General features: G+C 41.6%; 1 protein-coding gene across 2 annotated transcripts; it reads left to right on the top strand.

Moving 5' to 3' along the window:
• Positions 1–11,975: 11,975 nt before the first annotated feature.
• si:dkey-192g7.3 (uncharacterized) lies at positions 11,976–51,209 on the top strand. 2 transcript variants are annotated; one of them, XM_060929768.1, is made up of 6 exons: positions 11,976–12,096; positions 41,013–41,053; positions 44,393–44,713; positions 44,857–44,904; positions 45,589–45,704; positions 46,012–51,209. In XM_060929768.1, exons 1-6 carry the CDS (start codon positions 11,996–11,998, stop codon positions 46,036–46,038), a joined length of 654 nt encoding a protein of 217 aa, XP_060785751.1. In that variant the 5' UTR covers positions 11,976–11,995; the 3' UTR covers positions 46,039–51,209. The 2 variants fall into 2 exon arrangements, with proteins under 2 accessions (XP_060785751.1, XP_060785752.1); XM_060929769.1 differs by lacking the exon at positions 11,976–12,096 and adding an exon at positions 37,269–37,376.
• The last annotated feature ends 9,739 nt before the right edge of the window (positions 51,210–60,948 follow it).

Below are 60,948 nucleotides of genomic sequence, written 5' to 3'. Positions count from 1 at the left end.
TCTAAGAGCACCTCACAGTATTACAACACTGACTCATTCATCAATACATGCAAATCGAGAAAAAGCAATTCTCTCTCTATGTTTCATTTAAATGTAAGGAGCCTTCCGCGCCACTTCGAGGAGCTCAGTGAATACCTATACTCTACAAAACATAGGTTCTCAGTAATTGCTTTCATAGAGAATTGGCTAACTGAAAATACAATCCACAATTATAACATACCCGGGTATAAAAGCATTCATCACTGTAGACTGAACAAGGTAGGTGGTGGTGGTGGTGGGTTCTCTATACATAAGAAATGATTTATCTTATATAGAAAAAAAACAACTTGGAATTTGTAATCGATGAATCGGGCATGCAGTGTATTTTTGTTGAACTGCTCTCAAATGGTAATGAGGGGAAAAAAGTCATCATTGGCTGCGTATACCATCCTCCTAATACAGACATCCAACAGTTTAATAACCAATTGACAGACTGCCTGAATAACATCAACAAAGAAAAGAGTACTTGCTACATTCTTGGAGACTATAACATAGACTTACTTAAAACCTTGCATTCCCCTACTACTGATCACATTAATAACATTTTCTCTAACTCCTTTTTCCCTCTTGTATACAAGCCTACTAGGATTACCCCACACTCTGCTACCCTAATTGATAACATATACACAAACACACTTAACATCAACTACACAGCTGGGATTATGGTAACAGATATATTGGATCACTTTCCGATATTCCTTATATCTGATTTAGTGGAACCAACTAGGAAGACAGGAAAAATATCTTACCGTCTCATTAACATTACAAACATTCAGAAATTTACAGAATCCCTATCAGGTATTGTTTGGGACAACATACTTAGCAAGGTGGACACAGAGAAAGCTTACAATCAGTTTCTTGAAACGTACGGATCTTTATATGAAAAATGTTTCCTAAAAAAAACGCAAAGATTTTCAACCATTCTCGGAAAAAACCTTGGTTAAGTAGCGGAATATTAAAATCAATACGCAGAAAAAACAAACTTTATGCTAAGTACGTCAAGAACCCTACACCCCTTAACCACAGTGTCTACAAAAAGTACCGAAATCAGCTAAATCATCTCCTTAGAACTGCAAAGAAAGAATACTATCACAGAAAGTTTACTGAAGCCGCTTCTAATATAAAGCAAACATGGGGAATGATAAATGACGTCTTAAATCGTGACAAAATAAAAACACCCTGTCCAAACAAAATTCAAATTGGAAATAAAACTATCGAAAATAAAGAAGAATTATATGATGAATTCAAATTTTTTTTTGTCAATATTGGGCCTTCACTAGAAAGCAAAATACAAAAAGGACCACAGGACCCTCTGAACTACATTACCTTACAAGTAGAATCGAATTTATCGACCTTTATACCACCAACTAATGCTGAAATCACAGACATCGTCAAAAACCTAAAAGATTCAGCTGCTGGGCATGATGAAATAAGCGCTAAAGTTCTAAAACTTTCCCCGCCCCATATCATTGCCCCTCTTACACACATTCTTACTCTTTCCTTGCAAAATGGAGTTGTTCCTCACTCACTAAAAGTTGCAAAGGTAACTCCCATCTTTAAAAGTAGTGATCCACTTAATATCAACAATTATCAACCCATATCTGTCTTCCCCTGTATATCTAAAGTTCTCAAAAAACTAATATATAACCATCTTCTGAAACATTTAGATCATAATAACATCCTATACAAACACCAGTATGGCTTCAGAAAGGGCTATTCCACCTCTATGGCACTGATTCAGTTAATGGACAAAATTTCTTCAGCTATAAACAACAAAGAGTACACCATAGGGATTTTTCTCGATTTATCTAAAGCATTCGACACAGTAAATCATTCTATTCTACTAAGCAAACTAAAACGATATGGCATAAATGACTGCAATTAAACTGGTTCTCTTCTTATCTATCTGACAGACAACAATATGTAACAATTAACAACACTAAATCTACACCTAAAACAGTACAATGCGGAGTACCACAGGGATCAATTTTAGGACCTTTACTATTTCTAATTTACATCAATGACCATGCACAAGCTTCCACAATCATCTTCTTTATCTTATTTGCAGATGACTCCAATCTTTTTCCTTTCACACTCAAACTTTTATACTCTAATAAAACTAGCTAATCAAGAATTAGAAAAAGTTGTTATCTGGTTCAAGGCTAACAAATTATCTGTCAATGCCAAAAAAAACATACTTCCTTATTTTCTGTAATAAAAATAAAACCTACAATAGAAATAACGCAAAACTCTTACTAAAAAGTATGCCCCTTTCTCAAGAGTGTCAAGCTAAATTCTTAGGCGTAATAATAGATGACAAACTGACCTGGAAACCACATATAGCCATGTTATGTCATAAAATATCTAAAACTATTGGACGTATGGGAAAAATCAAACATCTTCTTACTCAACAAACCATTATCACCATATATAATAGCTTAATATACCCATATTTGACCTACGGAAATATTGTATGGGGATGTGCCTACAAAACTACACTACAGCCCCTAATACTACTCCAAAAAAGATTTGTTCGTATGGCCACCGGATCCAGTTTTTATGCCCATTCTTTACCTCTATTTACAAAGCTTAAGATTTTAAATATTATTGATATCAATAGACTTCAGCTAAATATCTTCACTTTCCAATTTCTTAGAAATTCTCTTCCAGACATGTTTGATAGTTTTTTTAAATCTTAATTCCCAATTTCATGCTTACCAAACTCGACAAAGCGACCAACTACATATCTCCCTCGTGTGAACATCCCTAGGTCAAAAGAGTGTTCAATACAAATGTGTAATTGAATGGAATAACCTCCACCTTAAAAGTTTTACATCCATGATTAGTTTTAAATGTAATCTCAAAAACCACCTATTCTCATTCCCCAGCCACACTTGACCTTTATATTTAAGTAAAGTTCACTTTTGGATCAAATTGTAAAATATTACACTACACCATGCACCAGGCTTCTGTTATTAGTACAATATTTATTCACCATTTGAAATCAATCAATTACACTTTTTTACTTTATGTATAGATCCTAGGTTACATTTTATCCGTTTCTTATTTTCACTCATTAACTTATATTTTGTTATTTGCAATTGACATTTTGTTTATATTTGTTATTTGTTATGATACCAGTTACAGTTTAATGTATAATTTTGTTATCAATTATATTATTATCATTATTTGTTATTATTTACAATTGTTAATATAGTTATTCTCTAATTTGTTAAATTTGTATTAATTACTTGTTAATTTAAATGGGGGAAGACTTAGAACAAGCCATTGTGCTTTTTTTTTCCCCAGCACATTTTCTATTTTTGTTCCATTTATGTTTATCTTGTAAATTTCTATCATGTGCAAATAAATAAAAATAAAATAAATACATAGGCTATACCTAGGCCCTTGTGCATGAACTGAGGTTCATGAAGGCATGGTTTGCCAAGGTTGGCATGGAAGAGCTTAAGTGACCTGCAGAGCTCTGACCACAACCTCACTGAACACCTCTGGGATGGATTTCAACGCTAACTGCACACCAGGCCTCCTAACCCAACATCTGAACCTGATCTCACTAATGCACAGCTGTGCTCAAAAATCTCTTATGCTTCTGTCACACATTGGTGTTTCAGCCTTGCGTATGTATGGTGTATCAGGATATGTGGCAGTAAGAAAGGAACGTCACATAATCGCCAGCTTATATGTAGCTAATACTCTAGGATGCGTAACATGATCTCCTTGTACGCCAGGGTGCGGCATATTTTTAAGTCCTCACTTAAAAATCCACAGCACATACATAGTAGCTTTGATATGTCACACATACGTCATGTGTACGCCATAAAAATGAAAGCTACACAGTGGGAACATTGCTCAAACACCTATTACGCTGTGCGAACGCTTTAGTTGACATGTGTCTGATGAAGATGGCTCCGGGGCTGGCTGGGTGGATGTGGCTGATGTCTTCCCTCTTCCCTTGCCCTTCTTGGGTCCTGACTTCTTCACTGGCATGATGCTTTCTTGAATGTGATGAATGACAATGAACGTAGCGTGGGGCCCCCTTTTATACCCACCTGTGAACGCCCCAGATACGTCGCAGGTACGCAGCAGCAATGTCACACATAAGAACAAAACACCATGCCAACAAAACAGTTACACTGCAGCAACGCATCATACGCCACGCATACACCCATAACTTTATGTCCCTTGAACCCCATACAAACCCCAGATATGCCACAGTAATGCCACACATATGCCATGTATGCCACAGGACTTTAATTTTGGACAAAATATGCCTCATTCCTTGGTGTTTGACCCACACACCACTTACATGGCAAGATACGAGACAGTATGACAGTAGCCTTCGAAAGCCTTCCCAGAAGAGTGGAGGCTATTATAGCAGCAAGACACGTATGTGTGTGATGATCAGGTGTCCACAAACCTTTAGCCACATACTGTAGTGTATATTAGTCATGACAATCTTATAACCGCTTGGAAAAAAAAATAGACAAAAGCATATGCCATTTTTCTTACCTCAAGCTTTTTGAGGTCAGTTTCCTCTTGGATGCTGACCACATTCTCATGATGTAACATGAATTAAGTCAGGTTATTTCTATTAAGCAGTTCCACTGTAAGGGCTTAGTAACATAAAAGTTGATTTTCACTTATCAGGCCAGAAAATAAATGCTAATAAGTTAAACTGTCCCAGATTACCTGATATCCCAAAATACCTGAATTCACCATATTTTTTTAGTATGGGATTGTTTTGCTGGAAAGTGTAATTTTGTAAACTTATTAAACAAATCCCTTAAATCTATCCATACAAACTGTGAATTTAGGTAACCTGTGTACATGCTTCTGTAAAAGCCATACTTATACATAGGCTATAATATATGTGGTGCTGTCTGGAGGTTTTATATTCCTACATGCAAAACTGAATCAGTTAAATCAGATATTTGATTAATTGAAAAAGATGACTTGAAACAAACTTGGATGGGTTTCCCAAAAGCCTCTTAACGCTAAGGGCATCTTACCTAGGAGAGAGAGTGTTCATTGTGATGCTCACTCTACCATTTAACGATGATCTTTGTGCTACGATGCGTTTGGGAAACCCACCCTCGGATCAGTACTGGAATTTTCCCTCACTAGTACCACGCATGCAGACAGTATTTTATTGCTGCACTTGCCCTGTAGATGTCACTGGTGCAACCTGAAAGCACAAGAGTGCAGTTCTCCAAAAAATTTAATTTTGAGCAAAATGCCTCATTCCTCCTCACTTCATATGAGGACGTTATGTTAAGAGATTGCACCTGGTGAGCTGTGTTTCACACTACTGTAAGCAGCCATGTAGCCATACATCCTGTTATTGTTCTGAACAGTCAAGTGAAGCCCTCGAGACAGCTAGCGACAAAATTGATCTACTTGTGAACCCTTCACATCAAACACTTCAGTCAGTCATCTCAGCCATAATAAGTGACAGACCACCAAAGATCTTAAGGATTATGTACCTGTAACGGTTCTAACGAAGGGCGGAGCACAGAGGACGGCAGGACAGAGATCAGGTTCAATGACTTTGAACTCAGATGGTCAATGACTTTGTCAGTTGGTGTGAAGACTCATACCTTGAACTCAACGTGACTTAAACCAAGGACATGGTTATTGATTTTAGAAAATCGGCACCTATCCCTAAGCCCACTGAGATTGGGGGGGGGGGGGGGGGTGGAGGATATTGAACAGGTGGAAAGCTATAAATACCTTGGGACTGTCCTAGACAGTGACTTGTGCTTTCAGCCAAATTCAGAGGCCATATATAAAAAGGTCCAGCAGCGTCTCTATTTTTTAAGAAAAATGAACACTTTTAATATATTTACTAAAATGATGTCTTTGTTTTACAAATCTTTTATTGAATCGGTCTTGTCTTTTTCTATTATTGTGTGGTTTGGTAACCTAAACTTGCAGAACGCAACAAGCTGGGTCGACTTGTTACTATTGCGGGGAAGGTCATAGGGGAGAAGCAGACTCCCCTTTGTGAACTGTTTAATCGCCATGTTTTCAGGAAGGCACTTTCAATCATAGACTGTGTTGATCATCCTCTCTATGGGGAGTTTGAACTTCTGCCCTCAGGCAGAAGATTTAGAGTTCCCACCCATAGGACCAATAGGTACAAATGCACATTTGTTTGCACAGCCATAAACATGTTGAATTTGCACAAATAATGCTTCCTTCTGCACTTTCTGCATTTTTTGCACATTGGACTTCTGGACTGGACTACTCTCCATGTTTTGATTTTGTTTTTGACCTTATTTTTTAACCTCTTATCCTTTTATCTGTTTTTATTTATATTTTGTGTATTGGTCTCAGTCTATATGGTTGGGGGCCTTATGTCTACGTGCCTACCTGTGTCCCTATTTTTATGTTGTTTTTATTATTTGGTTGTCTGTTTGTGTTTTTAAATACCTGCTACAAACTAATTTCCCCTTTGGGGACAAATAAATCAACTTGAACTTGAACTTGAGGTTTGTAAACTGGGGGTTTTATTGCCACACTTTTCAGTGAACAACTAGTAACTAACACAGACACCCACACACAACCGGCGTCTGGTTCCGGGATGAGCCCCTCTGCTCTCGCTCTCCCTCCTTAAGTAGGAAGCGGTCACTGGGAAGACACACAAACACAGGTTAATTGACAGGTGTGGAGGTGTAGTGATTCTGCCACTTACCTTCCCTGACTCCGCCCTCCTGTCACAGACCGGCGCTTGACCACGCCCCCGCTGCCACATACACCCACAGCCCGACTCAGGCCGGGCGGCTGTCTGGCCTGCAGTCGACTCCCCCCCCCCCGACGGGAGAGGAAGTCTGCCACGACCATCTGCGCCCCCGGCCTGTGGACCACCTTGAAATTAAAGGGTTGGAATGCCAGATACCAACAGGTGATTCGCGCGTTGGCATCCTTCATGTGGTGGAGCCACTGGAGGGGCGCGTGGTCCGAACAGAGGGTGAAAGGGCGCCCCAGCAGGTAGTAACGGGAGCCGAGGACTGCCCACTTGATTGCCAAGCACTCTTTTTCGATTGTGCTGTAGTGTCCCTCATGCACCGACAGCTTCCTACTGATGTATAAGACTGGGCGGTCCTCCACCTCCACCTCCTGGGACAAAAAAGCCCCCAGCCCTCTGTCCGACGCTTCCGTCTGCAACATAAAGGGGAGAGAAAAGTCAGGGGAGTGTAAAAGTGGCCCCCCACACAGTGCGGCCTTTACCTCAGAGAAAGCCCGCTGGCATTGCTCCATCCACTGGACCGGATCTGGTGCCCCCTTTTTAGTGAGATCAGTCAGTGGGCTGGTGATGTCCGAATAATTAGGTATAAACCTATGATAATAGCCAGCCAGCCCCAGGAACTGTCTCACCCCCTTTTTGGTCTTGGGCCTCGGGCAGGCCACAATTGCTGCAGTCTTGTTAATTTGGGGACGCACCTGCCCGTTGCCCAAGTGGAAGCCCAGATACTATACTTCCACCCGCCCAATCGCACACTTCTTTGGGTTGGCTGTGAGACCCGCTTGCCTCAGCGACCTAAGGACAGCCCTCAGATGTTCGAGGTGCCTCGGCCAGTCATTACTATAGATGATAATGTCATCGAGGTAGGCGGCCACATAGGTGGCGTGGGGCCGGAGGACCCTGTCCATCAGCCGCTGAAACGTAGCGGGTGCCCCAAAAAGCCCAAAAGGAAGTGTGACGAATTGGTGTAAACCGAACGGTGTGGAAAAGGCTGTTTTTTCTCAGGATAGTGGAGTCAAGGGGATCTGCCAATATCCCTTCGTTAAATCCAGCGTTGAATAAAAGTGAGCAGTGCCTAGTCGATCGAGCAACTCATCAATACGAGGCATTGGGTACGCGTCGAATTTAGACACTGCGTTGACTTTTCTATAGTCCACACAGAACTGGACCGACCCGTTGGCCTTGGGCACCAAGACCACCGGGCTGCTCCCATCACTGTGGGACTCCTCGACGATGCCCATTTCGAGCATGGCCTCGAGTTCTTCCCGAACCACTTTTTTCTTGTGTTCGGGCAGCCTGTAAGGGCAGCTATGCACTACCACCCCCGGGGGCGTCTCAATGTAGTGCTCTATGAGGTTGGTGCGGCCGGGCAGGGGCGAGAACACGTCCGAAAACTCGGTCTGCAACTGGGCAACCCCCGCGAGTTGGGTTGGGGAGAGGTGGTCTCCACAGGGGACCGGAGAGGTATGCGATGCCAATGCGCCCTTTTGAACCTCTGGCCCCAGCTCCACCTTCTCCGGAACCACCAACGCTACGGGGACCTCCTCATTCCAGAGTTTGAGTAGACTGAGGTGGTAAATCTGTAGTGCCCCACCTCTGTCCGTTCGCCTCACCTCATAGTCGATGTCCCCGACTCGCCGTGTGACCTCAAAGGGTCCTTGCCACTTGGCGATCAATTTGGAGCTCGATGTGGGCAACAGTACGAGTACTTTATCTCCCGGTGCGAACTCCCTAAGGCGTGTACCCTTGTTGTACAGGCGGGTTTGTCGTTCTTGGGCCTGCTGCAAATTCTCCTGGGTTAGGTGGGTGAGTGTGTGGAGTTTTGCGTGCAGGTCCATAATGTATTGAATTTCGTTTTTACTTTGTGAAGGTCCCTCCTCCCAATTTTCTTGAAGCACATCTAAGATGCCACGCGGCTTACGCCTATATAATAATTCGAATGGGGAGAACCCCGTGGAGGCTTGGGGGACCTCTCGCACTGAAAACAACAAGGGCTCGAGCCACTTATCCCAATTACGTGCATCCTCACTTACGAATTTTTAATTATATTCTTGAGGGTCCGATTGAACCGTTCAACTAAACCATCCGTTTGTGGGTGATACACACTGGTGCGGATCGGCTTAATCCCTAATAACCTATACAGTTCGTTCAGTGTCCGTGACATAAACGTAGTGCCTTGATCAGTCAGAATCTCTTTGGGGATTCCAACTCAGGAGATGATGTGGAAGAGTGCTTCCATGATACTACGTGCAGAGATATTGCGGAGAGGCACTGCTTCCGGGTATCGCGTTGCATAGTCCACCAGAACTAATATAAAGCAGTACCCTTGTGTTGACCGATCTAATGGCCCGACGAGATCCATCCCAATTCTTTCGAATGGGGTCTCGATTAATGGTAGAGTGCGCAAAGGCGCTTTTGGGATAGCCGCTGGATTTACTAACTGGCATTCACGGCATGCCGTACACCACCTACAGACATTGCCGCGAATCCCTGGCCAATAGAACTGGGCCATTATTCGGGCTAGTGTCTTATCCTGCCCCAAGTGTCCAGCCATGGGATTAAAGTGAGCCGCCGGGAATACCAATTCCCGGCGGCTCTTTGGGATCAAAAGTTGGGTTATTTGTTCCTTAGTTTGAGTGTCCTGCATCACTCGGTATAATCTATCCTTCATAATAGAAAAATAGGGGAAGGACGGGGTGGCGTTTGGCTGGAGCGTTTGACCATCGATTACTCTCACTTGGTCAAACGCATGCCGCAGAGACTCGTCTCGCGATTGCTCTAACGGAAAATCCGTGAGGGATTCCCTGAGAGAGGGAGGAGGAGCCTGCTGCTCCTCATTCTGACGTGGTGATGATGTAGATGGCTCTGTGACAGCTGCTCCCGCCAATGCCACTCCGGGACCTCCCCCCGCTGAACTATGGCAGGACACGCTCTTCACTAAGTGCGTCATTAAATCCTGAAATCCCGGCCAATCAGTCCCCAAAATTATAGAGTGGGTAAGGCGAGGATTAACCGCCGCCTGAACTCTAAATTTCTCCCCTCGAAACAGAATGTGGACCAACACTAAAGGGTAGTTGTGAACATCCCTGTGCACACACAACACCTTCACCAATTGTGCTCTCCCCAATGCCTCGTTTTGCACCAGGCTTTGGTGGATTGAGGTCTGATTACAGCCAGAGTCCACCAAAGCCTGATACGTATCCCCTTGGATACTCACCGGTATGCGATACGCTCCGGACCGATCAAGGGCGGTTCCTGGCGTGTCGGGGATCCGGACCACCACGCCCACCTCCATTACCGTGCACTGTTATTGGAGGTGGCCCGGCTCCCCGCAGCGCCAGCAAACCGGCCTGGGCTTCCTCTCTGCACCGGTGTTCTGGGGCTCACTCACCTGAGGGGGGGAGAGACAGACACAGAAGGGAGAAACAGGAGGGCACCGCAGGCCGGCACGGGTGGCGCCAGCCCCCGCCTCCGTGGTGGGGGAATGGGGCAAGGACGAGACACAGGAGGAGAGGGAGAGAGAGAGAAGAGGAGAGAAGAGGCTGTCTGCTGTCCTGCCGCCGGGACAGCCGCCAAATGGTCCTCCGCCAGCTCGATTGCCTGATCCAGCGACACCGGGCAGTGGCACTGGACCCACTCCGCGGTTCCTGCTGGCAAGTGTGCGATGAATTGTTCCAGTACCACCTGGTCGATGATCCCCTCGGCGTCACGGTTGTTGGCCCTCAACCACCGCCAGCAGGCGTCCCGGAGTTGCTGGCCAAATGCGAACGGCCGGCCGACTTCCTCCAAGCACAAAGCACGGAAGCGCTGACGCTGCTGCTCAGGGGTGCGCCCCACACGCTGGAGGACGGCCCAGCGAAAGTCCGCGTAGGCCAGCCGGCGGTCGGCGGGGAGCTGTAGCGTGGCCAGCTGCGCCTCTCCCATTAGCAGGGGGAGGAGGCACGCCACGCGCTGTTCCATCGGCCACCCCGAGGTCTCTGCGACTTGCTCGAAGAGCGTGATGAATGCCTCGGGGTCGTCCTGTGGGCCCATCTTTGTTAGGGTGAGAGGGGACGGGCCTGCGGTAGGAGCGTTGGTGGACCCTGCCAACGCGAGGAGGTGCCGGAACACCTGACGATCTTCTTGCTGGGCCAGCACCAGGGCCTCAAACCGCTGTTCCTGCTCCTTTCGGAGGGTGACTAGTGCCTGGTGCTGGCTTTGCTGGGCCGTGGCAAGGGCGTGGACCAGATTGGCGAACAGGGAGGACTCCATGGGGCTGTTCGGCTTCTGCGCTCCAGCTCCCAGGTTTCGGCACCACTGTAACGGTTCTAACGAAGGGCGGAGCACAGAGGACAGAGATCAGATTCGTAAACTGGGGGTTTTATTGCCACACTTTTCAGTGAACAACTAGTAACTAACATAGACACCCACACACAACCGGCGTCTGGTTTGGGGATGAGCCCCTCTGCTCTCGCTCTCCCTCCTTAAGTAGGGCGTGGTCACTGGGAAGACACACAAACACAGGTTAATTGACATCAGGTGTAGTGATTCTGCCACTTACCTTCCCTGACTCCGCCCTCCTGTCACAGACCGGCACTTGACCACGCCCCCGCTGCCACAGTACCATAAAATAATATTGAAATGACATCACACAGATAGGCTCCAGCTTGCCTGCGACCCTGTAGAACAGGATAAGTGGCTACAGATAATCAATGAATGGATGGACGGACATCACACAATCTTCCTTTTTTGGTGTAGAATATTCCTTTGGATTGATACACTACACACTAACTCCATCCATGCACACACACACACACACACACACACACACAAGAGGCTGGATTATTTATTCTACCCTAAAACTAGGTTGAGATTATTAACTTATGTTGTTGGGTATTGGGTAGTTATTGGGTAAATCAGCTAGTGAGTTAGTGCTGGTTCAATTTCACTGATAGTAGAAATATATATAAAATATAACAAATATTTAGAAATATATGTACAACGTTGTACTTATATATATGAAATGGTAGAGGCTTCATGGGACTAAGACAGACTTTTCAATGGTAATGACATTTCAAATACTGTTAAACTAAGATACAGTGATTCATCATTAGTAACATGTTTATACTAGTTAGCATTGTGGATGATCAAGAGCTTTTTCTAACAAATCTAGACATGAGGTAGACTTACACCCCGTACACCTCGGAGGAGATGGCAGCCCATCAAAAGGCTGCAACAAAGACTTATGTTGTGTATTTAGATATAAGAATCACAGACACCTTAAAACAAGACAACAAAACATCTATTCACAGGTAAAAGCTTTGAAAATATGTTTTCATCTTTTGACAGACATTATACATCAGTTAGGGAAGGTTTATAGCTGCTGGCCAGCTGAGTTGAGACTGTTTAGGTCAATCTGAAAGTTTTCCAAGATTTGTAGTGCCTTTGAATGGTCTTGCTTAGCCCTTTTCATATATTAGACAGTAAGGATTTTAGTGATTGTATGATTTATTTATATAGTGCATGTTGGGAATTGTACTGACCAAAAACTAATGAATGTAAACATGACAACAATACAAAATCATGAATTCTGCTATAATTATGTGTCTTATTGATGCAACACTGCACTACAGAATACTGCACAACATAAGTAACAAAAGTTTTACTAAGGAATTATTCATTAAAAAGTACTTTTTGCATCTTATATTTTCATTACATGATTTAATTTTTTCTTTTTTTTCGAAATTGTTGTCCATGTCATATGGTCCTCTTTAATGATGAAAATAAAAATTAACGCTTCTGTAATTTGGAGCGAAGGCTATACAACGATTTTTAAAGAAGCATAGTAATTGTTTCATAAACCATTGTAGATATTTAGAATACAAACCAGACAGTAGAGAAATGGCCTACTGGCATGTTTGTATTCCTCTCGTTACTTGACTATAAACACTCAAGTACTTTGTTTTGTACAATAGCTTAGAGACCATACTGAAGTGTAAACTCATGTATTTGGTAATCTACTGATGAGTAATAGTTTTGGACATGCTTATGGTCATTTGTTTTCTACTACAATTATAGCCTGGACTCATTTACATCATCACTGCTGCTCAACAAGAGCATGGTGGTCTATGAACATTTTTCAGACAATCTGAAAAATGTCTGATTTTTCAGGATTTGATCCAGGCAACTCTAGCCTGGATTTTGGGCTAGAGTTGCTTTTCATTTTTTGCATCTCTCATCCTCGGCTTTCCATCTATTGGCTTCAAAGGTCTTGATTCCATTACGAACCATATTCTTCCACAGAAGTCTGTCATTTGGAGCTATGGCCCAATCATCAATCTCACACTCTTTGAAAGTTCTCTTAAGGGCATCCTTGTACCTTTTCTTAGGGGCACCAGTACTTCTTGTTCCTGTGGAGAGCTGACTGAAGAGAAGCTGTTCAGGGAGGCATTTATTGTCCATTCTAAGTGTCCATACCATCTCAACCTATTTTGGTGCAGCATAGCCTCTATGCTAGTTTCTACTACAATTATAACCTAGACTATGTAGTATAATAATGTCATATTAGTACAACCAACTGAGGTTTCAAATGAAAATGATACACAATTAATCCAAATATTGTCTAATAATATTCTTTATTGTAATGGTAGCATGGAAACAATAGTAAAGTTCTAGTACCCTGAAAAAACAGTATACTTCAGTTCAGGTTTTAGACACTTATAATGAATGCATTTGTGGTGTGGGGAAATCCCTTTAAAACTGCTAAAAAAATTTTGGCATTAAAATAATTAAGCACACTACCTATGGAATACCCTGGGGAAATACAAACCCCATTTCAGAAAAAGTTGGGATATTTTCCAAAATGCAATAAAAGCAAAACTCTGTGATTTGTTAATTCACATGAATCTTGATTTCACTGATAAATGTACAAAGAAAAGATTTCCAATCATTTTCCTGACCAACTTAATTGTATTCTGTAAATATAAACAAAGTTAGAACTTAATACTTGCAACACACTCAAAAAAAGCTGGGACAGAGGCAAAATAAGACTGAAAAGCTTATAGGATATTCAAGTAATACCATTTTGGAAGATTCCACAATAAACAGGTCGGTTGGTAACTGGTGAGGGTATCGTGATTGGGTATAAAAGGAACATGAACCAAAGGCTCAGTGTCTGCAAGTAAAGATGGACTGTAGATCACTTGCTTGTGCCAAAATTCTTGACTGAATTGTTTGTCAATGCACAGATTTTTGTTTTTATTGCATTTTGGAAAATACCCCAACTTTTCTGGAAATGGGGTATGTACAACCCCAGACTGACTTTAGTCTGTCAGAGACATTTGTTAACTAAAACTGAGGAATTATGGATATATCACACAGGCAAGAGCAAGGTTGAATTGCTGTATTCATAGTGATTTGTGTAGAATGAATCAGTCCTTTCAAAATAGCATGATTTATACTTCTGCGTAGAATCTACACACAATGTTCCAAATAAAGTATCATCCTGGAATAATTTCATATATGATAGGCTTGATATGCTAATAAATGAGCCTTTTTGTAAATTTATAAGCTTATATGTATTCATATGTCACCTTTAAAGGAATACTAAACTCCAAATCTCCATCTACCATATGTGCAGCATATAAGCAATTATCACAAACAAGAAAACACAGGCACATTTTGTACCAAGAAAGCACAGTTGTTAGGGAAGCCAAGAATCATTTATGTGACATTTTGTGAAAGATTTCACAAATTTGTCAGTCAACCACATTTGTAAATTAAATCTAAAGAACATTTTCAGAGGATATATAGTGGGAATAGAAGAAAAAAAACTGTAAGAAACATCTTAGGGAAAGTGTAAGTAAATGAAAACTACATAAGAAAAAAAGTTTGAAAAAACTTTCTTCCATGCCTGTCGTAAGACCATTATTGAATATAACAGTTTAGTTTTGAGTTTGTGCCATAGTCCATCCATCCATTATCCCTTATCCTGTGCAGGGTTGCGGGCAAGCTGGAGCTTATCTCAGCTGACTATGGGCGAGAGGTGGGGTACATCCTGGACAAGTTGCCAGATCATCACCGGACTGACACATAGAGACAAACAACCATTCACACCTATGGTCAATTTAGAGCCACCAATTAGCCTAACCTGCATGTCTTTGGACTGTGGGGGAAACCAGAGCACCCAGAGGAAACCCATGCAGACACAGGGAGAACATGCAAACTCCACACAGAAAGGCCCCCATCGGCCACTTGACTTGAACCCAGACCCTTCTTGCTGTGAGGCGACAGTGCTAACCACTTCACCACCGTGACACCCCTCGTGCCGTAGTCATGTGTTTTAAATATTCGTCAGTTCAACAGCTGCCCTTAGAGTTCCATTAGAAGTGAGTTTAGAATAAATAGGTTTTTCTGTTTCTTCTTAACACAAGGAAATGACTGTCCTCAGTAACTGCACATATGCTACAGATGTGATGGTTAGAAATTGTCTTGAAAAATCCTGGAGTTGTCCTTTTAATATACAGTTGCACGAAAATGCTAGTGAGTCTGTTGGAGTTCTGACAGTTTCCCATGACTTATAAACTGTGGTCTGATGGTGAATTATGTCACAGTTATAGACAAACACAATTTGCTTAAAGGAATGATTCATAATTGCACCTGTCCTTGTCGATACTAAATCTACTTCCGAGTTACAGTGAGTCAACATTTGTGCTAACGACTTCTCCCGAAACTAATTTGAATCAGGTGACTAAAAATACAGTGCCAGCCCTGCGATAACCTGGTGACTTGTCCAGGGTGTACCCTGCCTCTTGCCCATAGTCAGCTTGCCTGTGACCCTGTAGAACAGGATAAGCAGCTAGAGATAATGGATGGATGGACTAAAAATACCTTACCCTTGAAAAAACAGAACACCATAAGTGCTGAATCTGATATTCCTAATATAATGATCATCTTTGAAAAAATTCAGTAGTTCTTGTAAGAAGAACTCTGCATTATTCAATCCATCATGCAGAAAATCATTGTTTTCTCAAGTTTGCAGAAGGCCACTTTGTTCTACCATGCCTTTAGGACAACTGAGAAAAATACACTGCACACCAGCACCAAAAGCTCATCACAATTATGTAGCACAGTTGACCAAACATTATTGCCACTGATTTGCTGCCTCAGGGTCTGGGTAGCTTGCAATCAGTGAAAAAATAATAAACTTAAAATTGTATGAATTAATTAATTGTAATTAATAGTATTATTCCAATAGCTCAAACCAGACCTTAAAATATGCTGTGGTATGACCTGAAAAGAACTGTTCATGTGCAAAATCTAAGAAATATTGCTGAAGTGAAACCACTCTGTCGGAAAGAATTGTCTAAATTTCCTCTTCCCATTGTCTGATCAACAGCAATGAAAGTTGAAGGGGGTTATTAAGTAGGTTCTACCATTTATTAATTACTTAGCTTCACATTTCCTGTCAAAAAGAACCGAGAGTAATTCATCAATGTGTTCAATAAAGAAGTAAAAGCACTTTGTGTGCGTGCGTGTGTGTGTGAGAGAGAGAGATTAAAGGGTACCTGCAGAGAAAGTTACATATAGGCTAGAAATGGTATACATTTTGCACAAATGCATTTTGACTATCCTGTATTGTCACACTGTGTTGCAAACGGCAGTGCTTTAAAATTCTTTTCTATTCCCGCTCACTTAAGTTTCACTTCACGGCGCAGCCATATTGCCATTTTGTGGGCGATGTCAAAGGTCAGCATGACATAGAATCAATGATACATTTCCTGGACCTTGATTGGCTTGCTACTTCTCACACCGTGATGTAGCCAGATGTACAAAACATTGTTGAAAAATGACGGAGTGCAAAGCCTATGTTTGCACAAATAATAAATGTGATAAGGGAAAACAATTTTTTTCTGTGTTCCATTGCCAACAACTGGGCAACGTAAACAGCTTGCTAAACAATGGCTATAAACAACTTGGGAACAGGTCATGCTTTAGACTATTTTGAGCCTGAGTGCTTTGAAAGGAATCTATAGGCCAAGCTCTTGGGCTATACAGGTTGCATTAGACTCAAACCCAATGACGTGCCAATGATATTCCAACACCGTCCATGGAAAAGGGATTCAGGCCATGAAAGCTGATTAACTAGAAGAAATGCGAGAAAGGTATAACGTTTAGTTTATTAAGTCACATGTAATATAAATTAGAGGGACTGTTAAATCTAGTTTTAGGCAGAGGTCAAAAAAGCTGCCTTACTAAACAAACAAACAAAAAACCCACCACGTTGCTGTCAAACTTTCAATGTCAAGTTAAAATTTATAAATATATTATATATTGTGGCGGCACAGTGGTGTAGTGGTTAGCGCTGTCGCCTCACAGCAAGAAGGTCTGGGTTCGAGCCCCGTGGCCGGTGAGGGCCTTTCTGTGCGGAGTTTGCATGTTCTCCCTGTGTCCGCGTGGGTTTCCTTCGGGTGCTCCGGTTTCCCCTACAGTCCAAAGACATGCAGGTTAGGTTAACTGGTGACTCTAAATTGACCATAGGTGTGAATGTGAGTGTGAATGGTTGTCTGTGTCTATGTGTCAGCCCTGTGATGACCTGGCGACTTGTCCAGGGTGTACCCTGCCTTTCGCCCGTAGTCAGCTGGGATAGGCTCCAGCTTGCCTGCGACCCTGTAGAACAGGATAAAGCGGCTAGAGATAATGAGATGAGATGAGATGAGACTTTGTCCCAACTTTTTTGGAATCGGGGTTGTATATGGTTTCTCCGCTATCCATACTGACTTGAAGATAACCCTTTTTCATCTGACTAAATCCAGGTTAACAAGTATGTTTACATCGGCTACACTTAAATTCCAGTGCCTGGCTATCAATGACTTGCCGTAACATGTGCACCTTATTAGTTGCCCATGTGCAAAAAGCTTCATGTGCTTTTGGACTTTTAAAACTACTTATGATAGCTAATCAGGTGGCTGCACTTGTGTGCATTATTATAATTAGGGCTTATACTATCAATATCGATCATGTTTAAATGCTGTACTGATACCCTTTAATGAAGAAAGTAGTTAAAGGTAATTATAAAAAGTTCACAATTGCAACTACTGACAAAGTCCTTTTCATAGACAAATGTGGAACTGGTGCTTTTTAAAATATTTGAATCTATAAACCAGTCTACACTCACCATCTACGTTAATATGAACACTACTCATTCAGGCAATAATCGAAGCCATGTTGCAGCAGCACAATGCATAAAATCATGCAGATAAAGGTCAAGAGCTTCAGTTAATGTTCACATCAAAAGGGGAAAAGGTTAATCTTTGTAACTTTGGCCCATTTGATGTGAACTTTGTATGTGGTTGTTTTATAAGCTCTTTTGTATGTTACATTTTGTCACTTCACATGTCTCTTCAGTGAAATTATTTACGTATTCCAAAGATGTTTGTCTTAAAGAATCAGATGAAACCACCGTCTAAAGCGGTTATCTAAAAGCTATGTAAAGGTAAGGCAAGGCAAGGCAAGTTTATTTATATAGCACATTTCATACACAGTGGCAGTTCAATGTGCTTTACAGAAGTAAAAGCAGAACAGTAAACAATAGAAAATAAAAGTACATAAAATAATTGGGGAAGAAAATAATAAGAATTAAACAATAGTAGAAATAAAATAATAAAATGAAATAAAGTTAATCAGCCTCGAGATTAATTATTATTAGGGGTTTAACTCATAAAGCGTGCTCTTCCCGTGGCTCTTCCACGAGGATCACCAAAAATCGTCCCGCAGACAAAATCTACGAGGATCACAAATATCACATAAAGCGCACTCTTCCCGTGGCTCTTCCACGAGGATCACCAAAAATCGTCCCGCAGACACAATCTACGAGGATCACCAAATAAAATCGTCCCGCAGACAAAATCTACGAGGATCACCAAAAATAATTAAAGTAAAAGTAAAATCATTAAAATCCAAGATTAAAAAGAAATTAAAATAAAGAAAGTAAAATCATTAAAATCAAAATTAAAAGAAGTTATGTTAAAGGAAATTAATTACTTAGGTAAAAATTAATCAAGTGAAAGCATCTGAAAACAGCTTTGTCTTGAGCCTGGATTTAAAACTAACAACAGTAGGAGCATTTTTGATATCATCTGGAAGTTGGTTCCAAAGCTTAGCAGCATAGCAACTAAAGGCTGCTTCACCACACTTCGTTTTGACAGCTGGTATTACTAGCAAGTTTTTCTCTTGTGATCTTAGAGACCTAGTTGGTGCATATAATTGAAACATATCCAGTAGGTAGCTGGGTCCCATCCCATTTAATGTTTTAAATAGAAGAAGTAGTGCTTTAAAGTCAATTCTATAGCTCACTGGGAGCCAGTGCAGAGACCTTAGGATTGGAGTGATATGGACTACCCTTTTTGTTCTTGTAAGAACCCTTGCTGCTGCATTTTGGATTAGTTGAAGCTCTTTGATGGTCTTTTTTGGAAGACCTGTGAAAAGGCTATTGCAGTAATCAACCCTACTGGAGATGAAAGCATGAATAAGTTTTTCTAGATCATGTTTTGACATGAGACCCCTGAGTTTAGAAATGTTTTTTAGGTGATAGAATGCAGACTTTTTTACCACTTTCATATGACTGTTGAAGTTAAGTTCGCTGTCAATAAGGACACCAAGGTTTTTGACAGTATCCTTTGCTTTAAGCCCCTTAGTTTCAAGAACAGTGGCAATCCTAAGCCTTTCCTCCTTTTTGCCAAATATAATTACTTCAGTTTTATCTGCGTTCAGCTGAAGAAAATTGTGAGACATCCATTTGTTAATTTGGTCAATGCATCTATGAAGAGACTCAAGAGGGGCATAGTAAAGCTGAGTGTCATCTGCATAGCTATGGAAGTTTATTGAGTTATTCTTAATAATTTGTCCAAGTGGGAGCATATAAAGGTTGAATAGTAATGGTTCCAGGATTGAGCCCTGGGGAACCCCACAGTTCAAGGACACGGGTGATGAACTGTAGCCTCCAATGGCCACATAAAAAAATCTTTGTTGTAGGTAAGATTTTAACCAGTTGATTACTATACCAGTAAATCCAACCCAATGTTCCAGTCGATGTAACAGTATGGAATGATCTACTGTGTCAAATGCAGCACTTAAGTCTAAAAGCACCAAGACTGATGTTTTACCAGCATCAGAATTAAGACGTAGGTCATTCATGACTTTAGTAAGAGCTGTTTCAGTGCTATGATTGGCACGAAAACCTGACTGAAACTTATCAAAACATCCGTTTAATGTCAGGAAGGCAGTTAATTGATTAAAAACAATTTTTTCAATTATTTTACCAACGAATGGCAAATTGGATATGGGCCTGTAGTTGTTGAGTACTGAGACATCCAGGTTATTCTTTTTCAGTAGGGCTTTTACAACCGCTTTTTTCAGAGATGAGGGAAACATGCCAGTTCATAAGGAGGTGTTGATAATCTGAAGTTATGTAAAGCTTGTGTAAAGTAAAAGGAAAGTTATGTAAAGTTGTGTAAAGTTATGTAAAGCTTGTGTAAATGTAAAAGGAAAGTCATGGGTCCTTAACCTTCATTCAACAGTGCAGTGAAGTGGCACTGCAAATTATTTAATGGTACTGTAATCAAAGGTTAACTACACTTACAAACAATCCAGTCAGAAGTGGCTTAAAAGTAGACATTTTGGCAGTGAAATAACCCCTTCGGACACAAGGAAAGATGCTATGGAACTTCATGTGTACCATTGTACACATTATGTCCGAAGGGGCTATACAGGCTAAATAAATCAGGAAGAAACTAGGAACTGAAACTAACTTTGTTACTTCGACTGCAGCAAAAACTCACATTGGTATAAATAGTGATTTTTGTTCTGTCCGTCAGTTTGAATAGATATACAGTGTGTACAGTATAGTCAGTGTTCTTTAGGCTGAACATGCCTTTAATACTTTGTTCGTGGTTGGTAGTTTTGCTAAGCAGGCAATTAATAAAATCTCTCTCTTATAGCGTATATAGGGTCCAAAAGTCTGTGAGACCGCTTGAAAATCTAACTTTTTTAATTTAAAATGGGAAAGAAGCACAATGTTTCAGTCTTCTGAAATATAAAAAAAAAGAAAGAAAGTGAATGCTCAATATCTCATCGTCTCTAGCCGCTTTATCCTGTTCTACAGGGTTGCAGGCAAGCTGGAGCCTATCCCAGCTGACTACGGGCGAAAGGCGGGGTACACCCTGGACAAGTCGCCAGGTCATCACAGGGCTGACACACAGACAACCATTCACACCTATGGTCAATTTAGAGTCACCAGTTAACCTAACCTGCATGTCTTCGGACTGTGGGGGAAACCGGAGCACCCGGAGGAAACCCACGCGGACACAGGGAGAACATGCAAACTCCGCACAGAAAGGCCCTCGCCGGCCACGGGGCTCGAACCTGGACCTTCTTGCTGTGAGGCGACAGCGCTAACCACTACACCACCGTGCCACCCTGCTCAATATCTTGAATATTTAATATTCAAGAATCTGCACAATTTGTACTTTGTACAAATTTGGAAAAATTAGCAAAAGTAGTCCATGTAATAAAGGAGACAAAAACTTGACAAAACAAATGAGAACTAGAGACCAGAGGTTTAAGCTGTGACACGTGAAACGTGGGGTGGATGAGTTGCATGGTGAGTGGTAGTGCCAGTCTGACGGAACATGGGTTGGCTACCTTTTTGATGAGGAAGGGTCCTAGGTACCTGGGAGCCAGCTTGCAGGAGACGGTTCTGAGTGGCAGATGGTGTGTGGAGAGCATGACTCGTTGCCCCACCCAGTAAGTGGGTGCCTTAGAGTGGCGTTTGTCGGCCTGCCTCTTGGATGCTAGGGGGAAGCGAATGAGTCTTCTCCGGGCCAATGCCCACATCCTCTTGCAGCAGTGTATGAAGATCTGGGCTGAGGGTACGGCGACCTCCTCCTCTTGGTTGGGGAAGAGTGGTGGTTGGTAACCTAGGGACCACTGAAAGGGTGAGAGACCTGTGGCAGATGAAGGAAGAGTGTTATGAGCATACTCGATCCAGGGTAGGTACTTACTCCAAGAACTGGCATCCCTGGATGCCATGCACCTGAGTGCAACCTCCAAAGCCTGGTTCGCCCATTCTGTTTGGCCATTGGTCTGTGGGTGGAAGCCTGAGGTGAGACTACAGGTGGCCCTGATGAGTTTGCAGAAAGCCCTCCAGAACTGTGCAGAGAACTGAGGACCCTGGTCAGAAACGATGTCAGTAGGTAGTCCATGTAGGCGGAAAACGTGGTGGACGAGCAATTCTGCAGTTTCTTTGGCTGAGGGGAGCTTGGGCAGAGGAATGAAATGGATGGTCTTGGAGAAATGGTCAATGACCATGAGGATGCATGTGTTGCCACCTGAGTTGGGGAGTCCTGTGACGAAGTCCAGGGTGATGTGAGACCAAGGTTGATGTGGAGTCGAGAGGGGTCTTAGCAAGCCAGCAGGGGGTCGATTGGTTGTCTTGTTCCGGGAGCATGTGTCGCAGGCTGCCACAAACTCCTGGATGTCCTCCTTGATGGATGGCCACCAAAAGCACTGCTGGATGAGTGCCAGGGTTCGGGTGGCTCCCAGATGACAGGCCAGCTTGGAGCCATGACCCCACTGCAGCACCTGGGTTTGCACCGGACAGGGAACAAACAGATGGTTAGGAGGAATGTTGTTGGGGTTACCTTCACTAGGGTCCTGCTCCAGGGCCTTCTGCACGAGCATCTCAACCTCTAGAATGGCAGCTCCCACCAGGGAGCATGGAAGAAGGATAGTCTCAGGTGGCTTGGACTCCTCTTGGTGGGAAGAGAACATCTTGGACAGGGCATCGGGTTTGCTGTTCTTAGTGCCTGGGCCGTAGGAGATCGTGAAGTTGAACCGGAAGAAGAGACCAACAGGCTTGACGGGAATTAAGGCATTTGGCGGACTTGAGGTACTCCAGATTCTTATGGTTGGTCCAGACTAGAAAGGGGAGTTCCGACCCCTCAAGCCAGTGCCTCCACTCCTCCAAGGCTAGTTTAACAGCCAGTAGTTCTTGGTCACCAATGTCGTAATTCCGTTCGGCTGGGGATAGCCAGCGGGAGAAGGAGCATGGGTGGACCTTGTCATCACTGGCCCTCTGGGATAGTATAGCTCTGACCCCTGACTTGGAAGCATCGACCTTGACAAGAAACTGCTTGGTAGGATCGGGTATGGTGAGAATGGGTGCTGTGGTAAACTTGTGCTTGAGCATGGAAAAGGCTTTCTTTGCTTCCTCCCTCCACTTGAATTGAGTCTTGGTCAAGGTCAGGGCTGAGAGAGGTCCGGCCACCATGCTGAAGTTGCGAATGAAGCGCCTGTAGAAGTTGACGAATCCTAGGAAGCGCTGAAGCTCTCGTCTCGAAGATGGGGTGGGCCAATCGGCAACTGCCTTGAGCTTGAGGGGGTCCATCTGGATCCTTGCCGGGGAGATTTTGAATCCCAGAAATGAGAGCACTCTGGTGAAATTCGCCTTTTTCTGCCTTGACGAACAACTTGTTCTCTAGCAGGTGCTGGAGGACCTGCCGGACGTGACCCTGACGTTCCTCCAGGGAGCAGGAGAAGATCAGGATGTCATCCAGGTACACGAAAATGAAGATGTTTAGGAAGTCCCTTAAGATGTCATTAACGAGTGCCTGGAAGACTGCGGGTGCATTGGTCAGGCCGAAAGGGACCATGAGGTACTCGTAGTGACCAGTGGTGGTGTTAAAGGCCATCTTCCATTCATCCCCCTCCCTGATCCTGACTAGATGGTATGCATTGCGTAGATCTAGCTTGGTGAATACCTTGGCTCCCTGGAGTAGTTCAAAGGCCGTGGTCATGGGTGGTAGTGGGTAGCAGTTCTTGACTGTGATGGTGTTGAGACCCTGATAGTCAATGCAGGGGCGGAGCAACTTGTCCTTTTCCATGAAGAAGAATCCCACCCCTGCTGGGGAAGAGGAAGGATGGATGATCCCAGTTGCCAAAGATTCGGAGATGTACATGGCTTGCCTTTCAACGGAAGAGAGAGAGAGTAGAGTCATCCTTTGGGTGGAGCTGTCCTGGGTAGGAGGTTGATTCCACAGTCATAGGGTCTGTGAGGATGGAGGAACACTGCTCAGGTCTTGCTGAAAACAAGTTTGAGATCTAGATATTCCAAAGGCATGTGAGAGAGGTCAGGGAACTCACTGGCTGAAGGCTGTGGTGGTTTGGTGGGAGGCAGAGCAGAGTTTAGACAGGAAGCTAGGCAGGACTGGCTCCAGCCTAGGATGGTGTCAGCCCAGTTAAGGTGGGGGTTGTGCTGCCTTAACCATGGTAATCCTAGAACAATGGATATGTGGGGGTTGTTCATGATGTGAAGCTGGATGGTTTCTGAGTGGTTACCGGAAATCCTTAGGGTGAGTGGGGTGGTAAGATGGGTGATGTTGGTCAAGCCAGTGCCATTGAGTGTCAGGACAGTGAGAGGGATGTCAAGAGCAAGTAGCGGGATTCCCAGACACTTGGCAGTGACGGAGCAGATCAGGTTCCTGTCCGCCCCTGAGTCGACGAGGGCCTGGAGGTGGCAATGCTGGTTGTCACAGATAATGATGAAAGGAAGTAAGGGACGATTAGCGGGGGACTGGTTCCAAGTGTTGCCCACCAGGGCCCTTTGATTCACTGGTGGGCTCGTCCTTTTAGCAGGCAGGCTCAACAGATATGGTATGTCCCAGCTGACCACAGTAGAAGCAGGCCCTCATGCTCCGCCAGCGACGTCGTTCCTCTGCTGACACCCGAACCTGGTCTACCTGCATGGGTTCGACGGATGTGGCAGGAGGTGGAGAGGAGGTGAATCTGGGGCAGTTCTTCTCTCCTCCATTGCTGGATCCAAGCATCGATGCAGTTGGAGAGGTCCATGAGGCTGGAGAGGTCTGACGGCAGTTCCCGTGATACCAATTCGTCCTTGATGGTGTCGGACAAGCCATGCAGGAATGCTTTGATCTGGGCATTCTCGTTCCAACCGCACGAAGCCGCCAACATCTGGAACTCGAAGGCGTAATTTGAGGTAGACCGAGACCCCTGCTGCAGCTCCATGAGCTCTCTGGGCGCCTCCCGGCTAGACAGAAAGCAGTCGAAAGTTCACCTCATCTCCTCAGAGAAATCCTTGAAACTGGAACAAAAGGGTGCATTGGCATCCCAGACCGCTGTTCCCCACTCTCTGGCCTTGCCAGTGAGGAGCATTATTGTATATGCTACCCAGGAGTGTTCTGTGGGGAAGGCCAGAGGTTGCAGTTCTACAATCAATGAACATTGTTTGTCTCAATCTGCAAGTACCTGGTTCTCCATTGTAGGGCTGAGGCGCTGGAAGTCTTGGTTCGTGGAGAAAGGCGGTGGCAGGAGCTGAAGTAGGAGATGGCTGAGCAGGGGTAGGCACGGCTTGACAGCGCTGCATCTGCATGGTGAGAAGGTTGAGTGCATTGGACAAGGTGGTGAGGTTCTGGGTAATTTATTGTAGGTCTTGTTGGTGGGTCCTGAGGAGAGTCCCTTGCTGCTGTATAGCCATTCTCAGATGGGTCAATTCTGCTGGATCCATGTTGGCCAGAACGTACTGTTAGGGGTGGTGGAGGTGTGGTGAAATAGGATCCAAAAGCAGAACATGACTCAGACAGTAATCCAATAAATGAGGTGGTTTTAGTCCAGGGAAAAAGTAGCAAAAATAATCCATGTAAAAAAGGAGACAAAAACTTGACAAAACAAACAAGGCAGACAAGGACAAGAAAAACACTAGTGCAAAAAAACATGAACAAGAAAAAATGCTAGTGCAAAAAGCCATACATGAGAAAAAGCTAGTGCAAAAAACCATGAACAAGGGAAAAACACTGGAGGGGAAAAAAAACCATGACAGGCTTTTGCATTAAGGCACAGAAACGGCCAGGGAAAACAAACAAGATGTTCTGGCAAAAACAGACTCTGAGAACGGCCTATTTATACACAGCCCTGAAAACCAGGAAGTGAGTTCAGGGGAGAAAAACCCATGAAAAAGCATTAAGGTACAGAAGGAATTCCTGTCCCGGATCTGGATCGGTGCTGGCGTGAGAGATCCATAATTTCCGGAGTGAATGTCTGGGGAGGAGCATAACGGTGTGTGTTTGTGCGCGCACATGTATGTTTTATGCACTACTAAAGATCAAATGTCCTCACAAGGATAGTAAAATCTGAGAATTTCAACCTTGTGGGGACATTTGAATGGTCCCCACAAGGAAATTGTTGTTGTTGTTTTTAAAATAAATAAATAAATAAATAAATAAATAAAACAAACGAGGCTCTAAATTGACCGTAGGTGTGAATGTGAGTGTGAATGGTTGTTTGTCTCTGTGTCAGCCCTGTGATGACCTGGCGACTTGTCCAGGGTGTACCCCGCCTCTCGCCCATAGTCAGCTGGGATAGGCTCCAGCTCGCCTGCGACCCTGTAGAACAGGATAAACGGCTACAGATAATGGATGGATGGATAAATAAATGAGGGCAGCACGGTGGTGTAGTGGTTAGCACTGTCACCTCACAGCAAGAAAGTCCTGGGTTCGAGCCCAGCGGCCAGCGTGGGCCTTTCTGTGTGGAGTTTGCATGTTCTCCCCCGTGTTTGCGTAGGTTTCCTCCGGGTGCTCTGGTTTCCCCCACAGTCCAAAGACATGCAAGTCAAGTTTATTTGTATAGCGCTTTTAATAGTAAACATTGTCGCAAAGCAGCTTTACAGAATTTGAATGACTTAAAACATGAGATAATTTTATCCCTAATCTATCCCCAATGAGCAAGCCTGTTAATTGGTGGCTCTAAAATTGACTGTCGGTGTGAATGTGAGTATGAATGGTTGTTTGTCTCCGTGTCAGCCCTACGATAACCTGGCGACTTGTCCAGGGTGTATCCCCCCTCTCACCTATAGTCAGCTGAGATAGGCTCCAGCTTGCCTGTGACCCTGTAGAACAGGATAAGTAGCTACAGATAATGGATGGATGGATGGATAAATAAATAAAGGAGCCAAAAAGCTTCCTTTTCATTACTAAGGTTAGGTTTAGGTGCAGGTCCATTATTAATTAACTGCATTAATAATTTTGTCAGTGGAAGGTTCTTGCAACGATAGTGAGACAAATGTGTGTGTGTGTGTGTGTGTGTGTGTGTGTGTGTGTGTGTGTGTGTGTGTGAGAGAGAGAGAAAGTCAGGGTACCTTTGGGGAAACAGTGTTAGCTGTCTATTACAATACATTTTAATTAACTGATTCATTTGTTAAACAGTATTCTTTTCCTTTTATCCACACAAAGCCCAGTGACCCTACTGCTTCATTTTTGCAGCTTTAAATCAACCTAATTCATCAGCTTTACATTATTAAGTAAAACTCAGAGTTTGGTTTAAAGCCACTTCCTCCAATTCGCTTATCATTACAGGATCAACTTCTCTGAAAGGAGATGCAACAAACCATTACAACTTGTAAGCAAAGTTCTGAACCGGTAATTTTCTGTCAGGTCAGATAAAATTTTCAGATTTCTGTTAACTCTGTGTTGGAAAGAAAACAGAAATTATAGGAGTGTAGTCACACGGCCCTCTAAGGTGATCATCCACCCTCTAATTGTGACTTGCTCTGTTGCACCTGAAACTTCAAGTCATAGTAAGATGGGAATACATGTTATCTTGTGTAAACATCAAACTCAAAATGAATGGCCAATATGATATATAATGTAGATAAGTAAATTAAATGCATACCAGGCGGTATCAGGCAAGGACTTGCAGGAAGACTGAGAGTGGTCTCAATGTCAACTGCAGTGGCAGAAACCTGTAGAGACAAAATATGCTTACCATAATTAGATTTTTAAGAAGAAAAAAATGTGAACTTTTGTTTTTAAAACCTTGCACCTGCTTACCCATGATGCAATTTAAGAGATGTGTGAACATTGAGGTACTTTATCAGCTTACAAGCAGCTACCATTACGTCACAAAATAATTTATTCTACTGTTTTCACATAGGATTCCTCAAAACTAGTACACACATCTGTACACTTAAGACTGGTGGAGTCACCCTTTAAAACACAGGGTTAGAAAGACAAAATTAAAACATCTTACATCTGTAAGAAGGATCAGCCCGGTTAAGTCCTCTCCAAAGTGTGCCATGAGCAGCTGAACAACACGAAGTGTCATCTCATTATCGACACCATTGGAGAGGATATCCTTGACATCTTTGTTAGTAGGTTTCTCCCTGAAGTATTCTATGATGGCTCTTCCACATTCCTCCATACCGAGTTCCAAGCTACGAAGCACATTGATGTCTGTGAGCAATTCAAAATGTGCGTATATATACCTTGGCAGGAAAAGAAAAGGCCATTTGCTTTTCACATCTTCAATGTCAGGTGGTGGAAGTATATTTATATGACGACGTTGTAGAGAGAAAGTGAGCTCCATTAGATGTTTCACTTTGGCTCTTTCTGCTCCACCTGCACCATCCTGTCTGTAAATCCCATCCAGTTTCTGGCGTTGCTGCTCTAAAGTCTCATCAGTTTCTTCTGGGGGTAGCTCTGGCTGAAATCTTGTGCACCCATACATGTCAGTTGGACCTCTCTTGCCTGTAGAGGATCGGTGACGTGAGAAGCTTCTGTCACGATTTATATTCTCAATGCGGTTTTTCACTTGGATCAAGAGGGATGTATAACCTCCGCTCAAAAGTGACCCACTTGGTGTAAGATCAGCAAAGGTCTTTGGGTACTGCCGGATGATATTTCGAACCACTATTAAGCACTGTGCACGAGTGGGGTTTGCTTCATATTTTGTCATTGCATCTGCAAGAACTCTAACCATCTGGCGTCGCTCCGGTGTTGTTGGTCTCGTGCCATTTGCAATGGCAGTACGAATTGCTGCTGGCATTTGTTCCCAAGGGACCTGAAATGTCTCTGGCCATGTTTTCATTATAGAGGTGGAAGGTCTGTTGCTTGAACATGGTGGAATGGTGGTAGAATTAGGCGATGAGCTAGAAATAGGCAGAGTGCATGGTGATGGTGACCCAGTCAGCGAGCAATCACTACTCAGTGATGATGAAGTTGGAATGATTTCAAAATCCAAAGCAACTGTCTCGCTTTCTAAAACACAAACAAACAAACAAAAAAAGAATCACAGCATACATTAGCCAAAAGTCTATATAACTGTATATAGTATATACTGTATATATGACTATATAACTTATATCAGGTGCACTTGAAAAGTTTAAAGATGCATTATGTAGTTTCAGAAAAAAAAGAACTTAATAAACTGAATAACTGAATAAACAAAAGAATACAATAAGATAATGATAAATTTACCATATATTACCTAACTTGAATGCATCCAAGAGTTTTCGGCGCTAGATAACAGGTAACAGATCAGCAATGTCTTCCTGTTGTACATATTTTAAGTCTTCTTTTGACTCCAAGCCAGAGCTCTGAAGTTTCGATATTATTTGCAACTGGGTTTCCTCTGACAGATTTGGCAAAGTCTTGCAGATGATCTCTTTGATTTCTTCACTCATGTTCGCCATCATTCAGAACTAGAAGGAAAGAATGGTGAGGAATTATCAGTGGTGTGCCATGGACAGTGTACTCAGGCAAGGGATAGTAATCTAGCAGATTATCCTGATTAATAAAACAGTAATTTCTCTGCATCAGTGTGAGGCTGTAAACACCCATATCAGGAATACACAGTGCTTTATACTTTTCAGCAATAAAATATACTGCTGAATCCTGAATGAGAATCAATTTGATTTTTTCCAGTAACAAGCCCCTCATCGTCATCAATCACAATGTGCATGTTCTTTCTATATTTTGTCCCCTTCACAGTCACTTCATTGGTTATCAGAGTGTTTGTGGGCTCAAAATTGTGATGCACAACAGCCTCTCTGATTGCATCATTGTAGTCATCTGAGAAAAACTGTGTGCCCTTCTCCACTGAAACATCTGGAGGGAAGAAGATACCAGCACTCAGAAAGGCCTGCAGAAGCTGATGTCTCTCTGCAAGAGTAGAACATGGATTCTTAAAGTTGCGCAATTTCCTTAAACACTGCTTAAAATATGTGTGTTTGCTCTCGAATCTTAAAGTCCATAGGCGAATCAGTGGCACCAAACTGGATAATGAGCTCAGGATAATGACCAACATAATGATGTTTGGGCTTCAGTGGGTTGTCAGGAAAGATCTGCACTCGGCAATGCAAATATTCATCAATCAGAACTCTTAGGTAGGCTATCTGGCCATTTGAAATTGCAGGTGCACAACTGAGGTCCACAACTTCTCTAAGTTACAAAACCAACTGCCATACGTTGTTGTCACCTGGATTCTTTACTTTGTCTCCGATTAAAACAGGCAACATTCTCAGCAAACACCAGTTCTGCACTGCATGTCCCCCAAGTTTTCCACCCTCCGGGTTAACCTCACATGGTTTGTTATTAGCATCCCTACCTAGATACTTGAACTGATTTATTCATCTATTCAACTCAAGATAGCTAAACATTTTATCCACCATAACAAGATGGAAAATGTACAATGCCAGATCAGAGGATACAATACCTTCAAAAAGATCGTGGCCAATGCATGGAGGCAACCCTGGCTGACATACATGGAAGTATTTGAGCATGTTAAACAAAGAGTCAAATTTAACACCTCCGCTACATGTAGACTGTCCTTCACTGCTCTGAACATGACCACTGTATGACTCTACTGTGCGTTTTGTGCCCTGGATAAGAGGATCTGCATGGAGTGCTTCTCTGCTGATATCACAATATCTGCAGAAGTGAGAACTCCTGCTGAAGTTCTCCACAAAGCCTCCTATGTTATGTGACCCCAAGTTGTCACCTGCAATGGCACACACAGTTCCCTTGTAGACCTTTCCATCAGACAGGGTAACACCATTGACTTCAAGATCTTTAAGGTCATTGACGAGGGTGCCCATAACCAAGTCTTGACCAAAATACTTAAAATCATGTTCTTTACAGAGAAGAACAAGTTGCATTTGATCAGTGCTGGATCTGTTGTGTGGCATTAAATCTGCAAGAGTTAGATACATTGCAAGTATCTTGTGCTTTTTCTTTCCAGATCCTAGTGGGTTTACCACTTCAAATGTATCCTGATACAGGATCAAGCCCAGTGATGAGCTCTCTGTCTGGAAGAACACATTCTCAGCCATATTTTTGCCATCCCACACATCCTTAGAACCAATACTGGAGTGCACTTGCGTATATTGTTCCTGCACTGATTCACAATGTAAGGGAGAATCAATTGTCTGTTTAATAGGAATATACTGGGCAAAACACTCTTTACCTGCCTCATTCTGACCTAGACAGATCTGAACTGGTTCAACGTAGTTGAAGCTGTTCTTGAAGACTGTTTTTCTTTTCTGATCAGTTTTCAGTGGCTGAGTGTTGCAGGTCCTAAAGAGATCCTCAGTTTTCATGACTTGAATCACATTGTTTGTGTCAGCTTCAGAAATCCCAAGTGTAATCAATTTCTCTTTTAGTTTGAAAAGCAAATGAGACTGGCTTATATCATGTATTTCCTGAAAATCTTCAATAATTGTCTGGATCACAGAGGATGGAAGCAAAAACTTTGCTTGCAATTTCAAGTAAAAAAGGGCAACATTTTTAAAGAACTGTGATTCATTAGCAATTTCTGGGTAAATCACTAGTTCATCACCTGTATCACTGGGATTATCAATCTGCATATCAGAGTTATCTTGTTCCCTGTCATGGGAAACACCAGGATTCACAACAGACTCAGACAAATTTTCCTCAGCACCATTTTTATGTTTCCGACTCATGTGTGAGGTGAATGTTGACAAAACTGTAAAGCTCTTGCAACAGTGTCTATAAGGACAAGCAACTGTTTTCCCCTCTCTAATGCGTGTTTTCAAATGAGAGTAAAATATTGTCAAAGTTTCACACCTTGCACTGCAGAAATCAACATGACATGATAGTTCAACACCATGCAAAGTTGGCCTAACTACACGTCTGCTGGCCCTGTGTCTGTAAGTGTGACACTTAAACGTTGAAAAGTTTCGAAACGTCTGACTGCAATCTGGCAAAACACACTTAAAAGTTAAATTATGTGTATTTTTATGAATTTTCATGTGCCTCACATATGACACTATTGTGGCACAGTTATGACAACAGATCTGACAAGGGAACATTTTGTTACTGCCTGATGGTTACTTCCTCGACATCAACATGCATTAGCCTTGATTATGTGGCTGCTTTTGGCACCATAACAGACTCTAAAACAGTTAGGAGACTTGGCTTTGTGAGCTATGCAGTGACAGATTTACGTAAATAAAATGCAGTCACAAAGTCCAAAGCCTTCCTTGCTATAACTGTAAAACAAAATAAAGCTAACAATGTTCCAATATGGATCCTAATCACCAGGCAAGACGTAGACCAATGCTGCATCTACTGATGGACATCCAAACCTATTGTTTTGGCTATTGAAATCTAAGTCTCACTGATAATACATGTTCCCTAGCAAGACAATAGCAAGACAATATAAGCATCATTGAAAACATAAGATTTAATTACCGTTTAATTGTGTCGAAGAACACTTGATGATGTGTAGCACATGTCATCTAACTTGTGTGTCCTCTTCTGGAAAATCCTCTGTCCAAATGATGGTTCCAGAAGTCCATCCAGGAGTTTATAGCAAATTATTTCTGTATTTTGTAAAAGAAAATTGACCAAAACCAGTAGCCTCAAGATGTTGTCAAACTCCTGACCATGCTCCAAATTCCCCAACACTCTTAATTCCACAAAAGTTTCCAAAAAATACTGCAGTGTCCTGTAATTCAAAACAGCATCATACCGTTTTAAGGCCTCTGTCCAAATGTATAAGTTAAAATTCCCACAATGCATTTCTTAATTACGGTACTTAACTGTTTAACATGAAAACAGTATTTTACTTTTGAAAATTGTCTGTAAATTTACAGCAATTGCTTACAGTGTAGGTTTGTAAATGAAAAAATACATTGAATACATTTGAGAAAATAACGCGGTCTTTGCATCATTCTTTCATCTCATGTTGCGAGCTGTTGAGATGTTGGACAATGATTACGACAAATCAGCTTTATCCAGCAGTGTATGGATAGCAGCTCAACATCTTACCCTATAGTCAACCAATACAGCTTGACCATGCTTTCTAGTGCGATCGTAATGCACTTGCACAGAACTAGGGTTTTGCTCAAACCACAGGAAGTCCATACAAGGATATAAAAACCCTAATGAGGCTGAGGTGACAATCTAGTTTTTAAAAAAAAAGTTAGAAAGATTACAGTGGGCGCTTTTCTAATATTCTTATGCAGTTATTGAAAAAAAAACGTATAGTCCAAAAAATGGGAGGTCACGGGCACCCCGGGACCCCCCAGCTACGGCCCTGGTAGACTTCCTGTCAACTCAAACCTGTCCAGCTATTCTCCTCTGTCCTCTCAATAAGGCTTTTCCACTTGCAGAATTGTTGCTCATTAGATTTGTTTGTTTTTCACACCAATCTGTGTAAACTCTACAGTCTGTTTTGCATGAAAATCCTAGCAGATCGTCAGTTTCTGAAATACTCAGACAGTCCACTTGGCACCAACGATCATGCCATGGCCAAAGTTACAAAGATAGCATTTTCCCCATTTGATGTGAACATTAACTGAAGCTCTTGACCATTATCTGCATGATTTTATGCATTGTGCTGCATAAAATCAAGTTTTGTCTAGTTTTAGAAATTGACACCAAAGCATGATGACGCTGCAGATGTATCAATGTGTCTTTGCCACATTACAGCACCAGTATGTACTGTAATCATATTTGGCAGATTTGGCACACTGAAATATTTCAGTCCACAGCCCACTAGCCATCAACATCATTACCAAGAAGCTGAGGTGCTCCCTTACACCTGTCCTGAAGGTTTCGGTGCTGACCATAACCGTTGCTGTATTTCTTAAGCTAGTATGCTTGCATATTAGCTTGTGAAAAGCAGTGTGATTAGGAGAAGCGTTTGTTGTTGTTGTTGTTGTTGTTGTTTAAAAAAAACATGTAGCCTCTCCTGATTTGAGATAAAGTTATTTTCAGAGGAGGGAGTGTGGGCTTGATTTAATTTAAATGTTTATTATGCCTCATGTAATATAAGCAGTGAGTTATGGAAAATGCCCTACTTTAGTATGCAGTTTGTCATATGTATTGTCAAATCAAACACTTTGTATTGAATAATACAAAGGCATCACACCAACATTTCAGTTGGTGTGAGGGCATCACGCCAACATTTGTAACAGGACTTGCTGCTCTGTTTGCAATCTACTACATATTCAACCTTCAGTATCAACATGAAGCAGCCTGCACTCTGGAATTCATTCAGAGGTAAAAATCCTGTCTTTCCTTGACATCATTGTGGATATATACAATTAAATTAATGTGTTTGTATTATTTTGCATACAATGGTTAGTACTGTACATTTCAACACACACACACACACACACACACACACACACACACACACACACACACACACACACACACACACACACACAGACTGGGTAGTTTGCTGGACTTAAAGCTTTATTTCAATTCCATTTAATGTCACTTTTATATGTTATTCAAGTCCAGTCTATTTATGCAATGAAGAAAGATATAAAAAACAATTTATTTAACAATGCATTTAATTGAATGTACTGTACACAAAACAGTATGTTGTTGCAATGCCACTCTGATATTATACTATTTTGACTTCAGGCGCTTCATCGGTATTAATCCAGAAAGAGGGACAAAGGCCAAAAGAGGCAAGGTTGTCTCCAAGAAAACAGGTGTGATTGTCCAGAAGAAGTCTGCTACAGTCAATACACACATTGCCATGCTACTGAAGAATCTTGCTGACTTTGAATGGAACTTCATTTAGATTGGTGAGCTCTATAATCTTGCACTTTCTTTTGACAGTCTGGCATTGCCACATGCACAAGAGAACTGGTATTACCTTCATATGCACTAGTTTAGAGTGTATTGTGCATTCCTAATTTTATAGTTTATGTATTATTGTGATTATGATTGTTGTTGTTGCTATGACATTGGTAACACTGGAATAATTCTGCAGTGAGGAACAGCAGCTACCAAAGTGATGTTCTCCTGGTTCCACAAGAAGTAAAAACACAAGCCTACCTCATAGAAACTCCAAGTCAACCTTCCTGTTGCAGAGATGCCAACCTTTTCCTGTTTTTGTTGATGCATATTATTGAAGTGTTCTGCTATACTATAATAGTTTCAAAATGCCAATGCACATTTGCAACGGTTCTTAAGTTTGCTGTCCAAATTTTGCAAATTTTGCATATGTTCAATATGTTTAAAAAAAAAAGACAGAATTTAATCTTTTTGTCATACAGTAGTCTAAAGACACTATTCTACTGTTCTGTTTGCCAGAAATCAGTGTCTTCCTTCTTTATTTGTCATTTTTGAAAGTAGCAGTACTTTTGTTTACTGGAAAAATATATTGCTCTTTAAAATACATGTATTTGATTGTGATTCTTTCCAAGTCTGTATTGATTATTTGGCACGATATACACAATAATGCATATCTTAGCCCAGAAAACATTGCCCAGTACTGATTGCAATGAAGACCGACATTTTAGGTAACTGCTAAATGTAGTTATTGTATTATCTACTGTACTTGTCTGTAGAAACAACTTAAACATAATTTCAAATAGTCACAGAAATACGCTGCATTTATTCTTTTATTGTATTAGACTGAAGTCATTTAACAGTGTCATACAGAAATATACAGAAATAGAGTAACATTAGAGTAATAGCCTGTAAACCAGAAATACAGTATACTGTATTTCTGGTTTACAGGCTATTACTCTAATGTCATTGTGAAATTATGATATATTACTGGTACCTCTGCTGACAGCTCTTTACCGTAATCTATATAAATACGGAAACATACTGTTTTTCTGGTTTATGGCCTTCTACCATGAAATCATTTTACATATAAATACCGTTAAAATAACGGTAAACTGCTGGCGTCTCTGCTGCCAGCTCTTTACTGTTATTTTACAGAAAAATTGTTTACAGTGTATGGTTATGTACTCAGGCTGCCAGTCAGTGTGTGACCCCCCCTCCCCCTTTGAAAAATCCTAGCTACGCCCCTGTCTACAGTAACTCAAATAAGCACTCTGCAACCATACTGTGCAAAAAAGCATCTCAGAAACAAAGCAACAACAACAACAACAACACAAACACTGGGTCAGATGGACCACAATAGCAGATGACAACCCCAGGTTTCACTTTTGTTTATAGCATCAATGAAGCTGACTTTATGTTAGGACTGTTAATATTATAGTCATGTTGTCTGTTGTTGCCCAAATGAGGATGGGTTCCCTTTTGAGTCTGGCTCCTCTCAAGGTTTCTTCCTCATGTCGTCTGAGGGAGTTTTTCCTTGCCACCGTCGCCTTGCTCATTGGGGATAGATTAGGGATAAAATAAGCTCATATTTTAAGTCGTTCAAATTCTGTAAAGGGGCGGCACGGTGGTGTAGTGGTTAGTGCTGTTGCCTCACAGCAAGAAGGTCCGGGTTTGAATCCCATGGCCGGCGAGGGCCTTTCTGTGCGGAGTTTGCATGTTCTCCCCATTTCCTCTGGGTGCTCTGGTTTCCCCCACAGTCCAAAGACATGCAGGTTAGGTTAACTGATGACTCTTAATTGACTGTAGGTGTGAATGGTTGTCTGCGTCTATGTGTCAGCCCTGTGATGACCTGGTGACTTGTCCAGGGTGTACCCTGCCTTTTGCCCGTAGTCAGCTGGGATAGGCTCCAGCTTGCCTGCGACCCTGTAGAACAGGATAAAGCGGCTAGAGATAATGAGATGACTTGACTTTTGTCAGCCAAGAACAAGGGTTTGAGGCTACAGTGGGCACAGGTTCAACAAAACTGGACAATTGAAGTTTGGAAATACACCAACTGATTATCTCTAGCCGCTTTCTCCTGTTCTACAGGGTCGCAGGAGCCTATCTCAGCTGACTATGGGCGAAAGGCAGGGTACACCCTGGACAAGTCGCCAGGTCATCACAGGGCTGACACATAGACAACCATTCACACTCCTACGGTCAATTTAGAGTCACCAGTTAACCTAACCTGCATGTCTTTGGACTGTGGGGGAAACCCGAGCACCCGGAGGAAACCCACGCAGACATGGGGAGAACATGCAAACTCCGCACAGAAAGGCCCTCGCCGGCCACGAACCCGGACCTTCTTGCTGTGAGGCGACAGCGCTAACCACTACACCACCCACCAACTGATCTTTTATTTCGAATCTCATGCTTTTGACATTTTAAAATAAATAAAGTCATGAACTGAAGCTCTTGCTCTGTATTTGCATGACTCTATACAGTGCGCTGTTACCACGTGGATAACTGCGTGAATGCGTAAGTAGGAGTAGCAGTCGGCGCGTGCAGTGGCCTAACCAATAGGAAAGGGCGCATGGCCGAGAGACGCACGAGGTGGAGGTAGAGAAGAGAGGCGCGCGCTCATGACTCAGTGTCAGGGCGGGCTGTAGATCAGAGAGCAGGAAACTGCGGAAAAGAACAGCAATGTCAAGGTTTGGCTCTTGTTTATTTCCTTTGGGCTTTTTATTTTATTTTATTGTATGTGGTTGTTTTATAAGCTCTTTTGTATGTTACATTTCGTCACTTCGCATGTCGCTTCAGTGAAGTTATTTCCGTATTCCAAAGATTTTGGTCTTAAAGAATCAGATAAAACCACCGTCTAAAGCGGTTGTCTAAAAGCTATGTAAAGTTATGTAAAGCTTGTGTAAAAGGAAAAGGAAAGTCACGGGTCCTTAACTTTCATTCAACAGTGCAGTGAAGTGGCACTGCAAATTCTTTAATGGTGCTGTAATCGAAAGTTATTTACACTTACAAACAATCCAGTCAGAAGTGGCTTAAAGTAAACATTTTGGCAGTGAAATAACCCCTTCGGACACAAGGAAAGAAGCTATGGAACTTCATGTGTACAATTGTACACATTATGTCCGAAGGGGCTATACAGGCTAAATAAATCAGGAAGAAACTAGGAACTGAAACTAACTTTGTTACTTCGACTGCAGCAAAAACTCACATTGGTATAAATAGTGATTTTTGTTCTGTCCGTCAGTTTGAACAGATATACAGTGTGTACAGTATAGTCAGTGTTCTTTAGGCTGAACATGCCTTTAATACTTTGTTCATGGTTGGTGGTTTTGCTAAGCAGACAATTTAATAAAATCTCTCTTATAGTGTATATAGGGTCCAAAAGTCTGTGAGACCACTTGAAAATCTAACTTTTTTTTTTTTATTTAAAATGGGAAAGAAGCACAATGTTTCAGTCTTCTGAAATTAAAAAAAAAAGAAAGAAAATGCTCAATATCTTGAATATTTAATATTCAAGAATCTGCACTATTTCTAGGTCCTTATTTAAATGTAAGCAAATTTTTCTATATTGACCACGTTAACTGCTTTATACCAAAAGGTCAGATGTTCCTCATGTCTAATCTCTTCTACTGAAGCATGTGTTCAGATGACATTTTGATGGATTCACTCTAAAATGAATCGCAAGGTTTTTCACAAACTTGGAGTCCATGCCAACCTGAGGTCACGTTGTCATGAAAGGGGATGTAAAAAAATAAATAAATATACCAAGACACTGAAATACATGTAAATAATTAAAAGATTCTATTTTTCACTCAAGTTGTTGTCCATAATATAGTTTGTCATGAAATTTGTTGGATTAAAGTAGAAAAGAATAAGAAGCATTTTCACTAGTGGTTTTAGATTTTTGGTTGAGATATATGGGCAGTGAGGTCCGAAAGTCTGTGTTTTTGTAATAAACATTGCACGTGGGACAGTGGCATGTACATGGGGCACAGGGTCATTGTGATCTGAGAGGTGTAGCACAGGTGATTATGGTGAGATTGTGCTGATTCATCTGTGTGATATGCTGCCAAGGTGTGTGTGTGTGTGTGCGCACTTTGATGTTTTATGCACTACTAAAGATCAAATGTCCCCACAAGAATAGTAAATTTTGAGAATGTCAACCTTGTGGGGAGATTTGGATGGTCCCCACAAGGAAATTTTTTTTTAAACAATAAATGAATGAATGAGCCAAAAAGTTTCCTTTTCATTACTAAGGTTAGGTTTAAATGCAGGTCCAGTATTAATTAACTGCATTAATAATTTTGTCAATGGAAGGTTCTTGCAAGGATAGTGAGACAAACGTGTGTGTGTGTGTGTGTGTGAGAGAGAGAGAGAGAGTGTGTCAGGGTACCTTTGGAGAAAGTGTTACTTGTCTATTACAAAACATTTTTATTAACTGATTCATTTGTTAAACAGTATTCTTTTCCTTTTATCCACACAAAGCCCAGTGACCCTACTGCTTCATTTTTGCAGCTTTAAATCAACCTAATTCATCAGCTTTATGTAATAAATTATTAAATAAAACTCAGAGTTTGGTTTAAAGCCACTTCCTCCAATTCGCTTATCATTACAGGATCAACTTCTCTGAAAGGAGATGCAACAAACCATCACAACTTGTAAGCAAAGTTCTGAACCAGTACTTTTCTGTCAGGTCAGATAAAATTTTCAGATTTCTGTTAACTCTGTGTTGGAAAGAAAACACAGAAATAATAGGAGTGTAGTATTTTATTGTATTATTCAATACAAAGTGTTTGATTTGACAATACATATGACAAACTGCATACTAAAGTAGGGTATTTTCCATAACTCACTGCTTATATTACATGAGGCATAATAAACATTTTAAATTAAATCAAGCCCACACTCCTTCCTCTGAAAATAACTATCTTGAATCAGGAGAGGCTACATGTTTTTTTTTTTTTTTGAGACAACAACATCATACGCTTCTCCTAATCACACTGCTTTTCACAAGCTAATATGCAAGCATACTAACATACTAGCTTAAGAAATACAGCAACGGCTGTGGTCAGCACCGAAACCTTCAGGACAGGTGTAAGGGAGCACCTCAGCTTCCTGGAAAAAATGTTGACAGCTAGTGGGCTGTGGACTGAAATATTTCAGTGTGCCAAATCTGCCAAATATGATTACAGTACATACTGGTGCTGTGATGTGGCAAAGACACATTGATGCATCTGCAGTGTCATCATGCTTTGGTGTCAATCTCTAAAACTAGACAAAACATGAAGCAACGTGCACACACATTTATTGGCACAACAAACTCAGTCACACTGATTCACTCAAACTGTCACTTGGATGGGTTGTTCTGCCAGTTGCCAGCCTTTTACAAGGCTATCTGCGTCTATCTTGATCATGCTTCATCTACCGCCAGCTTGCTAGGCCTGTGTGGCTTTGCCAGGGAAATAACCATTCACACACACGTTCACACCATTGGGCAGTTTAGAGTAGCTAGGTAACCTAACCTACACACATACATGGGTAGAACATGCAAACTCCAACACAGCAAACTCTCTGTTGTATTCATGTAGCTTTTCCACACTGATTCAGTCAAGGCTAAAGAAATTACATATTAGGAAGTTCATATTCAGTAGAGGAGAATGTAGGATTCAAAAAATATGTCTACGGCTACAGAGAGTTGTGTCACTCTTACAGTACAACTAGTGAACAGCAGAAAGGGAAATGTCTCATGGTTCAGACATGCCTCCTTGTGATTCACAACAGTGAAAGTGCAGCCATGTTAAATTTTGTGATGTTCTATGAATGTACTGCTACATTGACCAAGAAAAGTGGTTACTGACAATGAACAAATGAATGATACAAAAAAGATTAAATAAATTCATCAAACTCATAGAAAAAATACACATTTTTTATTGTAAATAAGTCTAAATAAATCAAAAATGGTTGCTTTAAGTTTTTAACTCTGCAGTTCACCTTAGCCATTTGTTATAGCTAAATGTATCTTATACAGTGACAAAGACCTCTTAAACATTTCTAATTGGGATATCTAGGCTGATATGTGATAATTTTGTTATCCATTCAATATTAGACTACAGACCTGGACATTTGACATTAGATGATTTGACTTCTTCCAATTTAAGTGTATCTTGAAGCCCATTTTTACAAAGAATGACACAGAGTAGAAATCTTTATAAATATTGACTATAACTGTATTAGTTTATGCTTAGCTTGTGGCCAAAATACAAAGACTGCATTTGAAGTAGGCTGGATGTGCATGTCTTACAGCTAACCCGTTCTTTTTCTTTTAGGACTGCTATTGTGGTGTGGCTCTTGGCTGTGTCATGCACAGGTCAGTCAACTTTTGTATAATTTCAAATATCAGACTATGGGTGTTCTGACAGGGGACCTGAAACCCAAACAACAGCTGTGGCTTATGTGACTCTTGTATAAATAATGATCACAATGTACAAAAAAGGGTAAATATGAGGCAAACATTGTTATCCTTTCCCAGATGTTGTGACAGAATACTTGCATTTTATAGTGTGTTAATATAAAGGCAGCTCACATTCTTGTGAGTGAAAGTCTTTTTACAATACACAGTTAGACTAGTTAGCATGGTTGCCTCACAGCAAGAAGGTTCTGGGTTCGAGTCTCATGGCCGACAGGCGCCTTTCTGTGTGGATTTTGCATGTTCTCCCTGTGTCTGTGTGCGTTTCCTCTGGGTGCCCTGGTTTCCCCCATAGTCAAAAACATGTGGGTTAGGCTAACTGGCTACTCTAACTTGCCCATATGTGTGAAAACTTCTATAATAATCCAGTAGAAGGCAACAAGAAACCACAAGTGCAGTTGTTCCCTGGAAAATGGCTGGAAGTAAAACAGAGTGGCCACGTCACTGCAGTGATGTGCCAAATAGAGAGAGAGAGAGAGAGAGAGAGAGAGAGAGTTAGATTAGGTGTGTCCCAACATAACTTAAGAATTTAATATTATGTTGTCATCACAAAGTAATTTCAGATAGTCATTATGTTTGAATGAATGTGGGAGGGAGTGCTTATATTAACTAACACAAAATTATGAACTAGTCCTTGTAACAAAGGAAGTAATCTTTTGAAACCAAAACTCTTGAAGTGAAAGGAGAACAAAATTTAACAAAGAATACTGATAAGTAGATGTCTGAAAACTGTTTTAATTTTTTCACTGAGCTTTTCAAATATGCTTAGACACTTTGAACTATATAGTGCATTTGTTGTTCCTCTGTGTTAACACAAGGCCTTTGCTGAATTAAATTGATAAAAAAAAGTAAAATGTGGCATGTGCAATATGTTTGGGCAACTTCATTCATTTCTTAGTCATACTTCCTTCGAAGTAGAAATCACAGTCCCCGGAAGTTTCTTGTAGCCTTTCTGTTCTTGGACTGGGAACTTCCATTGACTCTTCATAGTGTTAGTTCAGAAATATTAACTGCATATCTTGCATGCATTGCTTTATTCCAGTCTCTGTTGTTCAATTACATTCAAGTATGAGAACTGGGAAGGCTTTTTCTAAACCGTTATTTAGTTCATTAGGTAGTTCATGGTTAAATTTTAGGAATGTTTGGATCATTGTCTTAATTTCAGGTTTTTCCCTGATTGCCAGACATTAGTTTCCAAGAATTGTTGGCATTTAGTAGAATCCATTCTTCTCTACTGCCTACCCTCATTATAATTTCTGCACCACTAGATGCAACTCATTCCCAAAGCAGAACACTTCCATGGTCTTGTCTTCACATGCATTTAACTAACTTGCTTAGTGGCAAGAGCCCTGAAGCCCAGTTTTTTTTTTTTTTGTTACATCAGACAGTACTAGATTACAAAATGACTGGGTTATGTAAGTGCATGTTTTAAAAATGACCCAGAGATTGAAGTTAAGATTTCCTTCCTCTTTTATGCAAATCATGAAAGGAAAGTAACTCTACTACACTGTGCTCGCTGAGGCATCCTGAGTCTTTTCAGTGATGTGAAGGGTTTGCATTGCATACTAGGTGGGGCAGTTCTTTCAGAGATTATTGTTAGTCTTCCAGGTCTTGGCCTCGATGGTTCCTACTTAATTTCACTTACTAAATACATTTCAGGAGGTTCACATTCCGAGCAGGAGGGAATTATAGGTTAGAACAAGCTCTGAGGTTTTCATCTGGTTTGGATTAAGGCTGGTTGTGTTATGGGTGGTGGCGGTGCGGTGAGATAGGATCCAAAAGCAGAATACAGACAGTGTCCAATAAATAAGGTGATTTAATCCAGGGAAAAAGGGCGTGGCAAAAAGGTAAACAAACAGGACAAGAAACAAATGGCAAAAAAGGTAAACAAACAGGACAAGAAACAAATGGCAAAAATAGTTCAGGAAAAAAAAAGGCAAAAAACTTGACAAAAACAAGACAGGCAAGAAAACCACAAAGAATAACCGCTAGTGCAAGAAAACCACGAAGAATAACCGCTAGTGCAAGAAAACCACGAAGAATAACCGCTAGTGCAAGAAAACCACGAAGAATAACCGCTAGTGCAAGAAAACCACGAAGAATAACCGCTAGTGCAAGAAAACCACGAAGAATAAACGCTAGTGCAAGAAAACCATGAAGAATAAACGCTAGTGCAAGAAAACCCCACGAAGAATAAACGCTAGTGCAAGAAAACCCCACAAAGAAAAAGGGGCACGGAAACAAGAGTAGCAAACAAGATGGTCTGGCAAAGTCAGAGTCTGAGAACGGCGTATTTATAAGCGGCGGTGAAAACCAGGAAGTGAATACAGGTGAGATGGAATTCCCGTCCCGGATCAGGATCGGCGCTGGCGTGAGAGATCCGTAATCTCCGGAGTGGATGTCCGGGGCGGAGCACGACAGATTGAGTTAGGTTCTGATACATAATCTCATCTCATCTCATTATCTCTAGCCGCTTTATCCTTCTACAGGGTCGCAGGCAAGCTGGAGCCTATCCCAGCTGACTATGGGCGAAAGGCGGGGTACACCATGGACAAGTCGCCAGGTCATCACAGGGCTGACACATAGACACAGACAACCATTCACACTCACATTCACACCTACGGTCAATTTAGAGTCACCAGTTAACCTAACCTGCATGTCTTTGGACTGTGGGGGAAACCGGAGCACCCGGAGGAAACCCACGTGGACACGGGGAGAACATGCAAACTCCACACAGAAAGGCCCTCGCCGGCCCCGGGGCTCGAACCCAGGACCTTCTTGCTGTGAGGCGACAGCGCTAACCACTACACCACCATGCTGCCCTCTGATACATAATAATAATAATAATAATATGTGTAATTATGGATCAATTGGAATGATGCCAAAGCTTTTCCATGCCACAAATTTCCTAATCAGCTTAAATTCAGCAAAGAAAGCTTAATTAAAGAGCCAGTGTCATCTGTTTGTTTTTTTTGTGCGAATAAATAAACAAACAAACAAAAAAATGTGATCAAACCATTTATCACATCACGATGTTCTCTGGAAGATGTTAGAAGTGAACTAATATTACCATTTTTCTACATCCTTTCTATCATTTCTTTGTTTCCTATTTTCTATTTATGCTACAGAATAAACAAAATGTGCAGTATAATTATCATATTCTTGTGTTATCAATCAGCACAATCTTGTTTTTCCATCCAAAGTATATGTATTCAATCTGTTAATCTCTTAATTTTGCAGACAGAATAGCAACAAAGACAATCCAGAATATCAGTGTCTCTCTGGGGCAGGATGTGATGTTGCCATGCCCTTGCTCTGAAGACACTAAGAAGCTGATATGGCAGATTGGCGAGGAGATAGTTGTGAACCATTGTTGTCAGATGAAAGATCCAGTAAATAAGTCCTATGTAAATAGGACCAAAGTCTTCCTGTCATTTACAAAAGGAAACTGTTCATTACTTCTCCATCATGCCATCATGACTGATATGCAGACATTTACATGTTATATTCTTGATGGGGAAAAAAACCTACAATGGCATAAAGTTGAACTGAAATTTAAAGGTAAGCTATAAAGCTTTGAGGATCTTTGAATTTCAGTTTAGAGCATAGGTTGATAAAGCAGCACTGGATGCTATTATATAGAAATGCTAAATGATTGGTAAGAGGATAACATTTTCATCATTGCTCTGATGCCATTTTTACAGATGTGAACCAAACTGAGCCATACCCTCTGACTTCTCTCCCTACCCAAGGTGAGTACAGTATCAGCAGTACAGTGTCAGTAAACCTGCTGACAATGCTGTGACTACAAACATGGACTCCCTGAACTACAGTTCCCAAGACCCACAGTGCCCTCTGTCTCCCAATTACTAATCACAGCTGTCACACATCTTCCCAATTACCTTTTCCCCTATTTAAGCCACTTTCTCACTCTGCTGTAGTGTGAAGTATTGTTCTACTCTCACAGCTCATAACAAGCCTTGTAGCTTTCTGACTGCCTTGTAGTTCTGACTTTTGCTTATCTTCTCATAGTTTCACTCTTTATCTCTCCTTTATTATGTTTGCTGATTGCCTGACCCACGCTAGTTTACTGACCACGATTCCTGTCTCTCGTCTTGGCTTTGTTTGCTGTTTTCATCCTATTCTCTTCTGCATATACATCCGGAAGTGCCTGTACTCTGACATACAGTCTTCTTTTACAGCAAGAATGTCTTATTTAATCTATTTTGAAATATGGCCATATTTCTTCCTTAGGTTTTGTTTGCGTATAAATGATCTCCATAGTAATTGAATGTGATAACACATGAAGCAAAACTGATATTTGAAACAGAATTCTATCAACCAGAATCCTGATCAATATTTATCATACCCCTAAACATAATCCAATAAAACAGTCATCAGCAATTATCAGTTTTGTTTTTTTTGTTTTTCTTTAGGGAGTTACACTGGATTTTCAGTTGGAGTTCCCTTATCACTGATGCTGGTACTCCTGGGTGGACTGATTGTGGCACTTGTGCTGATGAGAAAGCATAAGCAAAGAAGGCTAAGAATGGTACAAAATCATAGTATGGTGCTACGTGAAAATAATTTATCTTCTCAAATAACCAAAACAAGCATAATAACAAATTTCATGAAAAATAGCTGAGTTTTGAATTACTATTGTTTTAAAGTTTAAATGATCAGTAAGTAACAATGCTTAAATAAAATGGATTAATTTGGTTGAAATGATGTATTGCTCAAGAACGTTACTTAATATTTTTTTCTGGTTTCTTGTAACTAAGTACTCAAGTTAACTTCATACTTTCCTCATACAGCAATGGATATATAATAGTTAATTAAGGTTTTTCTTAATGTTATAGGTGGTGGTCCAGGATCCACAAGCATAACTGCCTATAATGAACCACACTTCTGTGTGACCAGTAACATGATGCATTCTGGTGAGCCAGTAATTACGGCATCACCTCACTGTGAAGACCACTTGGAAAATGATCTGGTCACCAATACAGGGCATTAGAAATCTGTAGACATATCAGTATCTGAGAAATTATTTTTACTGTTGTTGTTCACTGTAATACATTCCTTGTGTGTTTAAATGTATACATATATTTCAACAGTTTTACATTTACATGCATATAACTGGCAGATACCTGCATGCAAAGTTATTTAATAGTGAGACAGAATCCAAAGTAAAATATCAAGTTGTCAGGCTCCTGAGTGGTGAAAAACAAACAAAGCAAAACGTTCATCCTGCCATCTGGAGATTTCAAACCCATTGATCCATCCATCCATTATCTGTAGCCACTTATCCTGTCCTACAGGGTTGCAGGCAAGCTGGAGCCTATCCCAGCTGACTATGGGCGAGAGGCGGAGTACACCCTGGACAGGTTATCGCCAGGTTATCGCAGGGCTGACACAGAGACAAACAAGCATTCACACCTACGGTCAATTTAGAGCCACCAATTAACCTAACCTGCATGTCTTTGGACTGTGGGGGAAACCGGAGCACCCGGAGGAAACCCACACAGACACAGGAAGAACATGCAAACTCCACACAGAAAGGCCCTCGCCAGCCGCTGGGCTCGAGCCCAGGACCTTCTTGCTGTGAGGTGACAGTGCTAACCACTACACCACTGCGCCGCCCACTAGTTCAAACCCTGATGTGGAATAGGGTGAATCCTCTGTATGTGGAAGAGGGCAAATAGATCTATCCTCATGTTTCTTGAAGGTAGCAAGTGCTATCTTTTACCCTCATATTATAGGGAAGAGCTGACTGGAGGCTGGGAATTGGCCATGAAACAAAACCATTGATCTGTCAGTGGAAATGAAAGTGCTGCAAGTGTTGTTATATCAACAAGAAAGTGTTGTTATAATCAACAATAAAAACAGAAAAACAAATGTAGGGATTTACCAATCTTATATTTAGTATTTTCATAACCAGTATTGAATTGGGTTTAATATATTTTCTAGTCCACTGCCATATTGTATTCCATCAATGGCCCTGTGAATGGCACTTTAACGGATATACGCAGAACCTTTATTTTTAAGTACATTTCTGAGTGGATAGTATCTCCATCCTTGACTCTTGTATGCTGCATAATTGGGAATAAAAAAATATATATTTTTGAGAGTTAAAATCGACTGCAAAGTTGGCATTCGAGCTGCCCCCACTGAGACATCTAGCCCTGGGTGGGGCTATAGACCAAAGCCAGACTCGGCAGGCGATAGCGGTTGCAATGGCCTCTTCGTTCGGATTTATTGGAGATTCTTCAGATTCCTCAGATAGTAATCTATTGGACTGTGATAGTCCTGAAATTGGAGTGTGTGTACATGCTACTGCTATACATGTAGAACCGTATCAGCTCGAACCGTCTGAAAGTGAATCCAATAGTAACACATCGGCCACGGAGGCCCCAACCTTACGAAATAAAGCCAGAGAACAAAGCTGTCTAGAGAATTGGAAATAATTGAACTGATAGTCTCATGTGACTCTTATTAAAACAGGATAGGCGTTATAACTTATGCAACATACATGTACATGCATGCATTTTCACTGATAAAACGTAAAAGGCTAATTAAATAATCAGATGAACTGAGACAATCACATTCTGACGCAAATTAAATAATCTTATACCAGTAACTTAAACACACAATACAAGTTACATGTATTAATCTAAATGCAGGTAAACAACGAGTGGTGTTTTTCTTATGTAGCCAAATGAGAGAGTCACGTCTTACCTGTCTGTGTTCTCACTTTTGAAGGCCGAGCTTGTGGCCGATTGTTTTAAAACAATCTGACTTTCAGTTCTTCATTCATTCACTTCTTCCACGTAAGGGTGAGATATTGCTGCTGAGGCAAGCGTATCCAGCGGGGGAAAAAAAGAGCGTATCCAGTGGAGAAGTCTGATGACTGATCCACTCATTCTCCATACTGAGTACTCCACCATTACTGCTCGGCTCACACTCCGGGAGAACTGGTGCAACTGAACTTACTTTCCTTTTCTTTTAGTCTTCTTTTCTTAATTATTGGTGCTGCACCCTCTTTCAATATGGGCTTATAGCCAACGTTCCTCAACAGATCAGCGGTTTCATACTGAAAGTCCCTCTGAGTTACATGTTGGTCCTGGGATTGAGATGCTGGCCTCTTCTGCCCCTCGGGCCTGCTTGGTCCATCCTGGTGCCCTGTGTCTGGTCGGAGTTTTATCGCATTGCTCCTGTGAAGGACGGCCCCATGAGGATAGTTGAGGGTTATACCTGGAGGATGCTCTGGACTCTTACAGTAATGCTTTTATGGCTGAGGACTACAGTTGTCTTGCTAACTTTAGGACTGCAGTTATCATGAACAGTTTTGCACTCAAGTTTCCATCAATGAAGAGCTGTAACATCAACGAAACTGTCCTCATGTTAAAACTGTTAATATTATAGTCAGGCTGTCTGTTGTTGCCCAAATGAGGATGGGTTCCCTTTCGAGTCTGGTTCCTCTCGAGGTTTCTTCCTCATGTCGTCTGAGGGAGTTTTTCCTTGCCACCGTCGCCACAGGCTTGCTCATTGGGGATAGATTAGGGATAAAATTAGCTCATGTTTTAAGTCGTTAAAATTCTGTAAAGCCGCTTTGCGACAATGTTTATTGTTAAAAGCGCTATACAAATAAACTTGACTTGACTTGACTTTCATATGAGTCCTCGGTAAAATGTGCAGAGTAGAGGAGAGACCACTTCGTAGGCGCCAATCCGTGAATTTCTCGCAAAATGCATCCAAGTCTTTGCAGTTTGAACATTCTTGGGCTATGAGTGCAACATAAATCCACCTTCTGTCGTGTTGCTGCACCCGCCAGCAATGCATCCATGTGGCATGGCAATAAATTAGCTCAAAATGGAGGATCGGAGTTGCAGTCAGCTATGTGTTTTAGTATAGTGGAAATGGCGATGAGACCAATAGACTTCCTGTTGTGACAGATCATTCACTCAGACCACTACCTAGATTAATCATTTTAATCATAAAAATGACAATATTAGATTTATTGTTAACGCTTAAAACTATTCCTATGCCATTCTTGAGGTCTCAAGGCATTTATAAACTAAAAGTGAGGCCATGGTTCTGCGTATATGCTTTAAGCTCTGTAGTCCCCCTCCATGTCTGCACTTTGATAACATTGTCTGGGGTGAAAATATGGTCCATGAGTGACTCGACACAAGGGTGTAAAAGTGGGCAATTGGGAGAGTCCCCAAGGCTTCATTCCAGTTGTGTTCAGCACAATGCTTTCACAATAGCGTGACATTCAGTGATATTGGCAGAGTGTCACGAAACTGCACACCCATTTTTGAATGTGATGACTAATACAATTTTAATTTTTGTTTCCATTTGGAGAAGAAAGCATAAAGTCTCTAATAATTTTGTCACTACATGGTGGTGTAGTGGTTAGCACTGTCACCTCACAGCAAGAAGGTTCTGGGTTCAACGGGGTCCTTTCTGTGTGGCGTTTGCATGTTCTCCCCGTGTCTGTGTGGGTTTCCTCTGGGTGCTCCGGTTTTCCCCACAGTTCAAAGACGTGGTTAGGTTAATATGGGGCTAGCCTCGGGCTGAAGTGCACTTGAGCAAGGCATCTAACACCCAACTGCTTTGGGTATGTGTGTGTGCTCATTGCTCATGTGTGTGCATGTGTGTGTTCACTGCTTCATATGAGAGAGGAATTTCACTGAGCTTGAGTGTACATGTGATAAATAAAGTTGCTCTTCTTCTAAAACCAAATTACATAAGATCACAGTGACAAATTTGGAGGGTGAAATCAGCTGATTGCACTCGGTAGATAATTATGGAAAGATGTACAGACTATAACATTACATTACAGTCATTTAGCAGATGCTCTTATCCAGAGCGACATACAACATACCCAGAGCAGCCTGGGGAGCAGTTGGAGGTTAGGTGCCTTGCTCAAGGGTACTTCAGCCATTCCTGCTGGTTCAGGGAATTGAACCAGCAACCTTTTGGTCCTCTAACCATGAGGCCATGGCTTCCCACCCTATAAGCATAAATGACACATTCACTATTCACATTCAGTTTAATCAAAATATTATTCCAACGCTACTTCACGACAATAACAAATTAATAACAAAAGTCCCTTTAGGATTCTGCCTTGCCTTGCTCTCAACAAAACCATCCACTGTGATTCGTCCTTGTAAATAACCACAAAATTGTTTTGGGTAATAACCCACTGCTGAATTTGCAACAATGCAGATCTCACCAAAGAGTGCAGTAAGTGCATATACAAAAGTATAAAATGAGAACCAGGACATGCAATGACCTCACTGACTTCCAGACATGTGCATATGAGGCTGCAGTTATGCTGATCTGAACAGTGCCAGTGGGTGAGATGCTGATTGATAGGATGCATAATCTTTGCAAAATTAATACTTATGGACACATTTCCCCAGTAATAATCTCAGTGAAACTAAAGTAAGCTTGGTTTTCTCCAAGGCAGAAAGCTCAGAAAAGGAAAAACAAGTATCAGTGTTGACGTCTAAATGAATAGGTTGAACAAGATGAGAACAGGAGAGCATTTTCAGCATGCTTCTGTTTCCTTTTAACTGTGTACTTTTATAATTTTTTATTTTATGTCAGTAAACCTCCCTTCACAAAAATTAGGCTAAGATTGATAGAAACAACAGATAAACAAGTAAAAGAGAGCAAATCAGCTCTTGTTTATTCAGGGAGAACAATGGGCTCCACCCTGGACTTCTGTACCAGCTACTGCATTATATTATACCTATTAGTTATAACTTCAAAGGTCACTAGTGCCTGAGATCTCCTATCTGTAAACTGTGAAGGAGATACTATATGTGCAATAGATTAGACAGCGGCTACCCTGTTTTATTTAGTGAGTTACTGGCATTACTTCTGCACTTAAATCTACACCTGGGCTTGTTTTCTTCTGGTGTGTCTTTATTTTAATACTCCCTATGGGATATTTTTGCTTGCTTGTATTTAATACAAACACAACACAAATGTGAAGTGTATTTTCATATGTCTCTAGTGCTAATAAACTTTACAGTACTTTTCTATACTTGTGTCTTCTCTTAATTATTCTGATATATAAGCCATGTTCTATAACCAATTCCACACAAGATTCAGTTTATATATCACTGAAATATCAGCATTTTTAAAGTTAGAGCTTGTCTTAAACGTTTCAAATTTCAGGCCAGCGAGGCTGTTTTTCAAGAAATACCAGTCGCACCACTTCCTTCTTGCTGTTTTTGCTGGTCTGCTTCCATGTAGGCCAAAGGTGAATAAGAAACAAATTAAAAGGAAAACTGATGTGTTCATTCTGAGCCTTTTACTGAGAATATTTAATGACAGATTATGGATGTTGTACACTTTGTCTCGGAATGTTCCTTATACCAAAAACAAGCAAGATTTTTTAAAAATTATTTATTTGTTGATTGATTTTAACTGCCAGAACACTTGTTTCTTGCTTCTGTTTGAATGTATTACTGCTTCTCTAGAAAATATCAAATGCTCAAATGAAGAAAAATAGTGTGTGTGTGTGTGTGTGTGTGTGTATATATATATATATATATATATATATATATATATATAATGACAGAACATTTATAAGTGGAATTAACATTAAAAGTGGAAGCTGATTTCAGGAACATTTTACCTGGCGAAACAGGAAGTCATGTACACCCTCCGCCTCCACTCCATACAGGGAAAAATCCCTGAAGAGTGTGTGTGTGTGTAAAAGTAAATACTGCAGTATTACACTTCATAACCATAAGTTTTGCTTGAGGGGAAAACACAGATTATTTTTGTTCATTCATTAAGTGGCTTTGGAAAGTCCCTTTCTGTAAAACACTAAGGTTGATTACACTATAATCATGTCACACTATTACACTGATCAAAGGAATACATTAAAAATGTTTTTAGCTAGTTTTAAAAAGTTAATACTCTTAATAGATTTAAAACAAATGGTCAGTATACTGTAATGTCTGAACAGGTAATATCCTGGTCAAAAGTTAGAATCAAGTTCACAGTTCTTATGGATGTTGTGCAACCCACATATTCTGTTTGGCATCTTAGAGAGCCAACATTCTCGGTAACAGCTTATAAAACATTCCGAACTTTATCAGTATGGCATTAATAATGTCTCTGGCAGCCCATAGAACACTTCGTATGCTTTTGAAGTGAAGGTTGGTACAGTGATGGGGAATAGTTTCAGCTATTTACAAAGCAATTGTGTACAGAACTCAGGTGCCACCAGTAGGGCAAAGTAACATCTCAGTTACAAATGTTGGATATTGGATAAAATCATAGCTCTACAACACATCATAGAAAGTCTGTGAAGATTCTCAATCATCCAGGTCATAGTAAACTGTGGGTGGTAGAAATGGGCAACTGGACTTGCTTGAAGATTCTTGAAAACGTTTCACCTCTCGTCCGAAAGGCTTCCTCAGTTCTGTCTGACTAATAGGGAGTATCAGATATTTATCCTCTCCTGAATCAGAATCCGAATTCTGATGACCAGCTCAACTAATGCCGCTTTTCCACTACAAACGCGGCTGAGTCGGGCTGAGCCGTGCCGTGCTGAGTCGGGCTGAGCGGGGCTGTTGGAGTTGCATTTCGACTACAACCGCGCTGAACCATGCTGGCTGGAAGTGGGTGGACACATTGGGTGGAGTTAGCGAAAGTGGGTGGACGTCACGTGATGTCGTTAAGCAGCGCAAACAGTGACATCAGTGAGCTTTTAAGCGGTAGTCTCACAACCCGGATAGTAAACAATAAACATGGAGGACATGGAGTCGTTAGTGTTGCTGGTCTTGGTGCTGTGGCTTGTTGTCACCGACAACGCCAACAGATACTGGCAAGAGCGTATAGATGAGGCGAGGCGCATAAGGCTTCAGAAATTCTCGTAATTCGTAATTCTTCTCCTTCCGGGTTTGCGGTGTTTACAGATCCCAGCGCGCTTGTGGGGCGTGTGTGGGCATGTGAGGACACTCCTCCTCACCAATCAGTGCACAGGGGAGTGTCTGCTCACGCCCCCAACCTCACTCGGCACGGCTTGGCTCGCTTCAGCCCCACTCCAAAACGGTGCGAGTTTTAGGGGCTAAGCAGGGCTGAAACGAGCTGAGTCGTGCTGGTTTTTGGTAGTCGAAACACGAGCTGTGTCGGGCTGAAGTGAGCTGAAGCGAGCTGAAGTGAGCTGAAAAAGGGTAGTGGAAAAGGGCCATAAGGTGTCATTGAGGCATCATGTTGGTGTGGGTCACTGGAGGCTGGGTGTGAACGGCGAGTCATTAGGGTGATCAAAGGATTGTCCGTTAGGGTGATCAATGGCAATCTGACTCTCTCTGTCCTCCTGTGAGTCAGTCACTATGTTTACATGCACATAGAGAGAATCGAATTTCTGCCGTTGCTCGACTGAAATCGAAGTTCAAAATGCCATGTATACACCTTAATTCGGCTGAAATTGAACCGAACTTGATTTCTCGGAATCGAGCTACACGACCTAGTTTATGCGATTTCTGCCGAGCTACTTTGTGCATGTATACCCTATCGAGCTAGTTGTCGAGCTACTTCCGGAAGTGACGAGTGATGAGACCACAAGCGGGAAACACAACAGCCTCGGTCGGCATGACAACAGTAGTAGCGAGCAGCAGAAGAGGTCAGGAGGAACAAACGAAGAAGAGAAAATGGCGATGTAGAGCTCTCTGAAGTGTGGGTGGAGCACAGAGGACGGCAGGACAAAGCTTCTGGTACTAATAGGCTTTTTATTGTCAGACTTTTCAGTTTAATAGCCTACTTTTATTCTTGAGAGAAGCGCGCGCGTGTGCACACACACACGCGTGCGCGTGCACGTGCTGTGTTCTAGTCCCGGGATGAGCTGTCCCCTCTGCTCTCCCTCTGCCTCCTTAAATAGGGCGCGGTTACTGGGAAGACACACAAACACAGGTTAATTACCGTCAGGTGTACCGTCGTTCTGCCACTCACCTTCCCTGGCTCCGCCCTCCTGTCACAGACCGGCGCTTGACCACACTGCCACAGGCAAGCAGAAACGTGCACTTCTGGAGCAATGAGGAGACAGAGTTCATGCTCATTCAGCTTAAGGAGTTGAATATATTAAAATTCATGGACGGGAGCAAAACGCGCAATGGAGAACACGGAACTGATAACTTTGTTTACACTCTTGAATAGCTCTTCTTCATGACGACAACCGGAAGTGTACCAACACGATGGGGAGTGTAGCGCCACCTGTGGCTCGGGTGCACAACCTCACACAATAGCCCGATTTCATTGTGTGCATGTACGATTGGATTTCTCTGGCACCCTGCTGGGACCTTCAGCTCGATTACCGACAGCAGCTCGATTTGGATGTGCATGTAAACGTAGTCACTGAAAACAGCTGGGTCCTGGCGTACACCCAGCCGTCTGGGAAGAGTGTCCAATACCGCCTTGTAGATGGTTGACAAATGATGTCTTAGACCCCCACCTCTGTTCAGTGATGGCTGTTCCAGGTTGACAAAAATGGCTTCTTTATCAAATCAAATCAAATCAAGTTTATTTGTACAGCGCTTTTAACAATAAACATTGTCGCAAAGCAGCTTTACAGAATTTGAACGACTTAAAACATGAGCTAATTTTATCCCTAATCTATCCCCAATGAGCAAGCCTGTGGCGACGGTGGCAAGGAAAAACTCCCTCAGACGACATGAGGAAGAAACCTCGAGAGGAACCAGACTCAAAAGGGAACCCATCCTCATTTGGGCAACAACAGACAGCCTGACTATAATATTAACAGTTTTAACAGGTATAACCCTCAACTGTCCTCATGGGGCCGTCCTTCACAGGAGTGGGGCGATAAAACTCCGACCAGACACAGGGCACCAGGATGGATCAAGCAGGTCCGAGGGGCAGAAGAGGCCAGCATCTCAATCCCAGGATCAACATGTAACTCAGAGGGACAGATGGGGGGGGGGGAGAGAGAGAGAGAGAAAGAAAACACGTTGTTAGGTATGCCCTAAAAATGACAAGTATTAAATCTGTGTGGTAGGCTCGCAGAGACGAGAGTCTTTACATCAGGCATGACGCACAATGGCATGTTAATATGGTAAAAAATATATCATGACCTGCTCTGGCTGGATGCTTGATTGGGTGATGGGAGCACACTCCTCAGCAATGATGAGATGCAGATGGGACCCTTAGGCCTGGCCAAGACAATTCAGTTACATTTCACCGGGTCTGGGACATGCGACAGAATGTCTGACGGCCGATTCCCTGCAGGCTACGATAGCCAGTCGAGGTCCCCACCGTCTCCACCAAAAGATTTCCTGTTGACTCCATGTAACTCAGAGGGACAGATTTGGGGTGGGGGGGGGGAGAGAAAGAAAACACAGGTGGTTAGGTATGCCCAATGTCACCTGAATAAGTAGGAACAGTATACATATTGCACCGAGTACAAGCAGGGACTCCGGCAACTAACTATGACAGCATAACTAAAAGGAGAGAGCCAGAAGGTAACACAGGCATGAGGGAGCCCCGGGACATAAAGCAGCCAGCCACTGCACCGTCAACAAACTCGAGTGAGCAAGCGAGTGGGGACTGACAGCATCCATACATCCCAGTTTACCAAAAAACTCTATGTCTGAGGACCCTCCAGATCTACTCCTTTACCTCATAAACACCATTAACAAAAGGCTTGACTAAACAGATATGTTTTCAGCCTAGACTTAAATGCTGAGACTGTGTCTGATTCCCGAACATTACTTGGAAGGCTATTCCATAACAGTGGGGCTTTGTAAGAAAAGGCTCTGCCCCCTGATGTAGCCTTCACTATACGAGGTACCAGCAGATAGCCTGCACCTTTTGATCTAAGTAGGCATGGCGGGTCATAGAGGAGCAGAAGTTCACTCAGGTACTGTGGTGCGAGACCATTTAGTGCTTTAAAGGTCAATAGTAGTATTTTATAATCAATACGAAATTTGATTGGGAGCCAATGCAGTGTGGATAAGACAGGCGTGATGTGGTCATATTTTCTAGTTCTAGTAAGCTTCTTTAACTCCTCGCTCATACCAACGATCCTCTCTGGCTAAAATGCGTACATTACAATCCTGAAACGAGTGTCCTTTGTTGTTAAGATGAATGTAGACAGCCGAGTCCTGGCCTGAGGAGCTGGCTCCTTTGATTCTTTGGCTCATGCTAAGTTCAACATGTGTACCATGTTAATTTCCACCAATAGTTTATTTTTTTTTTGCTTCTTTTCATACAATTTCAACCATCATGAAATTTGGATTACAGCCTTGTGTGGGAAACCTGAACAAAACTTGTTTCAGGGATCTTTGATATGTAGTGCTGTTTGTTCATGATGTGCAAATGAATTTGAGGGTGAAGTCACAAAACAGAAAATGAAGCATATCTCAGCAGCAAATTTCGCACAGGAGTGAAGGACCAGGATCTGAGGGACTCCAAGAGATTTATGTAAATTCACCTCTACAGCTGCTATAAATCTTAAATTAGTAAAACTGCTAATAAGTTTTGAACTGCTCAACATCAAACCATGAATCTTCTTTCTGTTGATTCTCTGAAAGGTGCCAAGTCTTGGTTTCTGCTTTAAGAGCTGAAAGTTTTACACCCAATCATGATACCCTCACCTGTTACCAAATAACCTGCTTAATGTGGAGTCTTCCAAAATGGTGTTACTTGAATATCCTATAAACTTTTCAGTCTTATTTTGCCTTTGTCCCAACTTTTTCTGAGTGTTTTGCAAGCATCAAATTCTTTGTTTATATTTACAGAATACAATTAAGTTGGTCAGTAAAACTACTGAAAATCTTTTCTTTGTACTTTTGTCAGTTAAATAAAGGTTTGTGTGAATGAACAAAATGCATATTTTTATTGCATTTTGGAAAATATCCCAACTTTTATAGGAATGGGGTAGGTATTTCTGGAATTGTAGTGAAACTTACACACATAAAATAATTTGTATTATTTTCAGATATCATGACAAAACAACAGTACTATGGGCGGCACGGTGGTGTAGTGGTTAGCTCTGTCGCCTCACAGCAAGAAGGTCCGGGTTCGAGCCCCGTGGCCGGCGAGGGCCTTTCTGTGCGGAGTTTGCATGTTCTCCCCGTGTCCGCGTGGGTTTCCTCCGGGTGCTCCGGTTTCCCCCACAGTCCAAAGACATGCAGGTTAGGTTAACTGGTGACTCTAAATTGACCATAGATGTGAGTGTGAATGGTTGTCTGTGTCTATGTGTCAGCCCTGTGATGACCTGGCGACTTGTCTAGGGTGTACCCCGCCTTTCGCCCGTAGTCAGCTGGGATAGGCTCCAGCTTGCCTGCGACCCTGTAGAACAGGATAAAGCGGCTAGAGATAATGAGATGAGATGAGAACAACAGTACTGAGATAAGTGGAACAAACAAGGAATCTAACAGAGCAAACCACTGTAATGATCCCAAGGCACTGACTGATCATTTCTAGCCATACTGAATATCAGGACACAGATGAAGCGTGAAGAGAACCTTAACACAATTGCTCTTCTAACAGCTTACACTGAACATTGTAACTTTTGTTGAGGTGTACATTTTACCACTGAAAGAAACTTTTCCAGGATGTTATACAACCAGTGTGTGTTCTAGCTTGTCTGAGTCTAGTATTGGTTTACATGTGTGTTATGTCACAAAATGCTTTCAGACCCAGATTTAATAAACCTGTTTTGACATAATCTATTCACATGGTATGTTTACCTGTAAGAGTAAAAAATAAATTTGTTACAACATAGGAAAATAGAATCTTTTTTGTCTGTACATTTTATTGCTAGGCCAAGAAGACACACTTATGGCAGTGGTTTTATTTAGGGAAGTCAAAAAGTAAGTGCGTCTGTAAATGATGTCTGATATCATGAGGAATAGTCTACTCTGCTGTTTGACAATTTTCACTTCCCTGTCACAAGCCAGTCTATCACATGATTGCTAATTTTCTCTTTAGCGAGTTTGAATGATCCTCACTGTGTTTTCATTTAGGACTGTTGGACATTGTTATGCATATCCTTTCTTTCATTAAAGAACTCTGAAAGCCTTTTTATTACATGATGCTGTTTAACTTCTGAGCTACGTTCAGAAGAACATGGCACAATTTTCCTTTGGAATATTGTTTTTCTTCAAGGCTCAGTCAGTGGTAGTCCCCAGAAAATTAAAAAAAAAAAAAAGTTCTATGAAACTCACTGCTGAAATTCAAGCAAAATGAGGATGTGTTTGAAAAATTCCCATGCTTAGATGTGGCAAAAAAAAAAAAAAAAAAAAAAAAAAATATATATATATATATATATATATATATATATATATATATATATATATATATATATATATATAAACAAGGCTATGCTACTTTACTAACATTGTAAAATGGTATTTAAATTAATTTCAAACCAATTTTAAAGTTATTTAAAAAAGAAAAGAAAAAATATGCCTACAATTATTACTTGTAATCCAGTGATCAATCAAAATGCTGCATTTTGTTATATATTTCTGTCACCTTGCATTTGTCCTGTGCTGGTTTTTAGTTTGTCTGATAGGGAGTAGTTATAAATTAACACAAGACAGAACCTGATATCTTTACTAATGTGTGTAAAGCCTGTGTGTTGGTACAGTGCAATAAATTGATCTAAGAGATAGATGACATGAGCCGAGCTTGTTTTTTTTTACCTGAAAAATGGGAACTGTTGAAATACCCGCTAATCTTGCTTCATGGAAACCATTGTATTGGCTTATGTACAGACGAAACTCTTGGGAAACTACAGATTAATAGAGTGTCACAGAAATTTTACATCAGTGGAATAATGCTCCATATTTGCTTTGTCCCATTAGTGTCAAAATATTGTAACCAAACAAATTCAATCTGCTGCTATATATTCAAACCGTGGTTACATGGTAGAAACCCATGTTCTGACCTTCTGATATGCTACAAAAATTTTCCTGTGATTGTAAATGGAAATGTGGCATTTTACAGAGTTTGGAGCTGAGCAGTGTCAAGTAGTTTGATGACTGATGCCTCTCTGAAGTGGAAGCAACTGGTGAAATGGCAGGCTATTGCATGCGTAATACAGGCTTCCCTTCCTCTGTGGCAGCAAGGCTCTAAAGCAGAACTGTGGACAGGAAGTTGTACTTGACATGATAAAATACCGCAAGGCTTGATTGTAGAGTAAACCTTTAAGCTAGCAAAGTGTGAGTGCTGATGCAACTGGCAGTCTGTTGTAGTAACAAGTGTCCAGTGAATGCTTGGCATGCCTTAGCATGCACACCTGAGAGAACACTGTGTGATTCACTTGGGATTGTTGTGAAACCTTAGCTTTTCTTTAAATGTCAACACGTATTCACAGTGCTGAATTCCTCCCAAGTATTCCCAGCTCAGATTTCACAAATAATACATATTTGAGCTGATTTTATAGTGTTAGGAATACAGGCGAGTGACAGATGGCCAAAAAAGCAGCATAGAGTGTTTATTCTAAGCACACTGGTAAACCAATCCAACTCATGAAGCAAAAGGCAGTATCCAAAACAGGCAAAGGACTGGCAAGGCACAAACAGGTTATCAAGAGCAATATTGAAAGGCAAAGTCCAAACCACAAACAACGTCAAAAAAACAGAATCAGCAGCATAATAACGAAGGCTTGGTAAAATCAGACACAAGGAACTGAGCATATAGTTCACAGCAAACTGTGAGAGCCGAAGTCCTTAAATAGTGAGCTGTTGTGATTGCATACTTGTCAGTGCTACCATTCATGTGGTAGTCTACCGCTTTTGACAGACAGGTGAATACTGCTTACCACTTTTAGTCCTAGAAACTACCACATTACAAAATAATCAGTGAATACTGTTAGATTCACTCTTCTGACCTCGCTTTAGCTGTTTCCGGCACAGGGGATACAAATACACAGCATCAAATCGTCATATTAAGTGAAACCAAGAGCCAGTTGAATGGCATGATGATGTTGGATCTAAATTGTATCTCTTTATCGCGCCATCCCACTGGTTCTTATTATGGTTCTAGCCAATCTGCAATGAGCTCACGTTACGACAAAACACACCAGTAAGTGCAAAACCCAAACATACTCTGGTGATCATGAACAATGAAAACTCTGCAGAAAAAAAAAAGATTCGCTTTGACAACAAGTTCAAGGAAACTTGGTCATTGGATCATCCAGCATCAAAGCATTGAGGCAAGGTGAAAAGCATGCATTTTGTGAAGCATGTCAGTCCGATTTCACGATCAATTTTCTTCACATGTGGCACTCAGAATGCAGGAGAATGCACCATTTTACACCATTTCCCTCCCCCCAAATTTTACGGGGACATGCCCCAGAACCCCGTAGAAGGGCAGAACTGCACCACGCAACCTGATTTCCCACTTTTGATTCTCTGGGGATTGGCAAGTATGTGATTGTGAACATGTGCATGTGATTAGAACTCAGGAGACTGTGAGCGGTGAGGTGTAGGGTGGGTGTTGTAGTCTGTGGCAGGCAGCCATATTTGAAGGCTGCTGTGAATTCTGTGAAGTGGAGTTTTGAGTGCAAGCAGGTGCAGACTATAGACAATGAGTGTTTACCCAGCAGTCCAATGCTATGAATATGTAGGTATGATAAGTAAGTGATGTGCTACAGTGAAGTATGATTATTAGCCCTGTTGTCATTTAATGACATATTTTGTGAGAATTTAGGGGCTTCCCCAGATAAGTTGTAGACTAATTGCTATTCCCAAGTGAGGAATATTTGAATAGCCTGTTCATTTTCAATTTATAAAAATGTTTGTTTT

This window comes from Neoarius graeffei, chromosome 9 (assembly GCF_027579695.1).
Source record: "Neoarius graeffei isolate fNeoGra1 chromosome 9, fNeoGra1.pri, whole genome shotgun sequence".
In the NCBI taxonomy this organism is placed as follows: Eukaryota; Metazoa; Chordata; class Actinopteri; order Siluriformes; family Ariidae; genus Neoarius; species Neoarius graeffei.
Note: the sequence above shows the minus strand (reverse complement) of the source record. Positions and strands in the feature narration are given on the sequence as shown.

Excerpts from the sequence above, each read along its gene's own strand:
- si:dkey-192g7.3 (XM_060929768.1), top strand. The coding sequence starts at position 11,996 with ATGGCAGCCCATCAAAAGGCTGCAACAAAGACTTATGTTGTGTATTTA. Across the intron at positions 12,097-41,012 it reads AACAAAACATCTATTCACAG|GACTGCTATTGTGGTGTGGC; the intron begins GTAAAAGCTTTG and ends TTTTTCTTTTAG. Across the intron at positions 45,705-46,011 it reads AGCAAAGAAGGCTAAGAATG|GTGGTGGTCCAGGATCCACA; the intron begins GTACAAAATCAT and ends TTAATGTTATAG.